General features: G+C 37.1%; 3 protein-coding genes, 1 long non-coding RNA gene and 1 pseudogene across 4 annotated transcripts; 2 read left to right on the top strand and 3 right to left on the bottom strand.

The window, feature by feature from the left end:
• Positions 1-915: 915 nt before the first annotated feature.
• On the top strand, positions 916-15,525 carry LOC120432391 (nucleolar complex protein 4 homolog). Its single transcript, XM_039597587.2, has 5 exons — positions 916-1,224; positions 1,315-1,432; positions 1,501-2,457; positions 14,215-14,408; positions 14,476-15,525. Exons 1-5 carry the CDS (start codon positions 1,084-1,086, stop codon positions 14,593-14,595), a joined length of 1,530 nt encoding a protein of 509 aa, XP_039453521.1. The 5' UTR covers positions 916-1,083; the 3' UTR covers positions 14,596-15,525.
• Positions 15,526-19,344: 3,819 nt separating this feature from the next.
• Positions 19,345-20,484, top strand: LOC120432364 (T-complex protein 1 subunit beta-like; annotated as a pseudogene).
• Positions 20,485-20,542: 58 nt separating this feature from the next.
• LOC120432408 (uncharacterized) lies at positions 20,543-22,252 on the bottom strand. Its single transcript, XR_005608062.2, has 2 exons — positions 21,113-22,252; positions 20,543-21,041 (listed from the first exon to the last, which is right to left on the bottom strand). It is a non-coding gene; the product is annotated as an uncharacterized LOC120432408 (long non-coding RNA).
• Positions 22,253-31,746: 9,494 nt separating this feature from the next.
• On the bottom strand, positions 31,747-36,978 carry LOC120432386 (odorant receptor 10a-like). Its single transcript, XM_039597581.2, has 6 exons — positions 36,515-36,978; positions 36,264-36,453; positions 35,811-36,198; positions 35,561-35,659; positions 32,134-32,286; positions 31,747-32,073 (listed from the first exon to the last, which is right to left on the bottom strand). The coding sequence occupies exons 1-6, from the start codon at positions 36,858-36,860 to the stop codon at positions 32,023-32,025; spliced, it is 1,227 nt and encodes a 408-aa protein (XP_039453515.1). The 5' UTR covers positions 36,861-36,978; the 3' UTR covers positions 31,747-32,022.
• A 2,654-nt stretch (positions 36,979-39,632) lies between these two features.
• Positions 39,633-54,925, bottom strand: LOC120432365 (uncharacterized). Its single transcript, XM_039597557.1, has 7 exons — positions 54,880-54,925; positions 49,589-49,787; positions 49,415-49,541; positions 46,225-46,277; positions 44,457-44,762; positions 43,747-44,116; positions 39,633-39,722 (listed from the first exon to the last, which is right to left on the bottom strand). The coding sequence occupies exons 1-7, from the start codon at positions 54,923-54,925 to the stop codon at positions 39,633-39,635; spliced, it is 1,191 nt and encodes a 396-aa protein (XP_039453491.1).
• Positions 54,926-60,948: the final 6,023 nt, after the last annotated feature.

The raw sequence follows: 60,948 nt of genomic DNA, 5'->3' as shown, positions 1-60,948 counted from the left end.
AATATAAAATGAAGAAATAAGGATTTTGGAAAAAAATGATTTGTCTATTTTTTCTGAAAAGTCTTCATTAATACCTACAACTTTACCCAAGACACCAAATCGATCAGAAAATGCCTCCAAAGATACAGATTTTTGAACATTTTCGTACCTGTCTAAATTGTATGGAGCAAGGTATGGAGCCATTTATGGGCACATAAATTACACAAAATGGCTTTTTGGTCATAGGAAAGGCCGAGGGAAAGGCTCACAAAAATTTTGAGCCAATTACACAAAAATTATAAAATATAACAATCTAAAAATTCGAAAAATTCAAAAGTTTTATATTAAGTTGTATTCCAAATTCTAACTTAACAAAATGTTAAGTCTTATGTCTCAAACTTTTAAAATCTAAAATATAAATATTAACAAGTTAATTAATGCTAGTCTCGAGTGCATAGTTAAATATTTTCGAAAAAAAAACAAATTAATTAGGAAAGGAAAAAAATAAATTTCAAATTGGTTTTAAAAACTTTAACTGCACATTCTCATCAGTGATGTGTAGTTGGAATTGAAGTTGTGAATTTTTGAGGAGTTAGAGTCGGCGTCGACAAAATAAGCCGGCTTCTCGAAATTTGTTTATATGGCATGTTCTGAGTTATCTTAAATCTTCTTTCCAACTTGTTCCAAGCTTTTCGTAACAAATTTACCTAGATTTCAATGCTACAAAAAATAGTTCATTAACTATAAAAATGATCAAATCTCACTGATCTGTATACAATAGCATTTTTTTCTAAAAAAAAATAACTTTTTTGATTTTTGGCCGCCTGCAAACTCCGCCAAATCCACAGTGTTCTGCCCAAGGTTCTGCCGCTATATTTACAGCGGTTTGCGTAACGTCATCACTCGCTTCCCCCCGCTCGGACCTGTCAAACCGCAGTGCCGTTCAGTTGTGGTGTGGAAGCAGCAGGGGACTGACGTAAAACTCGTGTGTCGGTCGCGTTGCGTGCATTTTTTCTTAAATTAAAAAGTCCTTCCTTCACCTCGTTGGAAACCACCATCACTCTCCTCGTTCGGTCTCGCGGTGAAAAAGTGTGCTGGGCAAAAATGTCGTCTTCTCCCGTGCCAGCTGCCAACTTGCAGGCCGCCAACAAACACCTCACGAAGCAGCTGAAGACGCGGGCGGTCCAGTTTCTCGATGCACCGCGGAACGGAGCGCTGCTGGAGGAAATTGTGGTCAGTTTTAAGGTGAGTGGCGTCGCAACATTTTGTTGGTGGGACGGAGGGGGTAGGGTAAAACGGGTTTTTCATGGTGGTGATGCGTTTTTTTTCGGGCAGGATTCCTGCGCCCGGATGGCCTCTATCCATCCGAGTTTGCTGGCGTTGGAACTGGTCTTTACGGAGTTGCTGCGACGGAACGAGATGCGAATTGAGGTGCAGCCGCTGAAGCCAGTTGGTGAGTTTGGTTCGTCCATATTGTTGATTGGAGCTTCTTTGTTATCGAATGGTTTTCTTCACTTCCAGCGGAATCTTCCGAGCTGGCCCACAAACAGTGGCTCCAGAACCAGTACAAAGAAGTGTTTAGTGCCATTGTGGAGGGCGGATGTGGCCACGAGCGGCCAACCGAGAGTGCGCTGGCATTGGCCACTGCCATGAAGCTGATCGCGGCGGAATGTCAGAGTCCGCTGGAGCTCACCGCCGGATTTCCGCTGGCCAAGCTGAAACTCCTGCTTCAGGCGTTGCTTCCCTCGGATCGGCCCAACGCGAACCTGATAAATCGCTTCCAGGAGTACACCGTGCACCAGGACGTGGTCTACTTCTGCTGGAAGGTGATGCCGTCGCTAGCTCCGAAGGAATTCGCTCCCAACTCGCAGTTTGTCCAGAACTTCCTGACCCTGTTCAGTGCGGTTTGCTTCAGCAAGGAATTCCTCGAGGAAACGCCCTGCTTTTTGTGCATCGAGCTGCAGCAGCTGGACTACGCGTACATTCGCAAACACATCAACAAAACCTGGTCCTGCATCATGAACTGGACGCACGACGAAGTGTCGCACCGACAGCTGCTGGTTCTCCTACTAGAAAAGGTCCTCATCCACCTGGACAAGCCGGTCCTGCTGACAGATTTCCTCATGGACTCGCTGGACGTCGGAGGAGCCATCAGTTTGCTCGCCCTCCAGGGCATCTTCGTGCTCATCCAGCAGCACAATCTGACCTACCCGAACATCTACGAAAAGCTGTACTCCATGTTCGAGCCCGAGATCTTCCACGCCAAGTTCAAGGCGCGCCTCTTCTATCTGGCGGACATCTTTCTCAGCTCCAGTCATCTGCCGGAGGGTCTGGTGGCGGCCTTCGTCAAGCGGCTGGCGCGGCTAGCCCTGATTGCACCCCCGCAGGACATTGTGATCATTTTGCGCTTTATCGGAAATCTGATCATGCGACATCCGGCGCTGAAGCGGCTCATCTTTCATCCCAATGGAGGGGAAGGTGAGTGAAGTTGATTGTTAAAGTAGTCTTTCGGGCTTGTTGCAAAGTTGCTTACGCGCTTTCGTGCCTGCCGGAACGAAGCAGAACAATTCCAAGTTCTCAATGAGCTGATGATGAAGTACATCTACAACGGATAAGCTGACTTGCGCAGCGGAGTTTTTCGACGTCAAAAGACAAAACGAACTGTGATTTAGATTCAATATTTTCTATTTCTATCCATTTCTTTGGCAAAACTCGTAAAATTTTTGATCAGTTTTTCCTTTTCTTTGTAACAATTCCATTGTTCAGGGTGGCCAGCTCGGGAAAAAACCGGGGAAACCGGGAAAAACCCGGGAATTCGACTGACAAACCGGGAAAATATTTTAAGTTTAGTAAAAATTTGACAAAAGCCTCTTTAATGCATTCAATATGTTCTTTTCTGAAATAGAATATTATTCCTGTTATTCTAAATGAAGAATTCGCGAAAAATATGTTTGAATTTGTGTAATAGACTCATGCTTCTTGGCTTTGGATGTTTTTTTCTGCTGTATCCTATGATATTTTTACTTGGTGAATTTGTTTTTTTTTAAATAAAGCAATTTTTTTTTCTACAGAAGCGGTTCTCAATCTGGGGTACATGTACCCCTAGGGGTACCACGAGCGGTCTCAGGGAGTCCGGAAGAAAAATTACCGTAATGGCGAACATTTGTCCCAAACAAAATATTTAACCTTCCTACGGTATTGGGGTCCTTTTCGGCCTTTTTGATAATTAAATTTGCCATAAGTTTTGCTTTATACATGCTAGAGCCTTGAAATTTTCTGACATTAAATTTATAGTATAAATACACATTTCACAAAACAAATAAACCTTGGACGACCCCTAGGGGAGCGTCCATAACAAAAGTTACTTTAAAGGTATTGGGGTCCTTTTCGACCCCAAACTTTAAAAAATCGCCAAAAATCCAGTTTTTGACCGATTTCGATTCTTAGGGTCACAAATGAAAGCTTAGAACGTCCCCTTTCCGAAACCGACCTGGAAAACCGGATTTGGTCACTGTGGCCACCGGGAATCGACTACAACCGAAAAAAGGCCTTTTTGAGACCCCAACTTTGACGACCTGTATCTCCGGCAAATTTTAACCAATCAGGATGCTCCAGGTTGCATTCGACAGGTATTTACCTGTACTTTGACCACAAATATTAATATCAGAGCCAGGTGACCTACCGGTTCCGGAAATCCGGAATATCCGAAAAGTTCATATTTTACTGTTTTTCACGAATATGTGATACCAATACTGTCATGATAGTTGAAATTGATCCATAAAACTTACTAAAAACACAATACACGATTGCCAGAACCACTCTGGAGTGTTAGTGGCCACTTCCGGGTAACCTGGAACCGGTTCCCGGGTACCCGATGAACGGCCAATATGAATTTTTTGTTGAAAACCCATCATGTTGCATATCAAACTTCATGAAATTGAATGATATGTCCATCTTTGATAATGTCGTTAATCATTGAGCCATCCTGGCCAATCTGGAACCGGTTACCGGTGGCGCCTTGGGGACACTTCCGGAATATGAGATAAACCCTATCATCCGACGTATCAAACTTCATGAAATTGAAAGATATGTTAATCTACGGTCATGCCGTTGTTCGTTGACCCATCCTGGCCAATTTGGAACCGGTTACCGGTGGCTCCTTGGGGACACTTCCGGAATATGAGATAAACCCTATCATCCGACGTATCAAACTTCATGAAATTGAAAGATATGTCAATCTACGGTCATGCCGTTGTTCGCTGACCCATTGTGGCCAATCTGGAACCGGTTACCGGTGGCCCTTTGGGGACACTCCCGGAATATGAGAGAAACCCTATCATCCGACATATCAAACTTCATGAAATTGAAAGATATGTCAATCTACGGTCATGCCAATGTTCGCTGACCCATCTTGGCCAATCTGGAACCGGTTACCGGTAGCCACTTGGGGACACTCCCGGAATATGAGAGAAATCCTATCATCCGACATATCAAACTTCATGAAATTGATATTTATGTCAATCTACAGTCATGCCAATGTTCGCTGACCCATCCTGGCCAATCTGGAACCAGTTACCGATGGCCCCTTGGGGACACTTCCGGAATATGAGATAAACCCTATCATCCGCCATATCAAACTTCATGAAATTGAAAAATATGTCTATTTACGGTCATGCCGTTGTTCGCTGACCCATTGTGGCCAATCTGGAACCGGTTACCGGTGGCCTTTTGGGGACACTCCCGGAATATGATAGAAACCCTATCATCTTACATATCAAACTTCATGAAATTGAAAGATATGTCAATCTACGGTCATGCCGTTGTTCGCTGATCCATTCTGGAACTGGTTCCCTGTGGCCCTTTGGAGACACTCCCGGAATATGAGAGAAACCTTAGTATCCGACAAATCAAACTTCATGAAATTGAAATATATTTCAATCTACGGTCATGCCGTTGTTCGCTGACCGTTGGTAGACATATCTATCAATTTCATGAAGTTTGATGCGTCGGATGATAAAGTTTCTCTCATATTCCTGGAATGTCCCCAAGGGGCCACTAGGAACCAGTTCCAGAATTGCCAGAAAGGATCAGCGAACAACGGCATGACCGTAGATTGACATATCTTTCAATTTCATGAAGTTTGATATGTAAGATGATAGGGTTTCTATCATATTCCGGGAGTGTTCCCAAAGGGCCACCGGTAACCGGTTCCAGATTGGCCACAATGGGTCAGCGAACAACGGCATGACCGTAAATAGACATATCTTTCAATTTCATGAAGTTTGATACGTCGGATGATAGGGTTTATCTCATATTCCGGAAGTGTCCCCAAGGGGCCACCGGTAACCGGTTCCAAATTGGCCAGGATGGGTCAATGAACAACGGCATGACCGTAGTTTAACATATCTTTCAATTTCATGAAGTTTGATACGTCGGATGATAGGGTTTATCTCATATTCCGGAAGTGTCCCCAAGGGGCCACCGGTAACCGGTTCCAGATCAGCCACAATGGGTCAGCAAACAACGGCGTGACCGTAGATTGACAATTTCATGAAGTTTGATATGTCGGATAATAGGGTTTATATCATATTCCGGGAGTGTCCCCAAAGGGCCACAGGGAACTAGTTCCAGGATGGATCAGCGAACAACGGCATGACCGTCGATTGACATATCTTTCAATTTCATGAAGTTTGATATGTCGGATGATAGGGTTTATCTCATATTCCGGAAGTGTCCCCAAGGCGCCACCGGTAACCGGTTCCAGAATTGCCAAAAAGGATCAGCGAACAACGACATGACCGTAGTTTAACATATCTTTCAATTTCATGAATTTTGATACGTCGGATGATAGGGTTTCTCTCATATTCCGGAAGTGTCCTCAAGGCGCCACCGGTAACCGGATCCAGATTGGCCAGAAAGGGTCAGCGAACAATGGCATGACCGTAAATTGACATATCTTTCAATTTCATGAAGTTTGATATGTCGGATGATAGGGTTTATCTCATATTCCGGAAGTGTCCCCAAGGCGCCACCGGTAACCGGTTCCAGAATTGCCAAAAAGGATCAGCGAACAACGACATGACCGTAGATTAACATATCTTTCAATTTCATGAAGTTTGATGTGTCGTATGATAAGGTTTCTCTCATATTCCGGAAGTGTCCCGAAGGGGCCACCCGTAACCGGTTCCAGATTGGTCAGGATGGCTCAGCAAATAATGGCATGACCGTAGATTGACATATCTTTCAATTTCATGAAGTTTGATATGTCGGATGATAGGGTTTATCTCATATTCCGCGAATGTCCCCAAGGGGCCACCGGTAACTGGTTCCAGATTGGCCAGGATGGGTCAACGAACAACGGCATGACCGTAGATTGACATATCTTTCAATTTCATGAAGTTTGATATGTAAGATGATAGGGTTTCTATCATATTCCGGGAGTGTCCCCAAAGGGCCACCGGTAACCGGTTCCAGATCAGCCACAATGGGTCAGCAAACAACGGCAATTTCATGAAGTTTGATATGTCGGATGATAGGGTTTATCTCATATTCCGGGAGTGTCCCCAAAGGGCCACAGGGAACCAGTTCCAGGATGGATCAGCGAACAACGGCATGACCGTAGATTGACATATCTTTCAATTTCATGAAGTTTGATATGTAAGATGATAGGGTTTCTATCATATTCCGGGAGTGTCCGTAAAGGGCCACCGGTAACCGGTTCCAGATTAGCCACAATGGGTCAGCAAACAACGGCATGACCGTAGATTGACATATCTTTCAATTTCATGAAGTTTGATATGTCGGATGATAGGGTTTCTATCATATTCCGGAAGTGTCCTCAAGGCGCCACCGGTAACTGGTTCCAGATTGGCCAGAAAGGGTCAGCGAACAATGGCATGACCGTAAATTGACATATCTTTCAATTTCATGAAGTTTGATATAGTTTGATATATTCCGGAAGTGTCCTCAAGGCGCCACCTGTAACCGGTTCCAGATTGGCTAGAAAGGGTCAGCGAACAATGGCATGTCCGTAGATTGACATATCTTTCAATTTCATGAAGTTTGATATGTCGGATGATAGGGTTTCTCTCATATTTCGGAAGTGTCCTCAAGGCGCCACCGGTAACCGGTTCCAGATTGGCCAGGATGGGTCAACGAACAACGGCATGACCGTAGATTGACATATCTTTCAATTTCATGCTGTTTGATACGTCGGATGATAGGGTTTCTCTCATATTCCGGAAGTGTCCCCAAGGGGCCACCGGTAACCGGTTCCAAATTGGCCAGGATGGGTCAACGAACAACGGCATGACCGTAGATTAACATATCTTTCAATTTCATGAAGTTTGATACGTCGGATGATAGGGTTTATCTCATATTCCGGAAGTGTCCCCAAGGCGCCACCGGTAACCGGTTCCAGATTGGCCAGGATGGCTCAATGATTAACGACATTATCAAAGATGGACATATCATTCAATTTCATGAAGTTTGATATGCAACATGATGGGTTTTCAACAAAAAATTCATATTGGCCGTTCATCGGGTACCCGGGAACCGGTTCCAGGTTACCCGGAAGTGGCCACTAACACTCCAGAGTGGTTCTGGCAATCGTGTATTGTGTTTTTAGTAAGTTTTATGGATCAATTTCAACTATCATGACAGTATTGGTATCACATATTCGTGAAAAACAGTAAAATATGAACTTTTCGGATATTCCGGATTTCCGGAACCGGTAGGTCACCTGGCTCTGATATTAATATTTGTGGTCAAAGTACAGGTAAATACCTGTCGAATGCAACCTGGAGCATCCTGATTGGTTAAAATTTGCCGGAGATACAGGTCGTCAAAGTTGGGGTCTCAAAAAGGCCTTTTTTCGATTGTAGTCGATTCCCGGTGGCCACAGTGACCAAATCCGGTTTTCCAGGTCGGTTTCGGAAAGGGGACGTTCTAAGCTTTCATTTGTGACCAAAAGAATCGAAATCGGTCAAAAACTGGATTTTTGGCGATTTTTTAAAGTTTGGGGTCGAAAAGGACCCCAATACCTTATGTGTGATTTTTTTTAATACCAAGGGAAGGTTAAGAGAAAAAAAAATTGATTTGAAGCAAAAAACTAACAACCATATCACCTTATTTAAGGTGCAGTAATTTACGGGCGAATTATTTTTGATCTATCAGAAAATGTTTTACAAAATATTTGAATGATAAACCTATAATTTGCATTCGTTAGAAATTTTTAAGAATTTAAAGTAAAAGGCATCGTTTTAGAGTTTTATCTTTCTATTTATTCTACGAATATTTATTTCAAATTTGTAAATGGTGCCAACCATTTAATTCAAAATATTTGTGAAAAAAATCTTATGTTTCATTATTTGGATATTGTCAATTCGACCTTTCTTTGCTAAAATATTAGCTTTTCATAATATTAAGGATTTTTTTTTAATTTAAAGATCAAGATTTTTCTCCCTGGGCCTTGAAAAGTCAAGGGGCATGATTTGATCCTAGTGCATTAATTAAAATTTGGGTATACATTCTTTTTTATAAGCACTATGGACACCACTTCATGCTACGAGAACTCGCTTTGCCGCAGCCCCAGGGCTTAAGCGGCGACCGATAAGCTGTCTTCGTGAACTAGGTAGTTCTCCGATAGTGAAAATATCACAATTGCACAAGACACCGCTGCTTCTGTGACTTTTTCACTATCACAATGTGGGATTTAGGTTGGGACTTCAGGATAGTACAATTGATTTGTTGCTTAGCATTAGCATTTAAAATAAATCTGTATCCTTTCCAAATCTATTTGATGTTAAAGTTAGTTGCAATTGTTAAGTTAGAGTAATGCTGTCAATAAACTTTGATTGATGTAGAATACTAGGCATTTTTTTATGTCAAATTGTCCATAGAGTCTCGATCAATCAATAATGTAATGATATCGGACAAAATTCGTTGATCTGTTGAACTAACGGTTTTCGGATTATAGTTGTATTGACCATTGTTGCGAATCGAGGAACTACGGATCTTTTGACGTAAATGGTCATTTCTTTTTCAAATCGCGATTCTTGATAAAAGTAGTACTACAACAGCTAAAGGAATTTTTAGTTTTGAACATTAAGTTCAGAGGATTTTAGATTAAAGTTCAGATTTTTAATCCAAAGTAGTTAGCAAATGAATATTTGGACTTAAATGAATAATTGAATAAGTTGGACTTATGAATAACACACAACTGTGCATTTATTCTAGAGTCAGATCCATACAGCGTCAGTGTTTATTTGGTCGAAGTGTACTAATTCATTGGCAGATCTGATTCTAGTTGTAATGTACGACAAGACTACTGACGGACGTGACAGGACGAGGGCCCAGTTTAGAGGTTTCAACATCAACAATGTGCGGCTGGACCACCCTACCAAAAAAAAAAAAAAAAAATTAAAGATCAAGATTTTTCCTCCAAAGAAAGCAGTAAAGAATTTTCTCAACCATTCAATTTTATAAAGATAAAATAGAATTGTTTTTTATTGAAAATAGCCACAACTTCTTAAAAGTACTATTAAATAGCATGTTTAAAGTTTGGGCAGTTTCAAAAATCTCTGTTCCAAAAACTATTCGTCCGTCATCAGAAATTGATATAAAATAAAAAATAAATTATGGGAGATGTTTGTAGAAATGAAAAAGTCGATGAAAATTCAGTTGTTTTGCAATCATTAGTCTTCCAAAAATGTAATATTTGACGAAAACAAATATTTCAACGAAAAAAACTTCTTGCGAAAGACCGAAATTTTTTAAAAAAATCAAAAGATTTTTAAGCAACCCAAACATTCAAAAAAATGATTTCAAACGTTAGGGAATGGATTTTAAATAGATTTCAGCTGATTGCACTTAATTTTCCAATGAAATTTAGGATGTATTTTGAAAAAAATATTTTTTTTTGTTTCCTGACTTTTTGAGCAACTTTGAAGGGACAAAAACTTTAAATAAAATTTGTACCAGCCTTATGTATTGTTGAAAAAATCGCAGCACGGTCATTTTTTACCATTTTGTGTTTTGGGGTTTTTAGACAGTTTTTTTTAATTAAAATTATTTTCGAAAATTTACCCCATACATAAAACTTACCGAAGATACTAAGTCGATAAAAAAAAGTTTCAAGCTACCGATTTTTTTACATTTGTATGGAACTTTTCCTGCACTGCTGACAAAGTTTACACATTTTTGTTTGGACTAATGATTCAAAAATACTTTTTTGTTTAAAAAGAAAGTACTCACATAATTTTAGCCAAAAAATTATAATTGACTCACAGAAATTGGTAAATCTTGGAAGAATTGTTCTTCTTGAATACACAAAGATTTTTTTTTTCAAATAAATTTGACGAGCCTTTATATAAATGTTGTTAACAATGTATTTTTGCAAATCTTTTCTAAAAAAATAATAAATTGTAAATGCCATTTCCTGCTTTCTTATAATAATTTATGTTATTCTAAAAAAATAAAAACGTTTTTTTATTTTTAATTTGTAAAATCTGTAGAGTGTAGAGTATGATTATGAGAAATCCCAATCATTAGGGAAATTAGAGGTTTGGATTGAAAACAGATAAAAATGGCTTCGTTTTCAACTTACTCTTTGTACTCAAGATATTAAAAAGCTTTCTTGAGGAGCTCAAACTTTGAACCAAATGTATGCGTTGCAAAAGTATGTTGATACCAAGCCTAAAAAACATTGTAATTTGGTTTAAAAACATTCCGGAAAATTCCTTCTAGTCTCGGGAGAAAACCGGGAAAAAACCGGGAAATTGAAAATCGAAATCTGGTGGCCACCCTGTGTTGGAATAATAAAAAAAAATAATAAAAATGCAATATAGAGTAAAACATAGTTAAAAGGAACATAAAAACTTTATTAAGTCATAATAAGTATTAAATTGTTAGTTGATTATTTGAAATTATTGCCTATTTCTAAATCAAAATTTCAATCTACTTAAATAAAAATTGAAAAAAAAATTATAAAAACATATATTTTTTATTTTTTTTAATTCATAAATTTATAAATTTTAAAATTTATCAAATCTTAAATTCTTAAACAAACAAAATTTAAAAATTCAAGGCTCCTAAAATCTTAAAACTTACCAAAACACAAGCTTTAAAAAATATTTGCAACAGCCTTATCAATTTTAGATTTCGTGAATTTTAAAATTCTGAAATTATTTTTTTTAATTTCCGGAAATTATTACTTTTGTATTTTTTAAAATTCGAATTTTAAAATTTGGGTATTGAAATTTGATAGTTATTTTTTTACATTTTTACATTTTAAAATTTAAATTAAAGGGTTTTCCATGTTTGACTTTTTGAATTTTATATTTTTGAAAATTGTGGCTGTTGCATAGATTTTTCAAAGTTTTTTTCTCCCCCCTTCAAAACCGGTCGAAATAATCAGCGGGACAAAAAAAAAAATCAAAAAACTTCAAAATTTGTATGTCATGGTCAATGCAATCAGCTAAAAACAATTCGAAGTACGCTCCCCTGCGTTTATAATCATTTTTAACATGTTTGAGTTAATCTGAAAAAAAAATCTTTAAGACATGTTTTTTTAACTAATGTTTGCACCGAACCGATCGAATTTACTGCTGTTCATTGAAAAATAGAAATTCTGGCTCTTTATTTATTTTTTTGTTTATTGTTGAATATTTGTGTTTTTGTTTCTTAAATTTCGATTTTTTTTTACCTTTTAATAAATTTACATATTTCACAATTTTTGTTTTTTTGCCAGATTATTAAGCCGTTGCAAATATTTTTGCTTGTTTGTTTATGTCCCTCGACTCTGATTAAACCAACCGCTAAGCCATGCCAAACATTTTAAATCTTATTTTTTTTTTTAAATATTTGAATTTTAAATTTTTTGAATAAGGCTTTCTAGGCCCATTGATAAAATAAAATAATTTAACCCAAAAATGACGAACTCATCGTCACATTGTCTGATGCAACCGATGCAACCAATGATCGAGCTCAAACTGTCACAGCCCTGCGAAATATGTTGGCTGACATATCGGGCGGTCAGTAAATGTTTTTGTAAATTTCTGACTAGAAAGCTTTATTAAAATATTAAGCCTGATTAATTTTTGTATTTTAGAACTTTTAATTTTAGAGTTTTGGATATTTGTAATTTTTAAATTTCTGAATAATTATTTTTTTAATCCATGAATATGTTTGTATTTCTGATGTTTTAGGATCTGTAATTTTTTGAAGTTTGACTTTTTTGAATTTCGACTTTTGAATTTTTACTTTTTGGAATTTTTATTTATTTGATCTTATTTTTTTTATCTTTGATAGATTTTTAATTATATATATTTTGAGTTTAAAATTTTTCTAGTTTTCAAATTTGAGTCTTGAAAATTTATGTTTATTCTTAATTTCTCGTTTAATAAATTTTCGAATTTGATTGGTTTTGTATATTTCATTCATAAATTTTAAAATTTCTATATTTCAGAATTAGGCCGTTGCAAATATTTTTAAAAAATGTCGTCCCCCTTCAAAATTGGTCTGAAAAATCAGGGGGCAAATAAATATTTTTCCAAAAAACTTCAAAATTTCCATGAAAATAGAAGTCTAATCAACTGAAAACGATCTAAAATGCATTTTTAAACACCTTTTCATTCAAATGTCAATACCGTGGCTTGTAATTTTATTTTTATATTTTTTTATTTTTTTGCCCCCCCCCCCCCCCCTCGACTTTGGCCAGAGTCGAGGGACATAAAGTTCAAAAAATATTTGCAACGGCCTAATTGGTTTTTTTTTTGCCAGAAAATTTGACCGTTGCAAATATTTTTTGAAGTTTATGTCCTTTCGGATAATTGATGAAGTATTTCGGATTATTGAATCTGAAAGAAATTATTTCATCGTAGTTTTTTAATTTTTTTACTTTTCACATCAAGTTAGAGTTCTGCGACCCCATTTCAGTCAAATTTGAGTTGTTGCCTATTAACCCTCTACAACCCAACCCCGCCTCTAAACGATCTTAAAATTCGCCAAAAATCAATTTTCAAACAATTTTTGATCTTTAAAAAGCATTGGAAAGAAGAAGGGTTGGAAGTTTGACTTGTTTTATGTGACTTTGCCAATGTTTCTAAAAATATTTTTTTTCTGTGGTCAACTTTGGCTGTGTTCTTTACTAACATTTTATATATCTTAAGTAAAAACAAGTATGCAGTAATTTTTGTAGTGTCCCAGACTATGCCTCTACGCATTTTTTTTTACAATTTAAATGATAATGGTGCCATTTTATAGCAGAAAATGTGAAAAACAAGCAAAAAAAATTAAAAACATGAAAAAATAGAAAGGCAAAGTGTAATAATAGGAGGTGGTAGAATAGGCCAAATACTACCAAAAACAAACATAAACTAAACAAAATTAATGCAAATTAAAATACTAAAAATCAAAAAAGAAAAACATAAAACAAAAGAAGTAAAGTTTTTTGTAGAACTAAAGTAGCTCAAAATGACCTCCTAAACACGGAAAAAATAAAAATTCTCGAAAAAAAAAATTGGGCGGTAGAGGGTTAAAAAATTATTTTTTTAGATATTGCATCACCGCCATTTTGGCGCCATTTTGGATTTAAAAATTTGAAATCGTTTCAGCGTAGTCTAGGGGTCATACTTATGCTCGACAATCAAAAATTTTGCAACGATTTTTTTTTGTTTCGTGATTCGATAATCCGAAGTGATTTTTTTCCGTGGCCTTCGGATAATCGAGTCTGGGACTGTATCTAAGCATTGAAGAAATTTTGTCATTCACGAAAAAAAGATCTTTGTGCGGAACTGTACATCGGAATCCACACAAAAATGGTCTCTAATATCCTAAGTATAATCTTTCTAATGCATTTCAAATTGTTTTCAGTTTATTAGATTTCTATTTCCATTTAAAAGATTAAGCTGTTTGCAAAAAATGTTATTTTTTTATATGGATTTTTGCATTCTTTTTTAGCTGCGTACTAGCCTTTTGCAATGAGCCAATGCAAGGAAAAATGAAAAAAATCTTCGAAGCGGCTTTGATTTCGAGGAGACACTTCACGTTGGCAAAAGTTGGCCCAAGGTTCGAGAAACTGTAATCAGCTACCAATTCTTGAGATAAATAACCTTTGCAACCTACAAAAAGCCCACGTTAAATGCGCTCACTGCAGTGGAAACCGCACTGCAAATTACCGCGAACGCGCCTGCCGTAAATACGCTCTCACGCATCTCTTTTTTCTTTTTTGAACAGTTTCCCAGGACCCGTTCATCATGGACGAGCGCGACCCGAGCAAGTCGAACGCGCTGGACAGCTCGCTGTGGGAGGTGGCGACGCTGCAGTCGCACGTGCTGCCCTCGGTCGCCACCGCCGCCCGCTTCATCTCGAACCCCTTCCCGAGCGTCGAGTGGGATCTGGCGTCGGTGCTGGAGATTAACGAGAATGATGTAAGCAAGATTAGGGCGGAAGTTGTTTTGAAGAAGCTGAGATTGAATTTTGGGGTTTTCGTTTCAGATCTTCGACAAGGAAATCTCCAAGAAATCCAAAGAATTTGCCTTAAACCTGGAAAGACCCGCGTCGATGTTTTTGTACTGCGGCGGCGAAAAGAGCTCCCAGTACTGGAAGCTGTTTTAAAGTTTTGACCGCGTTCGCAGCGGCGGTGACCAGCCATTTACACAAACACACACTCTTACACTACTCTACACACTAAACTAAACTAACTTAGGCTTCCTTCGGGTAGGAAAAAGGAAGACAACAAAAAAAGAGGAGAAGAATTGCAGATGTTTTTTTTCGTTGTTGTAATTTGGCTAATTTTCTCACACGGTAATTGTATACATGTATGATTTATGCGTAATACACTCATATTATGAAATATGCATATAATGCTGATATTGAACAAGTTTAGAGAAAGAATAAAAACGGGATAAACCATAAAACAACAGTCACCTACGCACCTTAAACATTCACGCTAGCATAAACAATAGTGTTTTAATGTAACAAAAGCAGACTTATTAATTATCGAATAGTAGCTATGCAAAAATACACAAACACACATAATAACTGAATTTATTAACATGAATAATTCTAGAGACTAGCAAACACACACGCGCAGACAAAAACAAATAAACGTTCCTATAGAGTTTAACAAACACAAACAATAGACGCAGCTCAGTGACCCTTTTCCTTACATTTCCCCCTCCTTTCATTTTAGTTCAGAATGAACAATAATTGACAAAAAAGAAAAAAAAAAACACTAACGCCACTCTATAAAGAAAACAAAACAAAAATAATATGGGCAAATCGTAACCGCGGTTCGTGTTGATTGTTTACTTGAATGTTATTTATTGTTTAACCATAAAACCGCAAGGCGGCAAGGGGAATGGCTTTCAAACTGCCAGCAGCCAGAGCCACAACAAAAAATACCACAATAAAAAAAAATATGACAGAACCAGTGAAGAAAGAGCAAAAAAAGAGAATCGATACGATTTTGGAGCTTCGATTAGAACCGTAGGATTAGGTTTAGTAGGATATCTTCAATTGAGAAAGAAAGAAAAAAAAAAATAACATGGAAATGGAAAAACCTCCGGGCGGAAACAATACCGGCTGGATTACGGTTTTCGGTTGAGCGACATGCGTGTGATACGACGAAGGGGAGAGAAGGAACAGAAAAATAAATGATCCGTGCTATATTTAGTCACACTTCCTAAAAAAAGAGTTTTTTTTTATTATATCACATCATCACTTTTTTTTTTTTTTACTAGAAAATTACAACTTAAAAAAAACGTTACCTCTACTTTCACATTGTTACGCCTATGCCTTTTTTAAAGTTTCATTATAGCTACGAAAGCTTTTCTCTTCACAGGATAACGGTAAGAGGAAGCTTTTATCCTTTAGCTCCGCTCAAAAGAAAGCTCCAGAATGAAGAAAGCTTTTATTTTGAAATTGTTTTAATTGCAAATAATTTTCCCCTCCCTAAAATGTATTCCACAAATTCAACAATTCTAGAGTTTTTTTTTAAATAGGACCTATAAACATATGAAAGACAATAGTTTATAGGTCCCTTTCAAAAAAAAAAAAAAAAAAATCTGGAATTGGGTACTACAGCACTATGTCAATTTTTATGTACAACGGTAAAAAACACGATTAAAAACCATTTCTGATCACTTTTTTTCATTTTAAAGCAAATTTTTTTTTTGACAAGACAACATTTTTTCGATGGATCAACTATGGTCCCCTTGGAACGAGCTGTCAAGTAGGAGCTTTTCTGTCAAGAAGTACCACGAGGTTAATTTTTCAAAATTGATTTAAAAATCCATTTTAAACTCATTGTGGTCGTACAAAGGGTCATTGTACTCAGAAAAATAAGCTTTATCGCTGTAAACAATAACATCAGCAATCTAAGCTTCATTTTAGGACCCAATTGAGAAATTCTCTACCAAAACCGGAAATTAATTTTATTAGTATTTATTGATTTGGCTCAAACAAAAATGGTACGTAAATATTCGAAAATATGTAATTTTTTAATAAATTTTCTGATGAATTAGGTGTCTTCGGCAAAGTGGTAGGTATTGTTGAGGGATATCAAGAAAAAAAGGGACACGAAAAAAAATCCCGATTTTTTAATTAAATTTTTTTTTACAAAAACTCTATTTCCCAAAATACTTATTTTTTTATTTTTGAGATTCTTTGATATGTTTTAGAGGACCAAAACCCGCAACTTTTGAGCTGTGAAGTATGGTCAAAAAATCTGCCGCCGAGTTATGATTTTTTGAAAAAAAAGGTGATTTTTGGAAAAAAACGAAATTTTATACATACATTTTGTTTTATCAAATTTTTTAATGTAAAATTGAATTTGCAATCGAAAAGTACTTTACAGATTTTTTGATAAAGTGCCCCGTTTTCAAGATATAGCCACTGAAAGTTTGATTTCAGCGAAATATTTGTGACCATTTCTGAAAATATTTTTTTCGAAAAGTTCAGAAAATTTTCTGTATTTTATATATTATACTATTGCTTTATTTTATTTATTATATTAAGGCGTAATATTAAATGTTTGGCCCTTTTGAAATGTCAGTCTCGATTTTTTTTATATATATAGTTTTCAAAAAGATTGGAAAATTTCACAAATGTTTCATATTTTAACATTAAAAATCGGACCATTGGTTGCCGACATATCGACATTAGAAATTGGAGGGTTGTTTGGGTGAAACTTAGTAAACTTCAATTTTTAAGGTTTCTTTTTCTTTAAGCAACTGTATCTCAGCAACCAGATGTCCAAGCTTCAATTTCTCTTATGCAATTTTATAGCAAACTTTCTGAACTTTTCGAAAAAAATATTTTCAGAAATGGTCACTCATGGTCACTATTTTTAAAAATCGAAAAATTGCAAATATTTCGCTGAAATCAAACTTTCGGTGGCTATATCTACTATATCTAGAAAACGGGGCACTTTATCAAAAAATTTGTAAAGTACTTTTTGATTGCAAATTCAATTTTACATTACAAAATTTGGTCGAACAAAATTTATGCGTAAAATTTCTATATTTTCCAAAAATCACATTTTTTCCAAAAAATTATACCTCGACAGCAGAATTTTTGACCATACTTCTCTATGGCTCAAAAGTTGCGGGTTTTGGTCCTCTAAAACTTATCAAAAAATCTCGAAAATCAAAAAATACTAATAAAATATTTTACGAAATTGAGTTTTTGCGTTAAAAAAAAAATCATAAAAAATCGGGAAATTTATATTCCGTGTACTTATTTTTTTCTGGATATTCCTCAACAATACCTATAACTTTGCCGAAGACACCGAATTGATTAGAAAAATCATTCAAAAGTTACAGATTTTCAAATATTTACGAACCATTTTTGTATGGACAGCTGCCAAAATTGTGTATATACTTGTATGGGTCAACCAATGACACAAAATAGCTTCTACGGAAGGCTCCTAAAATGTTGTTTTGGCCATTTTGCATCATTAGTATTAACATACAAGTCTCCAAACATTTTGTGGCCTTGTCATAAAGAAATGGGTATGACATTGTTAACATTCGAAAATCTGTATCTCTGTATGTAAGAAGGGATTTTCTGTTCGATTTAGTGTCTTCGGAAAAGTTGAAGGAAAGGGCACATTTCTCACAAATGAGCAACCAGCAAAAAAGCAAAAGGTTTTTTACCTTCGTGAAGTATTTTAAATTGCAAAAAAAGAACATTTTTCGAAAAATTTCATCTTAAAATACCTTTAGCTTGAAAACGGTGCACTTAACCAAAAATTTAAAAACACTCAAAAACAGTGAAAATGCAGGCAAAATTTAGCTTCATTTGATATCCATATTGCAAATTATGAAAATATGAGTAATTTAAAAAAATACGGTATTTTGTGAAAATTTGAGCATTTCATTCAAAAAACTCTAAAACATTAAAAATGCATGTAAAATTTGGAATTGTTTGATACCCATATTGTGAATTATAAAAAAATAGTATTTTCGAGATTATACGGTATTTTGTGAAAAGTTGAGTATTTCATTCAAAAAAACTCTCAAACAGTGAAAAAGCATGCAAAATTTCGAGTCGTTTGATACTCATATTGCAAATTCAAAAAAATGAAGTACTTTCAAAAAAATTAGGTATTTTGTGAAAATTTAGTAGGGTAGGGTAGTCATCAATGAGACACTTTAGGTTTTCTACTTTCAACGATTTTTCTAATTTTTTCATCAGCATGTCTTAATGAGCTTTTAGTTGCATTATCTTTCTTTTAATGTGTTCTATCATTGACCAAAATATGAGATCGATCCGACATCTACAGCCAGAGTTATTCAACTGTCTCATTGTAGACGCACTTGGCAGGAACAATGAGACAGCTGGGGAACAATGAGACACTCTACGAAAATCAACATTTTTCTAGCAAAACACGAGGGGGACGTCACTCCGCGATAACACACTAAAACGCACAAAAACGAGCTCGAAAAGCATCAACGCTACTCATCGTGCCGAGTTTTCACATAACGCCACCTTAAAGCAAGTTATCGCAAGTTAACGCGCGTTAAAGCGAGTTAAAGCGACCAGCGTCTGCTAGACTTTTGAACCAGGGAAATCTTTCTTGCAACCTTGCCGTCGAGCAGTTTTTGGTCAAGTTTGGCAACTCGGTATTTGTTTTGGTTTTTTTCAAGCAGTTTTGACAGAAAGAAAAAAAAACAAAGCAAACTTTGAAATGTTTTGTCGACGTTCGAAAAAGTTTGCTCCGGTGTGATCGCCGGCTCCACCGTCCACAGAGCACGGCGCTCGTTCTGACGACCGGAAAAGTTACCTTTATTCCCGGTGTGTTGGGTGTGATCGGCGGCTCTAACATCAACGGACTTTGGCGGAAAATCCTGGCGCAAAATCATGGAGGAACAAAGTTTTCTGGTAATGTTTTTTTTAGCAGTGTGATTAAGAGATTTTAGTTGTGATTTGTATTGTTTTTGTAGGATAAGCCTAGACTGGGGCCATTCCAGTACCGACGCTCCGCTGACCACTGAAAGGCGCTCCACCACGCTGCGTATATCAAGGGCTATTTATCACCAGCTTTTGCCCTGCTTGTTACCTTCCTACAGCAAATCGCCGAAACGTTTGCCGAGAAGGAGAGGGGCGAATTTGCCCGGCTATCCTCGTTTGTGGGGACCATCGTGATCGGCGATCTGGTCAAAAGCACTCTCGGTTCGAAGGGAATGGACAAGACTCTGGTTGCGCACGGCCGCAGCGCCGGGCAGGTTGAGGTCACTAATGACGGGGCGAAGATTCTGAAGGCGGTCGGCGTAGACGATCAGTTGACTTGAGTCGCTTCCAGGACGACGAGGTTGGCGATGGAACGACTTCCGTGACGGTGCTGGTGTCAGAGTTGCTGCGCGAGGCGAAAAAGTTGATCGAGGCCACGCAGGCGGCACGTTCGGCACTGATTGCCGCGGCTCAGAACAATTCGAAGGTTGCGGAAAAGTTCCGAGAGGATTCAATGAACATTGCCTGGACGGCGGTTGTTTGGAGGATTAGTTCCTGGGTTTCCTGCTGGACAAGAAGCCCGGTGTGCACAAGCAGAAGCGCATCGAGATCGCAAAGATCTTGATCGCCAACACGCAGATGGCCACGGACAAGATCAAGGTTTTTGGTTCGATCATCAAAATGGACTCGATGGCGAAAATTGCCGAGCTGGAGGTCGTCGAGAAGGAGAAGATGAAGGAAAAGGTGACAAACCGGACCAGGTTCGGCTTGGTCGTTGCGATCTGATCGAGCTGGTCATAATCGGCGAGGACACGCTGTTGTGCTTCAGCGGAGTTCCCTTCGGAGAGGCCTGTTCCGTCGTAATCCGTTGGGCAACCCAGCTGATCATCGACGAATCGGATCGTTCGCTGCACGACGCCCTTTGCGTGCTGGCCGCGGAAACGTCCGGTAAGGAATCGATGGCCATGGAAGCGTTCGGTCGAGCTCTGGCTCTAGATGCCGACGACGATCGCCGACAACGAAGAGTACGATACCGTTTGTAACGCTTAGCTGAACGAAGAGTAAGAATGTTGGAGGTGGGGTTTTGCAGGACTTTTTAGGTTTATGATTATTTTCTTTGCAGGTGCACGTGTAATCCACATGCCCATCGAAGGACGCTGCAGCGATGGCAGGACCTGGACATCCTGGACAGCCGGAGCTTGAACAAGTGATTGTCAGCGCAATTAACCTTCACCGGCTACATGGTCTCCAGTTGTGCGTGTTTTGGCTGCCGTAGAACAAACTTCCGTTGACGATTTCACCCGAATCCGCCGCTCCTGATCAACTACGGCCCGATCTCGCCCGTTTTCTCATCGAATAAAATCAGTGATAAAATTATAAATAAGACGATTTTTTTTTATTTATTAAAAAACGCATCCCACTACAATTTATTAGTTACTACACAGAAGTGTTGCGTCTTACTTCTTCTTTTTCTTGCGAAGCGGCGTTTTGTCATCTCCTGGTTTTAGGAGCTGTTTTCCTAACTGGACGACGATCCACTGTTGGCTGCAGAACCAGCCGTACCTGGCACCGATAGCATCGAAACCGTTCGTGACTTCCGCTATGCACTGGAGTGATTAGAAAGAAGAAAAAACAGAAACTTAGCAGCTAATTAAGATGTTGGATATATTTAACCTACCGTTTTTCGCTTTCTCAACGTCCGCAATCTTGACTCTTGGAGTATCTTGATGGAGGCCTTGGCATTGTCGTTCTGTTCCTTTGCATTTTCCTTGTCGATCACTTAGTCACTTTAACATCGTGAGTTTTCTCGAACGAGATTCCGGCCATTTCCAATAAGCACTCCGACAGATTTTAGAATGCCCTAATTGTCACGGCCAGCTCAAGGATCTCCCTGACCACCTCCAGGTTGGCACCACTCTTCTCCACGGTTCCTTCAACCTGCTCGCCTCAAGTCGACTTGATCAACTCCGGAAGCAAATGCGCACGATTCGTCGATATTGTTACAACTTGCATCTGCTTGGGGAGGTTCGTCCGGGTGGCACACTTGAAGACATTCCGGCATCTGCTGGGGAGGTTCTTCCGGGTGGCACACTTGAAGACGGACCGCGTCCCGTCGATGTAGGGCGTGCTTTTCTTGGCCGTTCCTAGTCACAGGGTGGTTAAAAATCTTCGCGGATTTCGCGATTTTCGCGGCGCGGATTTCGCGGATTTATGTTGAATGTTCCTGTGGGTCTATCTTCAAGAATACAACGTAGATTTCGATGGCTAGTGAAAATGTTTGTCTAAATCTAGTATTTCCAGAAGAAAGAACGCAAATTTATCTAAATCCTGCTCGGTGAGAGCAATTTAGATTTCCGCGAAATCCGCGAAATTCGCGAAAATCGCGAAGATTTAACCACCCTGTAGTCAATCCTTTTTGCAGATTCCCAACCTTGTTCCCAACCTGAGAAGGCTGGCTCCACCACGAAATCTACGAAAGACCGAGCCAGTGATGAAGCCGTCTCGAGTCCCCGGACCATAAACCTGTGACAGGCGCAGGAAACGGTTCCGGCGGATGATTTGTCCCTTTTTTTTCAAGAGGAAAACAAAACAAACTGCTCGAATGGTTTGACAACGAGAACTGTCATTTGCTTTTGACAGTTCTCGCTGTCAAAAAAAATCGAGCAGTCTGATGCGAGATCGCAACAAAAGGTAAGCCAAAAAGCAAGTTATCGCGGTTAACGCGAGTTAAAGCAAGTTAAAGCGGAAAAGCAAATGTTAGCGCTGCAAAGGCTTGAAAGGGGAGCTTTATCGCTCGGTGAACGCAGGAGTGACGTCCCCCTCGTATTAATACTAAATAACTTTGTATTTTTGGTTAAATGAAGTTTAAACTCTATAAATATGCCAAAAATCTCTTTTAATTCATGTTTTGAAAGATTTCCATCGATTTTGAAAAGTTTATTGAAGAAAAATCAAAGTGTCTCATTGTTACCCATGGGCTGAAATGAGTGGGGAACAATGAGACAGTCCTGGATTCTGGGTGTATTTTAAATTTTGGCCAAATCTATTGAAAGGACATTGTAGCCCAACTTAATCCCTATGGAACGTCGAAAGACATTTGAAGAAATATTAGTTTTGGTGTAAATGGCAGCCTACGAGCGAAAAAGTATTTTTTGTCCATGATTTACTTTTACACAAACATTTATGAATTATTTTTCAAGGGAGCGTCCATAACCAAAGCCACTTATATGGCAGACGAGTATCCAGTAGACACACCTTTCCCCCAAATATGAGCCTGATTGGTTGAAACTACGACTTGTGAGAGCCATTTTATCATTGTTCCCCGTGTCTCATTGATGACTACTCTACCCTATTTATGCTTTGAAACATACTACAGTATCAAAAATATTTTTTCTAAGCGAATTTATTGAAAATTTAACATGATATTCATGGATTAAGTAAATTTAAAAATGATTTTAAAAATGAGTTACCGGTCCGTTATCGGCGATAAGATTATCGCCGATAGAATTATCGAAATAACGATAACAATAACCATTAACGTTATCGTTAGACGATAATATTATCGACGATAATTCTATCGATTAACAACCTTGTATTGGACCTTAAAAAACTATAGATTTTGTAATTTAACAGGCACTAAACTATTTAATTTTGACTTAAATAGGATCGCAGAACTCGAATAATAAAAAAAACGAAAACAATTTATCGACAAATCATAAATTTGGATAATCCAGGCTTCGGATAATAAAGTCCGGACTCTACATTATTTTAAAAATAACCAATCGTTTCCCTATTTATGAAATAATTATGTGCTAATTTAATTCGTGCAAAATGAACGTGTTAAATATTAAATTGAATTGATGACCACCTTTGTACAATCAATTATTTAACTCAAATGCACAAGTGCACAACTCAGAACTTGTGGTAAATGTTTCCTGACCAGTCACTACTAGAATGTCCCAGAAGAAGTTCTCCCGGTGGTGTCTCTACTTTCACCACTACTGTCTGCTTTTACTGGGCCAGTATCCGTTCTGTTACGATCGAGCCCGGCGTCGGTTCCGCACCAGCTATCCTCTGCTGGTGGTTACAATTTCCCTAAAGCTGGTGACAGTGATTCTTGGGCCGTTTGCTTCGTTACGGTATCTAGAGAGCGTTCGCTCGCTGCCGATTTCGATTCTTCCGGTGGCGTTGAATTTCATATCGGACGAAATTTACTGGTGTCGGGAAGTGGCTCTGCTGGTGCTGTTTCTTACCAATTCGTCGGGATTCCGTGATACCCTGAACAACAGCATCGCATTGGAGCAACAACTGGCGAAACACTTTGATGTTCCACGTGGCACTAACCGGTTGTACGAAGCTTTGGTGGTTCTGAAACTTGCCGTGGCTTCCAGCTGTTTAGTGTACTTTTGTTCACCTTCCGTCGATGGAGTTTTGGCAAATGCATATTCCATAATGAGCATTACCCTCTTTGTGAAAGGATTTTTCTTCACGGATCAGTTCGTCATATGTTTGGAAATGATTTGCGCCAATTTGGAGTTGCTGTCTAATAGTCTGGGACGGCTCTCGACGGAGCTCGCACACGTGTTTGCCGGATATGACGAGCTGCGGTACTGCGAGAACCTTAACCGAGTTGCGATTGCACACTCCAAAATCTACCGACAGTTTCACAGCATCTCGCAGCTCTTTGCTGCGCCAATGTTGCTGTGGTTGTTGCTGCTTTATAATGGAGTTATCCTTATGGTAAGTTTTTTTTTCTTTTGATTTTTTTAGTTGAATTAGTTGTAATCGAGTTAAGCTTAAAAACTTTTGATTAGGGGCAATCTTAACAACAATTTCCCACGAAAACGCAAAAAGTTGGAGTTGGGGTTCCTTGCTTGAATTTAACAGTTATTTTGCAGTTTTTGTAATATAATGATTTTTTTTTCTGTTTTCGCCACTTTCCCGTCGAAACCCACAATTTTTATTTTCAAAAAACCACATCTTGGAATTCTGTTAATGAAACTTCACCATTTCGAGATATGTTTTTTGAAATTGTCCGAGGAATCCAACAAAAATATTATTTCAAAAGAAAAAAAACGATTCTCGAAATCGTGAATTGTGTTCATGAATTTGAGAACCACCAAGGAATATATTCACGTTTATCGAGAAATTAAAAGTGAGAGTGTGTGCGTGCAACATGGAGTTAAAATTTTCGAACTGCCATGGTAAACTTCACAGCAACTTCACAGAAAGTTTAACTCCATGTTGCAGATTTGACAGCTCGATAGGGAAAATGCACCATACTTATGAATAAATTCATGATAGTTTTCAAATTCATGAACACAATTCATGGTTTCAAGAATTGATGAATGCCCTTGAAAACCGGAACTCCAAACTATTTTTCACTAAAAGTTCCAAATCAAAAAATGACATTTTTCCGGGCCTTTCTAACACAATATTCTCGCAAGGCTGAGAAAATTTCCAACAATTTCTTTTAAAACTTGAATTTTCGGAGGGTTGGAATGCAAGAGATCTAGCCACTCAAAGTGTAACATTTGTGAAAATAAGTTTTTTTCAGTGTCACCTAATTAACCCTCATTGTTCAATTGACGATATCTCGGAAAACAAAACAAAAAACTATTGTGAAATTAATTTCGATACTCAAAAAACAAGCCTAGCATTTCAATAAACTGCAAAAAGTCATGTTTATCCAACTCGGTAGATGAAATATATAACTCGTGCTGAAAAAAGCATAATTTTCCAACTTGTTGCAAAAACTTCTTTTACCGAAAAAAAGCAAAACTCATGGAACTCATGAAAACTGTCTGACTTTTTTTTCTCAAAATGATGAGTTAAAGCTCTGAATGGAAACATTCCCGGTTGGCCATTTGGCGGCAATGTTTGTTTTAGAAAAATATTCAAATCTTGATTCAGAGAACATCACTCTGAACATGGCTTTCAACATGTTTTTTTTTGAAATTAAATATGTCTTTATTGAACTTTCTTATAATAATTACATTTCTTTTAAATGCTTAGTGGTATGGCTTAATGCTCTTCATCTTTGTTGTATTTTTCGTTTTATTATTAACCGATCACATTTATTTTATTTACTTCAAATTGTTTTACATTTTTGCATTGAATTGAATACATTTGGGTAAAAAAGAAAAATCACTTTAACAACTAATCCTAACTTAAAACTAAATTCATTGAAATATTCAAAATGTTTAGAACCAGTAAACTGCGAACTGTATTTTAAGATGAATGCTCCAAGGGTTCTTACTTGTTCCTGGCGAGTTTTGCATCCTCGCAGAGTTGTTGTCATCTCGATGAAAATGTTCAAAAGTTCTTGTGGTGAAAACAGGTCACTGCTGAGCAGTTCTCTACGGAATCGGTCTTTTTTCTTTAATTTTATTTTTTGTATTTTTTAATCCGGCTGAAACTTTTTTGGTGCCTTCGGTATGCCCAAAGAAGCCATTTTGCATCATTAGTTTGTCCATATAATTTTCCATACAAATTTGGCAGCTGTCCATACAAAAATGATATGTGAAAATTCAAAAATCTGTATCTTTTGAAGGAATTTTTTGATCGATTTGGTGTCTTCGGCAAAGTTGTAGGTATGGATATGGACTACAATGAAAAAAAATGATACACGGTAAAAAAATTTTTGGTGATTTTTAATTTAACTTTTTGTCACTAAAATTTGATTTGCAAAAAAACACTATTTTTAATTTTTTTTATTTTTTGATATGTTTTAGAGGACATAAAATGCCAACTTTTCAGAAATTTCCAGAATGGGCAAAAAATCTTTGACCGAGTTATGATTTTTTGAATCAATACAGATTTTTTCAATAAATCGAAATATTGGTCGCAAAAATTTTTCAACTTCATTTTTCGATGTAAAATCGAATTTGCAATCAAAAAGTACTCTAGTGAATTTTTGATAAAGTGCACCGTTTTCAAGTTATAACCATTTTTAGGTAACTTTTTTGAAAATAGTCTCAGTTTTTCATTTTTTAAAATTAGTGCCCATGTTTGCCCACCTCTGAAAAAAATATTTTTGAAAAGCTGAGAAAATTCTCTATATTTTGCTTTATTGAACTTTGTTGATACGACCCATAGTTGCTGAGATATTGCCATGCAAAGGCTAAAAAACAGGAAAATTGATGTTTTCTAAGTCTCACCCAAACAACCCGCCATTTTCTAATGTCGATATCTCAGCAACTATAAATCCGATTTACAATGTTAAAAGATAAAACATTCGTGAAATTTTCCGATCTTTTCGAAAAAAATATTTTCAAAAATTTAAAATCAAGACTTACATTTCAAATGGGCGTAATATTGAATGTTAGGCCCGTTTGAAATGTTAGTCTTGATTTTAAATTTTTGAAAATATTTTTTTCGAAAAGATCGGAAAATTTCACGAATGTTTCATGTTTTAACATTGTAAATCGGATTTATAGTTGCTGAGATATCGACATTAGAAAATGGCGGGTTGTTAGGGTGAGACTTAGAAAACATCAATTTTCCTGTTTTTTAGCCTTTGCATGGCAATATCTCAGCAACTATGGGTCGTATCAACAAAGTTCAATAAAGCAAAATATAGAGAATTTTCTCAGCTTTTCAAAAATATTTTTTTCAGATGTGGGCAAATATGGGCACTAATTTAAAAAAATGAAAAACTGAGACTATTTTCAAAAAAGTTACCTAAAAATTGTTATAACTTGAAAACGGTGCACTTTATCAAAAATTCACTAAAGTACTTTTTGATTGCAAATTCGATTTTACATCGAAAAATGAAGTTGAAAAATTTTTGCGACCAATATTTTGATTTATTGAAAAAATCTGTATTGATTCAAAAAATCATAACTCGGTCAAAGATTTTTTGCCCATTCTGGAAATTTCTGAAAAGTTGGCATTTTATGTCCTCTAAAACATATCAAAAAATAAAAAAATTTAAAAATAGTGTTTTTTTGCAAATCAAATTTTAGTGTTAAAAAGTTAAATAAAAAAATCACCAAATTTTTTTTACCGTGTATTATTTTTTTCCAGTGTAGTCCGTATCCATACCTACAACTTTGCCGAAGACACCAAATCGATCAAAAAATTCCTTCAAAAGATACAGATTTTTGAATTTTCATACATCATTTTTGTATGGACAGCTGCCAAATTTGTATGGAAAATTATATGGACAAACTAATGATGCAAAATGGCTTCTTTGGGCATACCGAAGGCACCAAAAAAGTTTCAGCCGGATTAAAAAATACAAAAAAAATCGAATGACCGAAATCTCAGAGAATTGCTCTGCTGCCTTCATCCGTTGAAGCTGGTTGGTTTCCCCTCGGTTGCTGACTGAAGCCTGGAGGTGTTTTATTCTCTGCAACTTTTTGCCGCTGATTCAACGGCAATGGCTGCAGATTTGGAACCACTCGGGCAGATCCCGCTCCTGGTGACGCCAAAGCAGGAAAATCCACGTCCGTGTATGCTGGTGGTGTTTTGCGACGATTTGGTTGGTGCCTCGTCGTCGCTTGCTGCCGAATTTTTACAAACTCAGCTCGTTTTGGGCAGCTTCGATTCTTGGTCGAATGGTCGCCGCCGCAATTGAAGCATTTGGCTTCAATGTTCTCGTTGATTGTGGTGCAAGCTTGAGTTTTGTGCTCACCTCCGCAGGTTGCACAACGACTCTTGATGAAACAGTTCCTCCCACCATGTCCAAACTGCAAACAGTTCGAACACTGCGTCACGTCACGGTGCACTGGACGATAACGTTCCCAAGTCACGATGATGTTGAAAATTGCCCGAACTGCTTTCAGCTCAGACGGCGTTGTCGATCCTTTCTCGAGATGAACCAGGTACAGTTGATCACGATACTTGATGTCCTTGTTGTGTCTCGTCATCTTTAAGACTTCGATCACGTTCAACTTAAGAGTTTTGAGCTCTTCTTTCAGCACACTCACATCCATGTCGTACAGGCCTCGGAGGACCTGTTTCATGGGGCGTTTACCTGGATCGTCATGGCTGTAGTATTCAATCTTTGTGTTGTTCATGAAATCCCGAACGTAGTTGTAATCCTTTCTGGTAGGTAGCAGAATTTTGAGTCCATCAGCACACAAGAGAATGGAAGCTCGTAAAGCCCCAGATTTGATAAAGCCGGTCAGCCACTTTCGCACCGAATCCGATGACGATGTTTTCACAAAAATGGGTGGCAACTTTTCCCGACGTTCAAATTCTTCCTTCTCGCTCACGTCCAGAGGGAGGGTAGCGAACTGGTTTCCAGACGAATTTCGAGCGTCCTTGCTCAAACTGCCTGGCTTTGCAGGTAGCGCTTCGGCATTCTTTAGCTCCTTCAAATCTGCCGATCCTGCTGGTGAGGACAGCCTCTTTTTCTTGCCGTGAGGCATTTTTGCACTTTTTAAGCACTTTTCAGGAGCTAATATCCAGGAGTACCTCACTAATCGGTGGTCCACAAAGGAATGGCTTTCAACATGTTGTTTGTAGAAGCATTTTACTTATCGTGATTCATTTTTCATTTCAATTGACTATTTGGGGTCGATGCAGTCAAACAACGGCTGATGACTATTGCTGCTGATGGGCTGGGAACCGCGGTCGGATGTCGAGCGAGCGTTGTTGGACTTACGTAGATAATGGCACCTCCGCACTGCTAGGTCCAGGTCGATCGATACCCGTGCGCCGTTGAGGTCCTGCGGAATCTTGACGACCGCCGGCACTTCCACTTCCGAAAGTCCCTTCGCTGCTTTGTAGGGTGTGATGTTGTATGGTGGGGAAATAAGTTAAAGAGTGAAAGGTCGTTCAAGAATTGTAACCAACGCTGACGCTGCTGCTTTTTTCTTGCTCTTTTCCTGCTCCTCGAGGCAGTTTTTTCCGTGCATCCACGCATCCACGAAAGTTGCTGGTATGGTTGCGTCCACAGTTGGCGCACTTGATGCACGCCTTGGTTTGCTCTGCCTTGTCCTCCAAGTCCGCTTTGCACGGCAGTGCACACGCCTCAGATAGGTGTGGTTCAACGCACTTCACACAACGGGGCTGGATGCTGCAGTTCCGTGAGCCGTGGTCAAAGTCATCCTGCAGAATGCCTTAGGCTGATTGACGCCTAGCATTCGTCTTGAAACATCACACACATTAAACCGCAAAAATGAGCCGTTGAAGTGAGCTGAAGCTTTCTCCTAACTTTCTTTACGCTTGCAGATATTCCTGGAGCTCACCTATGCATACTTAATACTGAACGATCTCGGGGAAGCGGTTCCCAACAAGCTAGTCGGGGTAATACTGTTTGTCCTGTTTTGCGCTGATATTTGGCTTTTAGTCCGCATTAGCACCTGTATCAGAGAAAAGGTATGATATAAACTTGTGGAGGATTCAACTGGGAATCATTTTAAAACTTATAGCAACAGCAATTCGAGCAAACTATCCAAAAGTTGGCGTTCTCGCAGCTCAAAGATGAACGGGTTAAGCTTATGGTGAGACTTCTTTGGATGCAAGTAAAGCATGAACGGATGGAAGTTTGGTTTGGCGATGTCGTCCGGATTGACCACTCACTGATTTTGGCGGTAAGTTTTGGAGATTATTGTACTGCTGATTTTAAACGTTGGTCCTCTTTTAAAATTTTCACAGATTTTCTCATCGACTCTGAAATATCTCGTTCTACTAATTCAGTTTCAGCTGCAGGGTGGCCACTGAACTCGGCTAAAAGTCCTGGAGGGTAATTCGGTTATCAAATGAAACGAGGCGTCTAACTGCTTTTATGCTTGCGATAAAACTGTTGAAGCCGAACGAGGTGAAGCGTTCCCTAACGAGGCACAAGCTTTTATTCATAAACAGCTTTAATAAAAATAGTTCTACTTAGATAATTACTATCCTTTATTAGATTCATTTAGCATAAAATTAACTTCCTTTTGTCTATACCATCGTCGTCGGCGTCCTGGCGATGGCGAAAGAAGAAGGATGGTTCTGCTCCTCGTTTGCATCTTTTATGAGATTTTCAAGCTCGGTGTGAGGTTCAGCAGCGGTACTAGCAACAGGAAGGTGCTAACGACATCAGGTGGCTCCAGAGGGGGAGTAATAGAGAGTGGTGTGACAGTCAGCTGTTCTACGCTGTAGCTGTAGGTGGTGTGGCGCGAAGCGTACCTTTGAATGCTTCCGGATAATTGCTGCTTCGTTAGGTAGTTATTCCACTCAGTTAAGTCTATGAGCGTGGAGCCAACGGGTAAGTATAATTTTAACTTTTGATGATCTGTTCTTGTTTTTTTTTCAGAATATATTTAAACTCAAAAGTTAGTTACCAAAAAAGTCAATTCATGGCTGATATTTGGTCCAAAACATTTAATTTGGCCATGAAATGAAAGCCAAGCCAACAGTTCCACACTAGGTAATTCGACTAGCCATTTAACTGCAAGACCAATCAAGGACAAACCAATTAAAACGTAGAAGGATTTTGCATAATCCAAAAGTAACGTTGCTGTCTGCCACCCCGTGTGTACTTGCCGCATTAGTAGAGCCACAGACAATCAGACGTAAATCAGTTGACATGTTTATCAACAAAGATAGTGTGCTGGCAGAAAGTTTATTGCAACTGTCAAACGCTTGAAATTCAGATGTGGTGAATTCAAATTTGCCGTGATGAGTTTCATTCATAGTGACAGTTAACTTTTTGTTTACTGTATTTTAACCGAAATTCACGTCAGCTTGTCTGTGATGAAAGCTGATTCTGGATCTAGTGAAGAACCTGCTACCATCAGCATCGTGCCCATCCGGGAACGTCCCCGGGGTAGCTTGCGACGGATTGCTGGCAGAAAAAGGAGGAGAATTTCATTACCCGCGGAGTCGACGGTATGACGCGTGAGATGTACCGTGTTCATGACCATCCGTTTCGAATTGCCGGCGGCAGCGGGTTGGTTCGACGACCATTACGACCACTTCCACCATCGCCATCTGCAGGACAAAGGCCGCAGGCAGGATGGTTGTGAAGAAGCGAATCGCGCCTGTTGGATCGCGTATTAAAAATAAACGTTCCGAGATTTCTACTTGAGGGGTGGGCACGATTAACTTTGGAGTTTGAATTGTGTTTGTCTTCTAGATTTGTATTAAATATTGTTTGCTCAAAAATCATAAAAATAATTTTGATTTGCACGATTATCTTAATAAGATTTCTCTTCTTGTTAGATATAATGTGATAATTCAAATATAACTCAAATTTCAAGCTAAATTTTCAAAGTATTTAAAAAAAATCTTGATTGCACCTAAAGCAACTCAAATGGGTACAAAATTAACCCACTATGCAGTGCATGGTCTCGGTTTCGGTTCCGGCGAGCGTTACCTTACGGACCGGAGCGCAGCAACCTTCCATGGACGGTGCACGCTACGAAGGGCACATTGTCGAGGGCTGGATCCAAAGCTAAGCGGTGCTACAGTGTGCCGTGCACTCTAGGAAATGAGTTAGATTATCTATGGCGCTGTGACTCGCGTGATTTGATATCCTTATGCAGGGAGTGTGTATATGATAGAGTGGCGGGGTCGCGTCATTAGTGGACCATCCCCCGGTAGTGAACTGTGGCCAGCGGGGATGGGAGGGCAATTATTCCGGTCGTTAAGTTTTTACAAGAACGTCTGCATCAAGGTTACCCAGGATCCGGCCGTACGGATTATCTGTGAAAAAAGGGAGAAATTACAGATTTGTGTACGCACTAAAGAGAGTTGAAAACGCACCATCCCGAAAGTGGCCACCGATGCTTCGAAAAAGGGCACGTCGAGGCCGGACGGCTTTCGAGCTCGTATCATCATCATCTGGATTAGCCGGCGGACGTCCTTATCGTAGCGATACCACGGGAAGTCGTAAGCGCTGCGGCGAATCTGTTCGCTCTGTAATCAATCAGGCAAAGAGTGTACAACAGCAGGGAATGCAGTTCGTTGAGGGCAGAAACACTGTCAGGGGTTCAGAACGGACTCGCTTTTAAATTGAAAAACCAAAAAATTAAAAAACCAAAAAAACAAAAACCAAAAAAAAAACTTGAAAAAGAAAAAAAATATTTAAAGGCAAAAAAACACAAAAACCCAAATGTCTAAACACCAAAAAACCAAAAAACTAGAAAAAAAAACAAAAAATTGAGCAAAAAAAAAACAAATAAAAAAATCTAAAACCAAAGAAAAAAACAATTAACCAAAAAACTAAAAAAAACAAAAAAAAAAACCAAAAAAACAAAAAAATTGAAAAACTAAAAACCAAAAACATGTTTATTTGAATTACTCAAAAAAAAAAAAATACAAAAACCAAAAAAAAACAAAAAATTGAAAAACTAAAAACCAAAAAACCAAAAACATGTTTATTTGAATTACTAAAAAAAAAACAAAAAGCAAAAAAGCAAAAAAGCAAAAAAGCAAAAAAGCAAAAAAGCAAAAAAACAAAAAAGCAAAAAAGCAAAAAAAAAACAAAAAAGCAAAAAAGCAAAAAAGCAAAAAAGCAAAAAAGCAAAAAAGCAAAAAAGCAAAAAAGCAAAAAAGCAAAAAAGCAAAAAAGCAAAAAAGCAAAAAAGCAAAAAAGCAAAAAAGCAAAAAAGCAAAAAAGCAAAAAAGCAAAAAAGCAAAAAGCAAAAAAGCAAAAAAGCAAAAAAGCAAAAAAGCAAAAAAGCAAAAAAGCAAAAAAGCAAAAAAGCAAAAAAGCAAAAAAGCAAAAAAGCAAAAAAGCAAAAAAGCAAAAAAGCAAAAAAGCAAAAAAGCAAAAAAGCAAAAAAGCAAAAAAGCAAAAAAGCAAAAAAGCAAAAAAGCAAAAAAGGAAAAAAGCAAAAAAGCAAAAAAGCAAAAAAGCAAAAAAGCAAAAAAGCAAAAAAGCAAAAAAGCAAAAAAGCAAAAAAGCAAAAAAGCAAAAAAGCAAAAAAGCAAAAAAGCAAAAAAGCAAAAAAGCAAAAAAGCAAAAAAGCAAAAAAGCAAAAAAGCAAAAAAGCAAAAAAGCAAAAAAGCAAAAAAGCAAAAAACCAAAAAACCAAAAAACCAAAAAACCAAAAAACCAAAAAACCAAAAAACCAAAAAACCAAAAAACCAAAAAACCAAAAAACCAAAAAACCAAAAAACCAAAAAACCAAAAAACCAAAAAACCAAAAAACCAAAAAACTAAAAAACCAAAAAACCAAAAAACAAAAAAACCAAAAAACAAAAAAACCAAAAAACCAAAAAACCAAAAAACCAAAAAACCAAAAAACCAAAAAACCAAAAAACCAAAAAACCAAAAAACCAAAAAACCAAAAAATCAAAAAATTAAAAAACCAAAAAACCAAAAAACCAAAAAACCAAAAAACCAAAAAACCAAAACACCAAAAAACCAAAAAATCAAAACACCAAAAAACCAAAACACCAAAAAACCAAAAAACCAAAAAACCAAAAAACCAAAAAACCAAAAAACCAAAAAACCAAAAAACCAAAAAACCATAAAACCAAAAAACCAAAAAACCAAAAAACCAAAACACCAAAACACCAAAAAACCAAAAAACCAAAACACCAAAAAACCAAAAAACCAAAAAACCAAAAAACCAAAAAACCAAAAAACCAAAAAACCAAAAAACCAAAAAACCAAAAAACCAAAAAACCAAAAAACCAAAAAACCAAAAAACCAAAAAAACCAAAAAACCAAAAAACCAAAAAACCAAAAAACCAAAAAACCAAAAAACCAAAAAACCAAAAAACCAAAAAACCAAAAAACCAAAAAACCAAAAAACCAAAAAACCAAAAAACCAAAAAACCAAAAAACCAAAAAACCAAAAAACCAAAAAACCAAAAAACCAAAAAACCAAAAAACCAAAAAACCAAAAAACCAAAAAACCAAAAAACCAAAAAACCAAAAAACCAAAAAACCAAAAAACCAAAAAACCAAAAAACCAAAAAAACCAAAAAACCAAAAAACCAAAAAACCAAAAAACCAAAAAACCAAAAAACCAAAAAACCAAAAAACCAAAAATCCAAAAATCCAAAAAACCAAAAAACCCAAAAAACCAAAAATCCAAAAAACCCAAAATACCAAAAACCAAGAAAACTAAAAAAGCCGATTAAAAAGCAAATATAAATAAGTGTTTTTCTTTATTTTTATGTTTAAAAGTTAAATTCAAGGTGATGTGACGATTTTTTTTTGTTCAAAATGTTTGAGGAAATAAACGAAAATGTTACAAAAAGACTGACGAAAAATGCATAAAAAATATTTACCAGATTGAAAAACCAAGTCTGTCCTATAAAAATTGCCAAAAACCACCAAAAAACCTATTTTTCCGACATTTTCATTTTTAAAACCGCTGTATCTTCACAAGGATTGGACTTAGAACAATGGTCAATATATAGACTTTTATGTAGAATTGTCTGAAGAATCGATTCCCACAGATGGTTTTTTAAAATTTTGAGATTTAGACCAGTTTTCAAAAAAACAGTTTTAGTAAATGATTTTTGTATTTTTTTAGGAGAGACATACCATCCTGCATTTTTCGTCAGTCTTTTTTTTCACATTTTAGGCTATTTCCTCAAAAATTTAGAATGAAAAAAAAATCGTGACATCACCTTGAAACTTAACTTTTAAACATAAAAATAAAGAAAAACTCTTATTTATATTTGCTTTTTAATCGGCTTTTCTAGTTTTTTTTTGGTTTTTGGTATTTTGGTATTTTGGTTTTTTTGGTTTTTTGGTTTTTTACTTAAAAATCAAAAAATCTCTTAGAAGTGGCGTGTATTTTTGTTTCAGTGTATTTTTTTTCGGAAAGCCCGTCCAATTTCCTACAAGTTTGTCTTTGACCACTTTTTGATACGATTTAACGGCTTCGAGATACAGTAATTTTTGAATTGCAGAATACAAAAATATTTAAATACCTTACGCCCTTCTCAAATGTTATTTTCGAGTACTATTGGCTCCATATACACACAAATGGCTTATATAGGCCTAGAATAACATATCTAAAAAGTTTCATTGAAATCGGAGAGGTATCAAAAGTATCAAAAGTATCAGAAAAAATCCTGATTTGAGTTGGAATTGCTCTTTATTAAACAAAAAATCCCAAAATAGCAAAAACTAAAATAATGTTAATTTTTAACATTGACGGGTTTTAAAACCCTGACAGTCCCAAAAAAAAAAAACTTTCAAAAAGCGCCATTACAGTTGACTTACCTCTTCCAGCAGCAGCGTCCCACCGTACGAGTAGACATAGATCTCCGTGAGAATGCCGAGCGATCCGAACATGTAGATAAGCTTCTTGAAGCCCTCGGACTAATTAGGAGCAACCGTTCTTTATCACTCATCACTAGAGAGGGGACGTCTTCTCACGGAATTCCCTTTCGAATGACTGGCCAATGTGGTCGTCAACCCATCGAGATTCCAGCAAAAGATTCCCCTTAAGGGTCAGCCTAATTGAACCTACCTGCATCAGGATGAGACAGGCCAGCCCGATCTTGACGGCGGCGATGGTGTAAACCGCAAACACGTTCGGCATGAACAGCGAGGACATTTCACGGGAAATTTCGATAGCCTGGTTGTGTCGTTGGGCGATTAGCTTCAACTGGGCTAGGACTCGGTCGTTTTCGGCGGCGGTTGGGTTCGCTAGGTCAACAGCGGTCCCGTGGGCTTCTTCGCGGCTCAGGGACTCGAGCTGCTGTTGAACGATGCGAAATTGGCTGGTGACAAGGAGGCACACACCGATGAACAGACCGTCACCTCCGGCCAGCATGAAGCTTGGGGTGAACGTGATGAAGGCCAGAAGTAGGAAGGTGAACTCAAATGCCGGAGAGTACGCATAATTGTACGGTAAGCTGTGGAAAGAAGTCGTTGCAGGTATTGAAATAGTGTTGGTGTTTTGTGGGTTGTTTCAACTCACGCCACTAGCGCCGGTAGAAGATAGATTCTTGGTTCATCCGGTGCTACTACGGCGTGGTAGATCATTGTCGCCATCGGAAGGAGACAGAAGAATATACAGGTCATTATGAAGAACGTCAGCTCGAATTTGGTGAACTGGTGACCCCAATAGTTGGCCCATTGGTAGATGGATTTCTCGCTGGCTTTTCCTTCTGTAGAATTCAATTTTTAACCCAAACAAAAGTGACATCCAAATCATCGTCCTTAACTTACGATCATGCAACTCCACCAGTTTGTCCAGCAGCATCTTCAGCTTCTTCCGCTCCCCGATCAAAATCAAACACTTGAGAATCGCGTCGATTCGGCTCGGCGTGGGACAGATTCCTTCGAGGGCCGCCAGCACGTCACCCTCGCGCATCATTAACCACCCGTAGCGAATCTCCCAGTAGCTCAGCTGGATCTGGAACCAGTAGTGAAACACAAACACACCCACCATGGCCCAGTGCAGGAAGCCGGAGTCCCCCGGATAGTACCCGATGATCCGGAACGTCTTGCGTTGCAACTGCAGTGGCCCGTACTGGGACTTCCCGAAAGGGACAACCTTCGAGGTTCTGGCCATCTTTTTCTTAGTCACACGAGACTACGAGCGTGCTTATATGGGAGGTCGTTTTATATTAAGTAATTTGTACAAATTGGGTTGACATGGTTTCCAGTGAAACGTAAACTAAAAGATTTTAACCGGCTCGCCATTCTTTGGGAAAATCTGTCAACAGGTTGCAACCTGTTGGTTAAAGATTTTGATTGATTGTGGCGCACCGCAAAGGGCAATTACTCACAGTTTGATTAAAGATTCAACAGGTTTGCAACTTCTTTGTTGAAAAATGGGCACGGGCATTTTCAAGATACGAAATAGTGCCGCCAACTAAACTTTACATTGGAAACAGATGTGTATAGGTATAGAACACTTTTAAGACAACTTATAAAATTCTTAAAATATAATCATTGAAAAGTTCAGAAAATTTCGCAAGAGTTTCATTTTTTTACATTGAAAATCGGACCAATAGTTTCCAAGATATTGTTAGTTGAATATTACAGGCCAATTAAATCATTTTCATCGATTCGAACTCTTTGTGAGACTATATCCTAGTTTCCTAGTGCCCGATTTTCAAAGTTCATGAGAGAAAATTGTAGGAAATAGGATTTTTTTTTCTCAAAAGCTAAAAGAAATCGAAAATGTTTAGTAGCTATAACTAAAAAAAAATACATTTTATAAAAAAAACGTAAAGTACTTTTCAACAGGGTTGATTGATATGCACGGTGTCGAGCTTAAATCAAAGGAGGTGGGCATCTAGTTGTCACCAAACACGCATATTTTTCAGTGTCTATGGTGATGCACGTCACTTGTTTATTTTCACGTGCTTACATTTCGGGTTAGCACATCACATTATAAGCACATTACTGCACGTGTGCTTATTTTCAAAGGGACTTTTTCCAAGAGATTTTCAAAGGTTTGTAAAATATTTATTATCTTTCTTGGAGAAGCTCAGAAAAGTTCTTTTTTTCTTTTAGGATGGAGCAATTGAAAATTTACAGACAGAAAATTGAGGAACCTTTTCCAAAATATCAAATAAAAAAATGGGGAAAACACCCGGTAGAAGTGGTTTGCTGATAAAAGTTGCTTGTTGCTGGTTGTTGTAATCCGTCCTTCGGTTGCCGGAAGCAGCGTCCTTTGCCGACCTCCGTATACGGCTTTGTTTTCTCGGCTGCTTGTTCTGGGTCTATGGATGATTACGGGCGTTACTGGTTCCGACGGGCAGGCGACAACGCACCCCTCCTTGACTGATAGGCAGTTCCAGCACCTGATGATCCTAATAGGTAACTTTTCATTGAAGGTAAGACCAGCGGGCTGACTATGATGGCGCGGGGATGCGCTAGACGATGGGTTATGGTCCTATCACTTATAGACCCAAACCATCTAATCCGGGACAGAGCGCTCACGTAATTTTCGGGTTCCGGCAATGGAAGGTCGATTACCAATTTGTTCAGAGCCATTTTACCGTTTTTTACAAATAATCACATCAGATTTAATTAGGAACAAAGCCAATGAAGTTCGTTTTTTTTTTTTCAATTGCAAATTTTTTTTGCGTCATCGTTTATTTTGATTGAATAATGAATTTTTCCTTAATTTAAATTAAAAGCGATTCCATGTCATGTTTTTTGTTGGCGATTAGGCTGCTCCTATCCGAAATAACGTCATGATTCGAATTCCCGGACGCTTCGAAACCCGGACACTTCATCTTATTTTATCAATTATTTGGATATAAGTTCGCATTATGAATGTCAAAACTGTGTTATTTGATGCATTCCAACATGAACTTTCATTTAAAGTTTGTTTGAACGCTGTAGTTAATGCCAAAACAATTAAATACAATAAAATTATAAGTTTACCAAAAATGTGAAACATTTCACTTGAAATATTTCATAGGCGTTCGAAGCACCGGGAAGGCAAAGCAGAAATTTATGGTTTCGATTTCCTTAAATTCTAGCAAATTTTTATATAAACTATCGATTGTTTTGATGTTAACAGCTTATTTGAGACCTAAAGAATGCCATTCACTAACATTTCAGTCCAAATTTGTGCGATTCATAATTAAAATCGAGTGTCCGGAATTCGAAGCAAAAGTGTCCGGATTTCGATTCAGCTTTTGACAGTGTCCGGGATTCGTAGAACAACAAGTCATTTTAATTATAAAATTCTGATGAAAAATTGTTAGAAAAGACATATTTTGCACGCATTTTCTTGAAACTGCCTGTTTATACTACGTCCTAATTATGTTTCTACATTTCCAACTTATTACATGATTTTTTGCCAGCTATAACAAAAATGATATGCTACTAAGTGTCCGGATTTCGAATCATGACGTTTGCGATGTCCAAAAAAATGCGTTTTTGGACGATTTTCGCAAAACCACATTTAAAAAAAAAAATTTCTCAGGACGACTGAACTAATTTTAGCTCGCCACGTTTTAATATGATTTGAAGGTCTCGGGTCCAAAGAGCTAACAACAGAAAATATTTTTCTATGTTTTTTCTGGATGTTCGAATAATTTTTTATGCTTCGAGTTTTTTTTATGCTTAATTATTCAAATACTTTTTAGTTTTGTGTGATGGCCTATTTACAATCAACCTACGTAGCTCATAAGTGACAGCTGACAGCCTGCCAAAATTGTCAATATGGTGTTGCCAGAACCAGGCTTGTAAAATGTACCGTCGAGTGACATTTTTTCTGTGACATTCATGCTGTGTAGCACCTACCGTCACACTACCCATTTGTGACGAGACCGTCAATGATGCGTTGCGCGAAAGTCTTCGCAAATACACGCCAAAACCGTCACGCTACCATCGCTACACTACGTTCGTCGCACGACGGTAGTCTTTGACGGTCAACCATGATGTTCATGCCGAAGATCATCGTTCCTTGCTGTACGGGAGTGTCGTTTTTGACAAACTTCAGTTAATAAGAGAGTGAATGTACTGAGGTAAAGGAATTGTCGAGAAACCACGTGATAATTTTGAAGAGTGGGTGGATGTAAGGACGTTGTGAATGGGGGAGGTGGGGGTTTGTTTGTGGCGGTTTGAGGGGTTGTGGGTATTGCGTAAATTGGGCAAAAAATATAAACAGCAGATGAAGAAATTTTAATTGTAACATTGACCACGTGGTTTGAGGACGAACCTGGGTGTTGGTGTTGAACATAAGATCAATGTGTTCTTAGATGTTCTGGGTCATTCGAGGACTTCTTGGAATTAAGACAGGTGAGTCTACCGCCGTAACAAGCAAGAGGTTGGCAATATTTGACCACGGATCATACCCGCATAGCATCCGTAAGTATGGTTGTCAACTTTGCTGTTATGTTGGGATGTTCTGGGTCATCCAAGAACTCCCTGAAGTTATGATCTGTGGGTCTACCGCCGTAACAAGCTAGAGGTCGAATTTTTGAGCATGGATCATACCCGCAGAGGACTTCTCCATGGGCTCCTATGTTTATGATGGTATGGCAGGGAGCGAAGGCGCCAAATACTCATTTTGACACTTAAAATGTGTAGTAAGTCCAGCGCGCGGTGCGGCATCCACATGGGCGGGCCGATGCGGGTATGACCCGCGATCAAAAATTACCGACCTCTTGCTTGTTACGACGGTAGACCCTTTGGTAGACCCACAGTTCATAATTCAGGGAGTCCTCTGAGGACCCAGAACATTCCAACATAACAGCAGAGTAGTATACCATACTCACTGAAGCTATGCGGGTATGATCCGTGGTAAAAAAAAAACACCGACCTCTTGCTTGTTAAGCGATAGACCTACAGATCATAACTCCAGGGAGTCCTTGGAGGACCCAGAACATCCCTACATAACAGCAGAGTAGTAAACACTGAAGCTATGCGGGTATGATTCATGGTCAAACATTGCCGACCTCTCGCTTGTTACGGCGGTAGACCCTCAGATCTTAAATCCAGGGAGTTCTTAGATGATCCAGAACATCCCAACATAACAGCAGAGTAGTCTACCATACTCACTGATGCTATGCGGGTATGATCCGTGGTCAAAACCGTCTACCTTTTGTTTTTTATGGCGGTAGACCAACAGGTCTTAACTCCAAGGAGTTCTCGGATGACCTTGTAGTAACCTTAGATTTAAATATGCCTAATCCTCTACCACATACACACCATGCACACCCTTGTGCACCCATGATTTCAAATTGTTTCAGATATTTTTATGTAAAATTGCACTATTTTACAAAATTTAGTATACCCGTACTGTGCGATGACGGTCGCGCACGATGGTCATTTCTATGAACTTCACAAAGGGTAGCTGTGATCGTCGCGCGACGTTCATGCGAAGCAAGTGGTCGTGACCGTAGCGGTGACTTGCGAAGCAAAAATGTTGCATGACGGTTGTCGCGACATTCTCTTTGTCCGTGTTGCGTCGACGGTCTGCTTGCTTGTGACGGTAGTTTTTTTGGTCGACATTTTACAAGCCTGGCCAGAACATCGTAGCAAACTGGGCCTGATGACATCCTACAACCTTGTTGACTGCTTCCGTAGAAATCTAAGTTAAGTTGATTGTAGATAGGCCATGAGTTTATTTCAAAGTAACGTAAATTAAACGTAATTATTGAATTGAGGTGAAAATCTGAAGTTTTTTTTAAAAGGTCCTATAAACATAATTTAATTTTTTTTTGCAGAAAATGCAAATTTTGTTTATCCAATTTTTTAAGCGAAAATGGCGTTACGGATGGTGCATGACCGAAATGTCAAAATCGCGCAATGGTACCAATATTATAAAAAAATGAGGCTGTCATGCCATAGCACACATTTTTTATGAGTAATGTTGGTACCACTGCGTGATTTTGACATTTCGGTCGTGCACCATCCGTAACGCCATCTTCGCTTAAAAAACTGGATAGGACCTTTAAAAAAATAATCTGTGAAATGATTGTCACCACTTTTCAGTTTTTGATGCAGTTGGTTTCAAAATTGTGTGCTCTTTCAGAAAAAAAAACAAAAATATTAATTAATCTGGAGGAAATCCAGTTTTTTTTTGCAAACTTTCCTAGCGTTTTTCTCAGCTTGCTGTTTTAGATATGGGATATTTATGTGAACATGGGCACTAATATGATGAGAGTTTTTCCACTCTCTTCACTTTTTATCATCAATTTGATGATATATTATTTAGCTATGTTAAAAAAATCCAATGGTTTTAAATATCTTTATTACAGTTGCTTGACTGTTATTTTTGAAGCCTTTTGTTAGAAACAATTGATTTTAAATTATTGCACTAGAGTGTCGATATTGAACACAGTGCATTAGTTTAAAGCTGTCAAGCGTTGCTTTTGAGTAGGGTAGAGTAGTCATCAATGAGACACGGGGAACAATGATAAAATGGCTGTCACAAGTCGTAGTTTCAACCAATCAGTCTCATATTTTGGGGAAAGGTTTGTCTACTGGATACACGTCTGCCATTATAGTGGCTTTGGTTATGGACGCTCCCTTGCAAAGTTATTCATAAATGTTTGATTTTGGGGTGTAAAAGTAAATTATGCCTTAAAATTACATTTTCGCTCATAGCCATTAATACAAAAACTAATATTTCTCCAAATTTCTTACGTCATTTCATAGGGCATGAGTTGAGCTACAAATGCCTTTCATTAGATTTGACCAACATTAAGAATATACCCAGAATCCAGGACTGTCTCATTGTTGTCAGCCCATGGGTAACAATGAGACACTTCGATTTTTCTTCATTAAACTTTTCAAAATTTATGGAAATCTTTCAAAACATGAACTGAAGGTGATTTTTGGCATATTTATAGAGTTTTAGCTTTATTTAACCAAAAATACAAAGTTATTTGGTATTAATATATGGATTTTACAAAATTTAAATACTTTTTAGTGTAACTTTTGTTATTAAAAGTTTCATGTTGGCAAAATTGCTCTAAAATGTTCAAGGCAAGTCACCTGCAATGGAACAATACAAAAACATGATGTTTTGCTAGAAAAATGTTGATTTTCGTAGTGTCTCATTGTTCCCCATCTGTCTCATTGTTCCTGCCAAGTGCGTCTACAATGAGACAGTTGAATAGCTCTGGCTGTAGGTGTAGAGGTCGGATCGATCTCATATTTTGGTCAATGTTAGAACACATTAAAAGAAAGAAAATGCAACAAAAAGCTAATTAAAACATGCTGATGAAAAAACTAGAAAAATCGTTGAAAGTTGAAAACCAAAAGTGTCTCATTGATGACTACCCTACCCTACACAAGTGATGATGTACTATATGAATGTGAGGAAGGCACCAACCACCTATAGGTGGATTAAGTAACGTTTTCCACTCTCATCACTTTTTATCATCAATTTGATGCTTTTTTATTTAGAAATGTTAAAAAAATTTAGTAATGTTAAAAAATTAACACTATATGCAGTTAACTTTTATAAGAAGATTTGTTTAGTTTTCCAACAAAGACTGCATAAGTGTCATGTAGGATCCAGCAGTGCGAATGATCTAGAATAGAAATTTAAATCTATAGTAAATCGGACCGGAAGAGGGGCCAGTCAAAAATTCGATTGATACGTACAGCACCAAAAGTGACCATCGATGCCTCAAAAAATGGTATTTCCACTCTACAGGGTTTTTGCGCCCGAATCATCATACCCTGGATGAGCTGGCGGACGTTTTTGTCGTAGCGATACCATGGGAAATCGTATGCACTGCGGTAAATATTTTTGCTCTGTAATAATCAAGAGAAGAAACTAGTTTCAATAAAGTTATTCTTAATAAGTGTTTTGCTCGATGAAATCACCTCTTCCATCAATTGTGTCCCACCAAACGAATAGATGTAAATTTCCGTAAGAATTCCGAGCGATCCAAAAAAGAAGATAATCCTTACAAAGATGTCAGCCTAGAACGAAGACTGTTTGAACAAAGAATGTAAAAACTGTAAAAGCTTACCTTAGACATAATAAGGCATGCCATACCCAGCTTAACGGCGGCGATAGTGTAGCACGTAAATACGTTCGGTACGAACAGCGAGGACAATTCCTGGGACATTTCAATAGCCTGATTGTGATGCTGGACAATTTGCTTCAATTGCGTCAAAATTCGCTTGTTCTCTGTAGGATCAATTTCGAGAAGGCTCTCTTCTGTCTTTAGATTTCTCAGCTGCTGTTGGACTATTCGAAACCGGCTGCTGACGAGTAGACTGACGCCGATGAACAGGCCATCGCTGCCAGCCAGCATGAAGCAAGGGGTGAACGTAATGTAGGACATCAGCAGGAATGTCAACTCAAACACCGGTGAGTACTTGTACTCGTATGGGAGGCTGTAAAAGGTCAGGTTTTATTTTTTTATAAATAAAAAAAAACAAAACAACTAACGTAACTTGTGTTGGTAGTAAAAATATCCTTGGGTTGTTTGGATTTACAATTGAGTTAAACAGCATCACTCCCAGTGGAAATAATGAAAAGAATATGCACGTGACTAGAAAGAAGTTCTGCTCGAAATTCGTGAATTTTCGACTCCAGTAGGTAACCCATTTGTAGATTGGTTTCTCATTCGCATCAGCCTCTGTAAATTCAAAAATGTTCATCGATTGCTACATCAAATAAAAGCACTTCTTACGGTCATGCAGCTCGACAAGTTTGTCCAGAAATTTCTTCAACCTCTTCCGTTCGGCGAATAGAAAGAAACACTTGAGCAGTGCCCCGACCCGGCTCAGGGTAGGTGTCATCACTTCCAGCGCCACAAACACCTCACCTTCGCGAATCTTGTGCCAGCCGTGGCTAAACTCCCAGTAGCACAGCTGAACCTGGGACCAGTAATGAAACAGGAAAACGCCAACCAGCGACCAGTGCCGAAAGCCCGAATCTCCCGGGTAGTAACCGAGGATCCTGAATGCCCTCCGTTGCGATCGCAGTGGTTTGTACTGGGATTGGCGGAATGCGTGCACTGACGATGTTTTTGGCATTCTGCGATGGTTGAATAAGAACATTTTAATGAAGAACACTCGAATTTCTAGATTAAAAAAAAAACCGTTATATTGACATACCTTAAGTTCGCTAAGGTGGTCGACTTTAAAGACAAGTTATGTTATTTATTATTTATTCTTCCTACGACAAAAATGCATGCCATTTAATTTGTCGTTTTGAAATTGTTTTCAAATCTATTATTCAACCGATAAACTGTTACCTTTTAAAACTTTGCAAGAAGTTTACTATTGTTGAAATGTACTTCATCAATGTTTTTGCTACGTCATGATTTTATGTACCGTCAGTGGGGGTGACTATGGATCAAAAAACGATACACCTCTCGTAATGTCTTTATAACAAAAACAATTTAAATAACATCGAAATTTTTTCAACGTAGATTTGTTCTCAGATAGTTTACTAACATTTTCCCAAAATATGGTGGATTTTGATGAACACTACCTTAAATGCCAATAGTTTGAAAATTGACCCAATCTCACCCCTTAGAAGGAGTGACATTGGGTCAAATGAAACTAAAATGATGATCAAATACAACGATATGGTAAAAACAAGTCATCCAATAGTGTTTCTTGTTCGAGGGAATCGTATTGACATGCTACAATGTTTGAAGTGAAGATTTTCAAACATTTGAGTAGTTTTCGAGCAATTCCAACAAAAATATTAGAAAAATGATTTTTCGAGAGGTCATTTTTTTTTCAACTTCAGACAGCTGCCAAAATAACAGGATTTGTTCTAGGGACGAGATTTTTTCAGCGAAGTCATCTTAAGATGTCCAACCCTTTTAACAGAATTCAGTTTTTCATTGAGAAGAACCTGAGAAATGGTAAAATCCGTAAAAAAACACTTTGACCCAATCTCACCCCCCAGACCCAATGTCACCCCCACTGACGGTACTAAATTTTGTTATATTTATCATTCTAGTTCAAACCGCTTTGTTTGGTGTACCTTTAGTTACTAAAATAATAGAAAAACACGTTTTTTCCTATTGATAAATTTTTATTGCAAAAAAAATGTGAATGACATGCAAAAACTACACAGAAAAAAAAATGCTGATAATATTCATCAGGAAATGGTGACAGATTTTGTGTCAAAAAACAAAAGATTAATTTAACCTCTGAAAATGATGAAGTATTTGATTAATATTCATCAGGTTCACATTTTTACAAATTTTTATGTAATATTACTCAAAAAAGAGGTAATGTTCAACATTCCAAAATTATTTTTTTTTCTGTGTAGAACAAGACGAAAGACATAAAATAGAATTACAGGCCTTAAATTGGAAAAAACAGAAAAAAACTATACAAGTTAAATGCAGATTAAAAGATAGATAGGAGAAAAGCATAAAACAGATGAAGTTACGTTATTCTAGAACAATAGTTGCTAAAAATATCATTTCAACAGGGGCAAAAAAAAAACAGGAGAGGGTTAATGCAACAAAACTTACAACTCCACCAAAGACTGCACCAGCGTCATGTAGGAACCAGCCGTTCGAATTATCTGTTTGTTGGAAGACATAAATACAAATTCAATTTAGTTTTAATTTAATGCTTTAACATTCATTTAAAGTTATAACATTTCTCACAAATGAAAAGCTTTAAAATCAATAAAAAAATACTTTTGAATAAGATCGCTCAACAGGGTTACCAGTAATCTGACAAGCCATTTGTCTCAAAGTAATGAGCAACATAGTGTTAAAAAGGCGTATTTTCACTTTTTTTTTTATTACATTATAGCTTCACAAAATAAACAACGTAATTAATTTAACTTAATCTGGAGAATATAGATTTTTTGTTCAAATTGTTATTCAAAAACTCTGGAAAACCTGGCCAACCTGGCAACCCTGTCCTTCAGATCCACCTCCACGTATTAAACATATTTTTTAAAATTTGTCTTGAAATTTTGTTACGAGGGGGTCTAAAAATCTAATATTTCGCGTTACGTCATAAAAGAACGCTCTCAAAGTGCACTTCATCAAAAAATCAAACCATCCACATTAACGACCCCCGGGTCTTTTGTGGTCTCTATTGCAAGTTTCTGCTCGAACCTAGGAGTCCGAAGGCTTGAATGGGGAGGGCACCCAAACCTCTTTCTACTCCAAGGAACCTTCTACCCCAGTGTTTGAACTGACGACCTTTGGATTGCGAGTCCAACCGCCGCCAGCGATTCCACCGGAGTAGGCTTGGTTTGGTGTGTTGTTTGTACTTATGGCATGGAGACGACTCCTACACCTGGAATGACTTAACGGCCTAACAACCAAGGCCGGGACCGACATTTTACTTCCTCATCCGATGGAAGGTTGGAGCAGATGGGAATCGAACCCAGAATCATCCGCTTACAAAGCGGACAGCGTAACCATTCGGCCACGCACTTCATCAGCAATACCCCAAATCGAGTCAGAGATGGTATTATTACTACCAGAGCCACAAAAATGTAACTACCGGCAATGTTTGCCCAAAAATGTTGGAATTCCCAATAGCAAAGCTGCATCTGGGACAGTGTTCTTTAGAAACAACTATATCACTTGTTAGGAAAATTATAAATATGTTCACATGAAGCGCTGTTTTTACAATATAAAATTTAGAAAAAGACCTAACCTTTTACCGTCAACCGTTGAACAACGTGTTGTAAATGTATTTCAAAATTAGCTACGCTTGGCCTTTTGTTTGTACTTTAGTAAATTTACCTAAAGCATGGCATTTATCTATGATGACGGTGCAGATTAGGTGTCATTGTATATTGTTTGCAATGCTAAGCTGTAAAACACGACGTAGCAAATTTTATGCTTGGTAAACTGGTTATACTGTTTTACTACTTGCAGTTGTTTATTTTTTAATCGATAAGTTTACTCAATACTTTCTGTGGTAAAAAAAATGTCATGTCTTGTTTACAAAAAGAATAACAAATCCTCTTATTATGGGTTCTCAATTGATTTCTACATTCGAATAAATTAATCGAAAATTATTAATGAGTGTTGAAGATTTGCGAGTAATAACCTTTTCAAACTTTTTTGAGAGAAAATTAATAAGATTACCCCCTATTGAAAAGTGCGGCCTTGTTCTATCGGCTTAAGCATGATTGTAAAGCAATTACGCCGCTCTTATTGCTGCCCATCAAGCAATTAGGGGAAAGTGGGGCAAGTGTGACAAGCTAAGGAAATGCTCGTTATAACCCATTAAAAACGTTAAAAAATCTGTCGGATTTTTTAGAATCATCTTATTCCAGGTCTTGACTGAGACTTTGATAGAACAAGTTTTTAAAAAATTCTGTTATTCAATGTAAAAAATTGATTTTAAAATTTTTGATTTTTCGTACGTTCTACTCTATTAGTGGGGCAAGACGAACAACCCGTTGGGGCAAGAGGAGCAATGCATGAAAAAACATGCTAATTTACTAACAATTGAACTATTATCACTTAGATACATCAGATTAGGATGTATTTGAAACGTTTCTTTCATTTTTAGAATAAAAAATATTTTACTAAAAATTTGACCGTTTTTACGAAAAAAATATATCGCATAGATGATAAATAGTAAATTTTCATGATATTATTATATCGTGTGAGGACAATTTTTTAAACAATTGTTTACCAGTTTTAAAGAACTTTTATGTATTTTTTTCACAATAAAATATGTTGCTGCAGCAATTCGTATTTTTTTCCATACTAAAAATCCATATGGTACACTTGCCCCACCTAAACAAGATTTTTTAAAAGCTTTCTACAAAAATAACCAAAATATAAATCATACTTTATAATACGTGCAAGTCATTGGTAGGGACACTGCTGATCTAGGAAAAATAGCATTTTGATAAAATGAGCCTCAAAACGAACCCTAAGCCTTATTTTGTACTTTCCAAATATTATAAGAAAACAAAGGTTTTGAAGAAAACTTCATTGAATCTTATGCCCCGTGGCGTTTACGTCGTTTTGGCGGTTATGTGGTAGTAGAATCAGCTAATTGCATTGCTAGCAACAATTCCTCATACTAGAAATAATCAAAATTGTAAAAATTACGGCCTTACGAGCGATTGTTCCTCTTGCCCCATATGGTCGTCTTGCCCCACCTTCCCCTACCCTGGTAAGTTACCGTTGAAATAAGAACAGTGTTCTTTAACTCAGTAGCATTTTACATTTCTAATGGAAAAGAAGTGAAAGATAGTTTTAATTTGACAATGATAAAATTGAATAGTAATTTTCATTTGGCAGTTATTCCACGGTGAACCTGCAGGATCCAAATCAATTGCAGTCCGAATTGCAGTCGAAAATACGATGCTTTACGTAATATATCCAAAGACAGTGATATGATGCTTTGGAAAAAAAAATAGAGGAATTCCGTAAATTAATTCAACATAAAGCACCATGCGTCTCCTTTCATTTCGATGGAGAAGCATGGTACTTTGTAAAAAATATCTGAAGACTTTTTTTTTGCAGATGGTGGATGTAGTCCAAAATAGAAATAAATTTAAAAAAAATACAGTTTCCTTAACAATTTTTTTTTATGAAAAACTACTGCTAACATTAATGTTTAGCCATACGTGCTTTTTAACAGCAACTCTGTAAACCCAACAATTAAAAGAAAATTGTTCACGCCTCTACGTGTTTCCACCCTAAGCAATCGTTCCCCGAGAAGTGTTACAATAATCTGCATCTGATTGCCGAGGAGATACACTGCAGAGTACACGAGACGGTTTGTTACGCAAATGGATCGCATCCGTTCGAGATACGTCTCCACACCGTATTGGTCCGTTCCGTTCCAGCCCGGTCTGGGATGTGTGTTTGGTTAATAGTTATATCGGTTTCAATTATGCGCCTTTGCTGGTAGGTCTTGTTATCTGCGCCCAGAATCAGAATCAGAATCCCTAACGCAGACGTTTTCCCGCATGCTGGTACCGGGAGGTTCTGCTGGTCGATACCGTACGACCGCGCTACAATCTCGGACCGTGAGTCCGGATGTGCCAATCGTCCTCGCAGGAGCCGATGAGTGCACTGCGCGCTGTGGTTGTGACCCACTGAATGAGCAACATCACCATCATCATCATCATCATCAGTAGTAGTGCTGCTGGTGGTCAGTCCGAGGGGTGTCCCGATTAATCGTCAACCAAGCACAAACCATCACCAGACATTAACACGACCATTATTTCGAGGTTGAAACGATCAAGTGGGGACGCAACGTCATTCAAGTTGAAATTTGAAAATTCCCTCTCCCTTTTTATAAGAGCGACTAGCCGAACCCGGAACACCCCTCTCGCTGATGCCACGTGTGTGGTATAGTTATTATGCGGGCCTTTGGTTCGGTTCGATGTTCTGCGGATTGAATGAATTGCTGTCAAACGCCCCAGCGGCCCTGACCAAGTGGCCCCTGAGCTGGGTAGGGTTTGGACGGCCAATCTGGCTGCTGCATTACGGGTTGACACGGCTGAGCTTTTCGGAGGCGAGAGAGTCAGTCGATAGCGTAATGGCAATAGTTTAAATTTTCGCTGGTTATTCATTGGATAGTGTTGCCATGGTCGAAGCATTGGTTATCAGCTGAGATTAGATCTCAACTACAAAATCATCAACATTCAATAAGATTGACTAAGTCAATTAAAAAGATAGAACTGATTATTTGTATCGTTATTGAAATTTTAAAAATTACTTTCACAATAAGTAACAATATTGTTTTGAACGATTTCATGTAATAAATAGTAAATATTACATTAAATCACATTTCCCAAATTTGCTAATAACGGACACTCAGTTTAAAACTTCAAAATATACGGTTGGATTGTGTGACGACCGTTCAATCCTTAAGTCCTATGTTTATTTTTATGAACAACTGTAAAAAACCCGCCTAAAAACCATTCTGCAAGTAATCAATTTAAATTGATAAGACAACATTTTACCATGGATCAATTATGGTCCCCTTGGAACGAGTTGTCAAGCAAGATGCTATCCGTCAAGAATTGTGTTGACCTGACAGTTGACCTCTGTCAAACAAATTCACTGTGCAATGCTTTTGTTGCTTTTGAAATTTATACTAACAAAGGTCAACAGTTTCATTCGAAAATATATGTAAATTGAGGTCGAAGAAAATGACTGTTCATGACTTTTGAGGCGAATTTGTTGTTTTATTGGTAATAGTCTATTAGCAACAACTATAAATGTTAAATTTGCCTGAAATTTTTCAAACTATTTCATTTTTAGAATTTTCCAAGAAATCGGTATTTGTGATTCACGACATCTTTAAAAATTGTTTCAATAAAAAGTGAAGCAATTTTTTCACGAAAAAGTATTTTCTACTTCATGTAATGCTTTCTTTTGCTTCTAGATTTTTAGTAAATTTCATGGTGGAAAAGGGAGAAACAAAAACTACAAATATTTTTTTGGCCTTATTTGGTTACAATTTAATTACTTTGTATTTTAGAGAAAAAAATAGCCTTTTCAAATTGTTATGCCAAAAATGATCTGAGTTGTTTCTTTGTTGAAATTGAAGTTAAAAAAAGCAAAATAATCAAATTTAAATTAAAAAATGATTTCGACGGCTAATTGTTAAAAAAAAATCATATTTTTTTGATAAAGTGTTCAGCTTTTTGCAAGTTTCAAAATACTTTATGAAGGAAAAGCAAAAATATGATTTTTTTCATGCAAACATTTTTTTGGAAAGCTGATCTATATGTATAAAAAATTTCGACGGTTTTGTCCGAACGCGAATCAGTTCAATACGGAGCGTCGGATCAAGGAGCTTTTTGTTGCGTTGGGTTCGTATAAGCCCAAGGAAGGTTTATATGCTAACTAATTGACACTTTGGTCACTCTGGAACCGATTTCGGAGCATCGGCAAATTGTATGGAGAAAGTTACGTAAATTCATAATTTGATCAAAGGAGACTGAATAAGCAAAAAAATCAAAAAACGTCAACAAACGAAAAAAGGTAGAACGAAGTTTGTCGGGTAAGGCTTGTTTCCTATAATTTTCTTTTTTGACATCAGACTGCTGTTTGCTGAGATTCAGCCTCCTAAAGTTTACAATTTGTGAAAAATATGTTTTTCTCAATATCAACTTATTAGCCTTCATTTTTCAACTCGCAATATCTAGGAAGCTATTGGTTCGATTTTCAATGTAAAAAAAATAAAACTTTTGTATAACTTCACGCTTTTTCTAGCAAAAAATATTTTAAATTTAAAGAATCAAGAGTAATTTTTTGGTTCAGCTAAAATCACTTATTTTGGACTTAATCAAAAGTTGGCCCAGATTTTTATATTTGAAAACAATTTTTACTGGGAAGAGCAGCAAATTGCTCAAAATTTCATTATTAATATGAAATCGAACGGAGATATCACGAGTTAAAAAATGAAGTCTAAAAAATTAAAAGATTCTTATCTCAGCTTATCTCTTATCGCAGCAACCAGCAGTTCGATCAACAATGTAAAAATAAATAAATTGTAGTACTTCTTTGGCGGGGGTGCTTTTCCTTTATAAAATATTTTCAAATTGAAAAAAAATGATTTTTTAAAAAACATCTAAAAATGCCTATTACTAAACTCTAGCTTTGAAGATGCATTTTAGGTCCCCTAAAACATATCAAAATCGATATTTATGATATTTTTTGTGAAATAGGGGAAGGTGGGGCAAGACGACCATATGGGGCAAGAGGAACAATCGCTCGTACGGCCGTAATTTTTACAATTTTGATTATTTACAGTATGAAGAATTGTTGCTAGCAATGCAATTAGCTGATTCTACTACCACATAACCGCCAAAACGACGTAAACGCCACGGGGCATGAGATTTAATGAAGTATTTTTCAAAACCTTAGTTTTCTTATAATATTTGGGAAGTACAAAATAAGGCACGGTCCGTTTTAAGGCTCATTTTATCAAAATGCTATTTTTCCTAGATCAGTAGTGTCACTACCAATGACTTGCACCTATTATAAAGTATGATTTATATTTTGGTTATTTTTGTTGAGAGCTTTTAAAAAATCTTGTTCAGGTGGGGCAAGTGTACCATATGGATTTTTAGTATGGAAAAAATTACGAATTGCTGCAACAACATATTTTATTGGGAAATAAATACATAAAAGTACATAAAAACTGATAAACAATTGTTAAAAAAAATTGTCCATACAAAATATAGTGATATTATGAAATTTCCTTTTTTTTATCTACGTAATATTTTTTTTCGTAGAAACGATAAATTTTTTAGTAAAATATTATTATTTGATCTAAAAATGAAAGAAACGTTTCAAATACATTCTAATCTGATGTATCTAAGTGATAACAGTTCAATTGTTAGCAAATTAACACGTTGTTTCATGCATTGTTCCTCTTGCCCCAATGGGTTGTTCGTCTTGCCCCTACTAAATATTAAAGTTTTTACAATGTGGGTTTCAAATGATCGGGATTTTTTCATACATTTCAATAGTAATAAGACAATTTATTTAAATGACTCGAAATTTTCACAAAACTACGTGTTTTAAAAAATAGTAAAAGCTTCTGTTTTTTTACAAACAAAAACCCGATTGTATGATACCCATATAATAAAAACTAAAATTTTGAGAATAAGTACATAGTTCTGTGAAAATTTTGAGCTATATATCGAAATGTATGAAAAATTCCTAATCATTTTATACTAATTTTGAAAAAAACAAAGTTTTGGTTTTTTTTCAAAAAGACGTAGTTTTGAGAAAATTTTGAGTATTTCACAAAAAGTAGTATCGGAATGTATGAAAAAATCCCGATCATTTGATACCCATATTGTAAAAAACTATTTTTATTTGTATTTTTGAAAATACTTAGTTTTGTGAAAAATTTTAGTTCTTCACAAGAAATATTATTACTATCGAAATAAATGAAAAAATCCCGATCATTTGATCCCCATATAGCAAAATCAATAATTTTGAGTATTTTTTCGAGAAAAAAAAAGCATTTCCAAAATAAAGGAAGTGTTTTGTGAAAATATAGATAGATGACATCATCCCGATTCCAAAACACTATATTTTTTTAAAAGTTTAGATGATTTTTCGTTGGATTATACTGCCCCTGATCGCATAAATGTCCCAAATACATTTTCATCGCTTTTGAGTTATTGATGCAGTTTGGTTCAAAATCGTGTGTGCATTCAGAAAAGCCTACAACATCCAGTATTTTGTTCTAGAATTGAGGAGGAAATCCAGTTTTTTTTTGCGAAAAATTACCACGTAGCCTTATATGTGGGACAAATTTTGAATCTCGAGTTCTTTTTGAATAGGTCCTATAATCACATGAAAGACAATAGTTTAAAGGAACTTTTAAAAAAAAAAACTCTGGAAATGCATTTTTCTCAGCTTGCTGTTTTTGCATATGGGACATTTATGTGAACATGGGCAGTATATTATAGCCAATGTCTCCCATATAGCCAAAATCCCATAAGCTCTGTGCCTCAGTTATGCACGCCTCGGATGTGCATCCCCCATATGCAGTGCTAAACCGAGGCATGACTGTTAAATCAAATTGCATCACTTGACACATCTAAATATTTTTAAAATCACTGTCTGTAACAAATGATTTTTGCCATGGGCTATTAAAATTGGGTTCCCTAAAGCTGCTTTAATCGTTGGTTATATTTTTTAGTTAGTTTTCGGCCAGAAAATAAAAGCTCAAATTAAATCCTCATTTGAGGTCAACCCTGACTTTGTCATCCGCCCAGTTTAAGTGACCACACCAACACGCACTATTGCACCCTTGGGAGGGGGACAGGGAACAGGGTACAAATCAGCAAACCACCGCACAAACCCTAAATGATACACTACTGGTACACTACCAGCTCGAGATATACTTCGGATCGGTTCCTGCCGGCCGGCAAGGGTTGTTGCATAACCGATGCAGTTTGGCGTGTGTATCCCCTCGGGGACTCGGGGGTCTCTGGCTGCTGCTGATGGACAAGACTCTTTAATTAAAAACGAGGTGGGGGTGAAAACGTATGTTTCTGCCACAACGGAGCACGGAGAAGCTCTCTCTCCCCACCGGGGACTGCAAAATCTGTTATGGTTACGTGTTTCGATATGTTTTACTGGGCCGGGCGTCCATTCGTCCAGGACGGAGTTTTGGTCCTGTGATAATAGAATTAATTAAAATCACTTTACTCTCGACGGCAATTGCACCAGGGTGCAGCCACGTGTGCGGCGCCATACCTTGTGGGCATTTCGTATCAAAATGTTTCATCTAGTTAAGGGGGGTGACCTCTCTGGAGGCCAGAACGAGCACATTATTGCTCTGGCCGGGATCCCTTCGCAGGGACGTGATTTAGCATGTGCGATGATTATTGTCTACCTGGCAGGTCAATTCGGTTCCATCGTTCCGGAGAGGAGGCCTCAGGACGACGACGACGAATTCAATAAATCCTGACCAAGGAGGGAGTTCAGCATGCACCGGCTGTTGGGCACATGGAACATGCGATGAATGCTGGGACGTCCTATTAGTAACTGGTCCAAACCAGACCGGTTCAGCCAACCGGCAATATGGAAGCTTAATTTTGAGCTGATTCCATAATGAATGATCGATCACGTTACACGTGGGTTCAGGGCCATGGCAACTTTGTTGCTTAAATTAAATTCACAGGGATGGAAATATTTCGAGAAATTTAATATGCTTGCAAGCTTTTGCTGTTGATGTTTGGGAAATGCAAATTTGAAACAGAACTTCTTCAAATATGGCGTGCACTAGGACAACTCCGTTGAGTCTCAACAGTAATCTGAACGATATTAAACATTCAGAATCATTTGCATCAACTGTTCAAATCCTACCAAAAGTCGAGTTTTACAGAAGATTATGAAGCAGCAGTACCTCTTTGTCTTGATACCAGCATCCGATTTGTACCGGCGACTTTCACTAACAGCGCAGTATGTGTTCTTAGCAACTATTTGCCCAACGGTTTACTTTATATACACCCCCTTCCCACCTCAAAAACCCCAAGATCTGCTTTCCGCAATGCACAATTTTCTTCTGCGAGAGGTATCATCATCTCCTTGAGGCGTTCCTCCAGCTCAAGAAGATTATGTCATAAAAGCAATGTCTAGGAAGTGAGAAAACAAATGAAGCTTTCGTCTTAAGTCCATCAGTCTAGATTTGCATCTGTTTATTTATTCAGACACTTCTGGTGGTGGTGGGGTGGAGTTGGTCCTGTTTCGGCAGGGTCTATCCAAAATTTCCTTCGCCAAGAATGTGTTATTCTATGCTAGGCGGATACACACCAGTGATCACACAAATAGGGGAGATTTGGGAGACTGAGAAATTATTCAGCTAAACTACCATGCGTCTCCTCTGCAATCTCAAAAGTTTAATGGAGACGCATGGTGGTTCAATTTTTGAGTGATTTCAAAATATATTTAAAAAAAACACAGCATCCCCTACTTGCACTGCATCATAAGCATGGTTGGTTAGTTGGCGTTGTCCTTGCTTTGGCCAAACCAAACGAAAGGGGGGGGATAACAACTGCCATGGTTGATGGTGGGTTATCTTTTCCGTTAGAGCAGAGGTGGTAGTGCCATCAATCACAACCGTAACACGAGGTACACACAGACAAACTCAAACGCAAACGAACGAACGGACAGAAAGACAAACATACAGCTGAAGGAAGATTTGCCCAAGACACGCACTTGCTCCGTTTCGTACGGTTTGTATTTGTGTGGGAGGGTTTGTGTGTGTTTCTCTCTACATGGAAATGGCAGGATAAATAATGTCGATGGCAAACAACAACATCAACAACAACAACAACGGTAAGTGAACCGTAAAATAGATAAAGGAAATAAATATTCATGCCTGATTATCATATAAATTCATAAATTCATCAAAACAGATTCTGCATTCCGTCCGGTCATCATCACGGTACAAATGAATGGGATATCATGATGGGAGATTGAGACAAACAAGTCCCTTGCATCCGGCCCCTCGCAAACCCACACCAAGCGAGAAGGATGTTGATGATGATGAGGGGGGAGTGCCAGCCATGAGGCGAAATTCCTTAATCATTATGCTGCTTCCTGCATTGCGTATGTTTTTTGCTTTTATTTTTTCAAATGTATCTTGAATTTAGTCTTTTCAATGAACTAAGGCTGTTTGGTCATTTCATAAAGATATTTTTTTTGTTAAATCCTGCCAAAATTTCAAATATTATGAATATTTTTATTTTGAAATGCAATTGGGGCGATTTCCGGAGATTCTCAAATATTGTTTTATTTTCTTGAGCAGTTTCTTAAAAATAAGAAATAACAGTTATTTACTGAATTTCTGAAAAATGATTGTTTGCATAATTCCCGAAAGAAATGGTTTTGTGATTTTACTACTATTTTTTTAGAGTGATATCTTGGCACCCGGTAATGGAGTGAACTTTTATAGAAAAAACTCTCTTCTGGTTGTTTTCTGTTACATTAAATTATTGGATTATTTTTTTATCATATATATATATATAATTTTATCATCAAATACATGTTTGTTATTCGCATAATAGAATTGACTTGAAAATATTCTTTCGAAATCCATAATTCATTGCTAAGCAAATCGTCGCCGTCGTGCTAACTTGTCGTACGTGCATTTTGGGTCAAATTGAGTTATGAACGCCATTTTTTTAAGCTCACAATGCCTCACCTTTTGACCTTCACAGATTCACAAAATTCGGTTTAAATCCTGAGATATTCAACGAAATCCGGAAAAACTTCGTGTATTTTTGTAGTTTCAATCTTGTCGTGCCATCTTGTCACTCCCTGAAAATTGATGTAAGTGCGACTACTGGCCAAAGGGATTTCAGGTCAGAACGCGTTTGACGCACGTACAAGTTAGACTACCGTAAACATTTGTAGTTATAACTCGGGACTCCAGCAACCACCTTCAACCAAACTTCGGGACAATGCACATAATGGTGAGCCAAACAAAACGTGTTTGTTATTGTTTACATTGCGTGCTTTCGTTTTTGTTTATTCAAGGTCAAACATTAAAACGCGTTTTTCTCGGAACGTCGAAATGGCGGATGTGACAAGATAGCACGACTGTCTGGTTGTCGATTTTTTCGATGATTTTTTCAGTCCCTTGGATACTTTTTGCTGCAAAAATCTCTTTCGGTTGTCAATAATTTGTCTTCCTCATGGCTTGCATAAAAAGATGTTTGAAATTTGTTTTTTTTTGTTTGCTGGATGTTGATTATATTTCAAACATGTGGTTGATTTATTTTTACCGTTCGTTTGATAAATTTTAGTAATATAAAATCTCTTTTTTGTTTTCTTTTGTTTATAATTTACTATCAATTGGATCAAATGGATCCCCATATTTGTTTTAAATTCAACTCAATTATATTCTACTATTGAGAGCATTTAAAAAATAATTAATAATTAATAATTTATTCTCAGTTTCAAAAATTTGGCTAAAATTAATAAATGCGAAAAAAGTTATCGCAGTGATTTTTTTCTCGTTTCCGTCATTTTAACGTTTTTTCGCGTGGCGCGTCAAAAACTCAGTTTTTATTTTTTTTTAAATCATATCTCTGGAGCGTAATTTTCCGAGGAATCCACTAAAAATATTTTCAGACATAGGCTCTTTGGTCATAGTCCGGTCAAAACGCCATTTAATGTTTTCATTCGACATTTTCAAATGTTGGCTGATTTTTCGGATCTTTATTGTTTTTCCTTCAAAACTAAGCAAAATCAACACCTTCGTTTGCGTCCAAGATAGCTAAAATCGGTTGAAATGGCACGGAATTATTATTTTTTGAAAAAAAGAGGTTTTTGTGCAAAAAATGACGAAAATACGCGTTTTTTCGGATTTTGAGGCTCTTCCTGTCTTACTGTTAATGTTTATCATTTTTATTATTTTCTTTTATTTCCAATTATTTTTCTTTGAACAGAAAAAATGTCGTTTTAATGGAGCACTATCGCGATTGAAATAAAAAAATACATTCAAAGCTTTTACCTTTGAACATCGTTTTATAAAACTTCTCCTTGATCTATGGTGCTTTTATTGATTAGATTTGAATTCAACTTTGAAAATTTTCAACTAGATCAGTTAGAATGTTTGTTTTTTAAAGGTAATGAGTAGTTTCCTTATTTTTCATTCCAACTTTAGCCGTTTCACAAAATATTTTGGAAAATGAGATAACACTTTTTAAATACTATCGAAATTTCTATAATATTGTAGATATTAAAATTGGATAGTGATTTTATCCCTTTTTTTGAGTGAAATTTAATATTTTTTCACATTTCTTTGTATTAAGTTTAGTGCCCACTGATCCAGGTAATTGAAAATATGCCTTAATACAATACAATGTCACAAAAGTTCCGTTCTTTGCTTGTTGAAGTTTTTATCTCACATAAAAAAAATATAACGGGCATGACCCAAGATCAATAAACAACAACAACTATAAAAAAACACAATTTATTCGCGAAATTTAAACATTAAGAGGCAGCAACCACTTGTCCGATCAATAAAACCAATTAAAAATTTTTGTAAAATTTCTCAGCTGTTTGAAAATAGAACACTTCATTGAAAGAATAATCATGAAATTTTCGACTTCAGATTTAATTTTGCATCTTAAAAAGAATTTTAAAATTTTCAATAAAAAAAAAGAAATAAAGCAAAATAAAAAAAAAGTTTTTATCAGAACTTGATTTTTAAGTAACATCTTTTCTGATGTGTAATGAATTAATAAAAATAGTCAGCGAAATGTTAACGTTATTTTTTCAAGTTTATATATTTATAGCGAGTCCACGAGCAAAACATACTCATCTTGCATCGACCTCAGCAATCTGGCCAAAATATGAGCACTCTAGGTCAACGGGAAGTGGGGCAAATCGGGACACAAAGTTTGAAGGTTCAAAAACGTCCAAAATCCTAAAAATGCTATAAACTTAGGAAAAATTCAATTTAATTTCAAAATTCATAATGCATCTGAAAGTGCTTAAAAAATGCAACAAAATGCAGGGAAAAGCATTCCAATTAGTGAAATCTAAAGGGAGTTATTGGCATTTTAGTGAAAAAATAGCATAATTTTTAATCTAAAAAAAAGTGTTCTATCCAGATATCAAAGTTCCAGCTGTTTAAATATTTACGTACCATTTTTGTGAGGATAGCTGCCAAAATTGTATGGAGACTTGTATGGGTGAACCAATGGCACAAAATAGTTTCGTTGTTCATAGGGAAGGCCCCCACAAAGTTTGAGCCAAATAAAAATTTCGACCTATTGCGAAGAGAATGGCTCACAAAATAGATTTTATTTTGAAAAAATCTTCGAAAACTCTATTTTTACTCAAAAATTTGACATATTTGAAAAAAATCTAATGATGGGAATGGATTCAGCAGACAAAACTTCATTAAATATGATCAATTAGACTTTCGAGACATCAACCTTTAGTCATCTCTGAGTCATACTTTAACATAAAATACATTTTATTTTGAAAAAATCATCGAAAATTCTATATTTACTCAAAAACTTAACTTTTTCCAAAAAATCTAATGATGGGAATGGATTCAGCAGACAAATGATATCCCAGCAGAATTTGTCTTGCATGCATGTTGGAAAAACTTGAATGAGAACCAACTGAAAATATTATTTCTAAATGGCTTTAATTATGCGTAGAAACAATCAAATTTTAAAAACCAGGGGTGTTTCAGAAAGGGGAAAACGTGAACTTTAAGATACATGTATTGGTTTAGTTGTTTATTCAATAGTTCTTTTGTAAAATAGTCGACAAAGTAGCTAATTTTGGCCTAAACTAACATTTCAAACGGGTGTATCTCAAAATTGGGATCATTTGGAGCAATTCTGGATTCGGATTTAGTAGGAAAAAATCTACTAGGAACACATATAATCGTCTCAGAGACAAGAAACATTTGATTTTTTGTTGAACTGTGTTTTATGGAAAATCACCTTCATAGATTTAGAACAAAGTTTGATAAAAACCAAAGAGAGATCGTGACAACTTTCAACGATTTCGTGGGAATTGAGAGACCCTTTTCATCGAGCATTAGAAAGCATGACATTTTGCAGCCATTTTCAATCAAAATTGCATCTTTCATGGGAATCATGCAATATGCATCGCTCCTGACCTGAAATTGGTCACTTCAAATAATCCTTGACCAGTGATGGCCATCGCCACGAAGCTAGCCCGCCCTGCCCGTGATGGTCCTCCCACCCCAAAGGCGAGAATGGCACGGCTGGCCGCTCTCTG

Source organism: Culex pipiens, chromosome 3, assembly GCF_016801865.2.
Source record: "Culex pipiens pallens isolate TS chromosome 3, TS_CPP_V2, whole genome shotgun sequence".
Lineage (NCBI taxonomy): Eukaryota > Metazoa > Arthropoda > Insecta > Diptera > Culicidae > Culex > Culex pipiens.
This window is presented reverse-complemented; position numbering and strand designations above follow the sequence as displayed.

What these genes read in the sequence shown, in the direction of transcription:
- LOC120432365 (XM_039597557.1), bottom strand. Translation starts at nt 54,925, where the DNA reads ATGGCGCCGCACACGTGGCTGCACCCTGGTGCAATTGCCGTCGAGA. An exon ending in GTGCAGTCTTTGGTGGAGTT is followed by an intron (nt 44,763 to 46,224) that starts GTAAGTTTTGTT and finishes CAACCATCGCAG; the next exon opens with AATGCCAAAAACATCGTCAG. An exon ending in CTATTCGCCGAACGGAAGAG is followed by an intron (nt 44,117 to 44,456) that starts GTTGAAGAAATT and finishes GACCTTTTACAG; the next exon opens with CCTCCCATACGAGTACAAGT.
- LOC120432391 (XM_039597587.2), top strand. Translation starts at nt 1,084, where the DNA reads ATGTCGTCTTCTCCCGTGCCAGCTGCCAACTTGCAGGCCGCCAACAAA. An exon ending in AAATTGTGGTCAGTTTTAAG is followed by an intron (nt 1,225 to 1,314) that starts GTGAGTGGCGTC and finishes TTTTTCGGGCAG; the next exon opens with GATTCCTGCGCCCGGATGGC. An exon ending in TCATCCCAATGGAGGGGAAG is followed by an intron (nt 2,458 to 14,214) that starts GTGAGTGAAGTT and finishes TTTTTTGAACAG; the next exon opens with TTTCCCAGGACCCGTTCATC.
- LOC120432386 (XM_039597581.2), bottom strand. Translation starts at nt 36,860, where the DNA reads ATGGCCAGAACCTCGAAGGTTGTCCCTTTCGGGAAGTCCCAGTACGGG. An exon ending in CTTCTACCGGCGCTAGTGGC is followed by an intron (nt 36,199 to 36,263) that starts GTGAGTTGAAAC and finishes TTCTTTCCACAG; the next exon opens with CTTACCGTACAATTATGCGT. An exon ending in GGACGCTGCTGCTGGAAGAG is followed by an intron (nt 32,287 to 35,560) that starts GTAAGTCAACTG and finishes GATTGATTACAG; the next exon opens with AGCGAACAGATTCGCCGCAG.